General features: G+C 33.4%; 1 pseudogene; it reads left to right on the top strand.

Annotated features, from left to right (window-relative positions):
* The first annotated feature begins 27396 nt into the window (after window positions 1-27396).
* Window positions 27397-47916, top strand: LOC149545558 (disease resistance protein Roq1-like; annotated as a pseudogene).
* The last annotated feature ends 24173 nt before the right edge of the window (window positions 47917-72089 follow it).

The raw sequence follows: 72089 nt of genomic DNA on the forward strand, positions 1-72089 counted from the left end.
AAAACCCAATAAAAGACTACACTCATGAAGATTTCCCCCATAAGGATATCTATATAGCGGTTGCTACTACCACATAAAAAATGGCTATTACCACTTGAGGTTCCATCTACATGGTTGACCCAATAAAGGGAATGTCCACTATTGTTAACCCTCTCTAATCAAGGAAGACTCACAAAGTTGTACCACATGAAGACTTGGTTTGGATTCAAGGGTTCTAATTTTTTGATGTGCCCAAAAGGGAACAAAGCATACTCCTCTAACCTCTTCGCCTTACCCAAACATAGCAAACAAGATTCTTTGGCATGCTAATTTGAAATCACCTCACTGAATGTTTGGAAAAGTCAACAAAAAACACCACCAATCCCAAAAGAGAAAGTACTAATGGATGTTGAGGACAAAACTCAAGGGGAATAGTGAGATAATAACAAATATCCTTCCCTACCTACAAGGGGATCTATCATCAAAAAGAGCTTCGCATGTAAGGCAAGCGAATGAAGCACATTCCCTTAAGAACTCCACAAATAGTATTCATAGGGCCTAATTACTATGTGAAATACATATGCATGAAAGTAAATCTAGATTCAATTTTAGAGCACCAAATGAAGTGTGAATCTATGAAATCATGTAAAAAATTTCAAGCCAAACACATGAGAGGGTTCATTTCATTTCCAAATCCAAATGTTAGAGAGATACAAAAAAATACTAGGTAATCCTTGCAACATGTATTTTCTCTATTGTAACTTTCATTTACACTTAAACTCTCACTCGCAATGAACAAAGCAACAAGCAAAATAAGCAAACACAAGATATGCAATATATATCCAACTTATACAAAACTAGGGTTAGATCTAAAAGTCTAATTTTTAAGACTGATAATAACCAGAAAATAACCCAAATAAAAGATCACATCATGCATTGATACATCTGGAAATTAAATACAAACTATTCATTAAATGCAATTTTTTTTAATATTAATTTTTGACATAGTCAACAAGATTGGACCCATATGATATGAGTTCAGATTCAAAATCCTAAATGCATAAAAGAGACCCCTATCAGAAATTACAGAAGTTTCCAAAAATATCATAATATTGAAAATATCTTTTCATTTGTGCCTTAGGGATCCATTTTATCATAAAATAGACCAATTTTTACAAATTGAATTATTGAGCCTTAATATCATCTCTAAAATAAAAATACAAAGAACTAACCCATTTAGAATTTAGAGAGATTTTCAAAAATGTAGACTTTTCTAAAAAAAAATTTAATTTGTACTATAAAATGACTTTTCATGAAAAAATTATAGAAAATAGAAAATACCTCAGAAAAATCTAAAATTTTCACTGATGCTTCTCTGAAATGTTGCCAACCTCAAAAAATTAATTTAGACCTAAACACCAAGCCATTTGTGAGATATGATCAAATCTTTAACATCTAGGGTTTTTTTTCTCCAAACAAATTTGCATAAGGGGGTTGGCTCCAAAAATATCTAAAACTAGCAAGTAAAGGTGGGTTGCCCGATGATGGGTGCCAAAAATGTATGCCTAAAATGTGAGGACACTTCTATGAGTCATTATATCCAAGATTGCTCTAGAATGAGGTCTCAAATGGAGGCTCATAGCTCTTTATTCATGGAGTGCAAGGGTTTGTAATGGAGGCCCTCAGTTTGACTTATTGTGTGCCCATGCAAGTACACCATAAAATGAGAGATTCAAGGATCAAAATATGAATGCAAATGAAGATGCAAACTAATATAAATGATAACAATGCAAGAAATGAAATCTAATCTATGAAAAGAAATAACAATGGAAGATTAATCTATGAAAGAAAATGTAGATCTATGCTAATATGAAAATGCAAGGATGAATCATGATGATGGAAGCCATGTATGCATGAGAGAAGAAGACAAGAAGATAGAAATTCTCTACAAAAAGCTTTAAGGCTCAAACTCCTCCTGCAAAAATTGCTCTCCAAACATGTAGCATAACAATAGCATAATCGCGGATGTCAAAAATGAGGACAGGGCTCCCCCTTATAAAGAAGAATAGATGATTAAGATTAAGAGGCAATAAGATTTAATCAAGGGTGGAGAAAGAATGATCCATGTGAGACAAAATTCCACCAATGAGAAAAGAGAAGGAAAATTAAATGGAACTCCACTTAGAAATATGTGCATTTAAGTGTAGAGGAAAAAAGAATTTATTTGATTTTTATTTATTTTATTTCATTTTTCAAGTGGGATTTTATTTAATTAAAAGGAAGAAAGTTCTTCTAATTAAATAGGAAATATTTAATTAAATTAAAAGAGGGGTTTTTCTCTTAATTAATTAAATGTGAATTAATTATTTAATTAAAAGATAGGTTTTATTTTAATTAAATAAGATAGGATAAAATGATCAAACCTTATAAAATGTTGAAATAATTGAAATAAATTACAATTTGATCAAAGAAATTGATTTGAATTGATTTAATAAAGTATTGCAAACCATTGATTCAGGAATTTTGATAAATTGAGTAATGGGGGCCCATAGTCTGGGCAACCATTTTAGGGTGCATACAACATGTTATAGAGCATCATGTTGTGAATAATGAGTTTGTTGATTATGAGAATCTACATATGGATGACGATTTTCATATGGTTGTGTATATGGATCTGAATTCACATATTGCTATTGGAAATGTAAGAGTGTAACTAAGAGGGGATGGGTGAATCACTTACCACAAACATATCCTTGTCTCTAGATGTCAAATCAAACTTTTCCATTGATCGTGCAATATTGTCCAACTTAGTTAACACTAGAATATTACTGGAACTTGATTAATAAAGTAATCTTATGATTATTAATCTATTTATAATCTTTAATAACTTAGTTTTAGAAACATAAAGCGTAAGAAAATAACTTGAACATGGATGGCACTAAGATTTAACATGGAAATTCAATTTGGGAAAACCACCATGCAACAAATTACAATATTTTCCACTCTTTTGAAGTGAGCCCTGTTAGGAGCCAACCTTGTTAAAGGTTACAAAATATACTACTAAGGATGACCCAACTAGAGGATTTAGCTCACCCTATTAAGAGTGGCTTGGTTAGAGGTTTTCAAACATTTCAATATTGAGATGTCACCTTATTAGGGGATTTACAAAATTATTGTTAAGTCAACCGTGTTAAGAGATTTCTTTACTACTACAATGGTTAGAAGGAAACAACAATGTGACCTGATTTATAAAGAAACGATCTTTGTAGATTTAGATCTCTGTTATGGCTTGATCTTTGGATCCTTCTTGGTCAGATGTTTTTTGCAACTTATCTTTCACACTTTCCTGCTCTTTCTTTTCCTTTTCTCACATAGCCATGTTATTACATATTCTTCATCTTACACTTTATCTTCACAACTTAACCTTTCTTTTATATCATAAGCTAGGACAAGCTAGTTTGACTACCCTTCGAAAACATCAATAGATATCTAAGTAGTTAGTCTCAATCAAAAAAGTATTAGACACTTTCATTCTACTATCACTCAGTCAATACTAGGATTGAACACTCAATCAACATTCTGACTCCTTTGATACCTGACCACTCAGTCAATATTGTAAGAAGGATTCTCGTTATAAACTAATTGGTCAATTAATACTGAAAAAGTCTTCTTTACTCCACTGCTCAGTTAATGCTGAGATATACAAGGTTAATATTGTAAACTTTATGTTTCTCAGTTAATAATGATATTTGTGTAACATCAATGACAACATACAATTGAAGAATTATTTCCAATAGTTTTTACTTATATGAATGTAGATTCTATTGTTGATGATATGGGTGTTTCTACTGATGTGGAGTTGGATATTTCTAGTGTGGATTCATTAGTTGCTAATGTGGTTGAGAATCTACATGATACTGCTGATTTTGATATGTATCTTCATGATGTGAACCTTCTTGTGGTGGGCATGGATGAGGTTTTACATGTTTCTCTTGTTGTGGATTTGGGCTTACATGTTACCGATTTTTTTCTAAAGTTACATTATGTTTCTAATGTGGATTTCATTTTTGAGAATGTTAGTCTTGTTGGTTTTGGTCAACCGTAGGAGTTACTAGTGTGGCATGATGTTCAATTTGTTCCTGGGACTGAGCATGATATTTGGATTGTTGGGATTCATTTGATTATGATGTTTGAATGGATGAAGCACAAATGGATGATATGTAGATTGGTTATCTTGTCCTTGATGGATTGGAAGCCTTTGGTGAAGATGAAGATGGGTTAACATATTTCTTTTCAAATTTTTTTTTTAAATTGGGGATTTTGATGTTAGAGCATTGAGCTCATATTTGTTGATCTATTGTTCGCATGGTTTGGGTGTACTCAAGGCACATTTTGGAACCCTATCCTAAGTGTGCGTAGATATTAGAATTGTTATCTTGGAGTTAGAGTCATTTTGGTGATTGTTGGTCATGTGTTCCTAATTTACTAGAAGATTTTGGAGATTTTATTTGCAAGCTTTGATATGAGGGAATTGGCATGTGCACTCGTAGATTTGGATCATTGGATGGCATGTGGACCTATGTCTAAGTGCACATATTCTAATGTGGTCTTTTGAGTTAGCAATGGATTATAAACTTGGGGCATGCCCTAAGTATTAAATTATTTCCTTTATTTAATGTTTGTATCCAAGCTAACTTGTGCCTTGAGGGTGTATTTAATGTGAGTTTTTATTTAATGTCTATGATGCTAGTCTAACTTGTGGCTTGGTTTAGTATAAGTAGATGGTCTTGTGAATTCTAGAATGATCATTGGGTATTCATTCAACAGGAAGTAGTAGGAGCAAAGTCAAGAAGAGCTAGTAGCTAAGTGTGGGTTTAGGAAACAAGAAGGTTGCTTGGTGGCTTGTGAGCACAAGTTTTAATTCTTCTTGGAATTTTTACTAGATTGTGGGTATAGGCTAGCTAGCGGTTAGATCTTGTGATGTCTTGAAAAACTACTATTGCAATTTCTTATGTATTTGGTAGTAATCCAGAAGGCCTTATAGTCAGCCATGTTGAATGAAAATCTAATGATTCTATTATGAGAATTGTCATTGATGTGAATCTAAATAACTATGCTATTGTTTGTAATCAGTAGTGTGGTTATTTGTTGGGGGCTAGGATTTCTCCTTTGGGGATTGTTCTTCCTTGTATTGCATCAGATATAATGTTTAATTTATTTTTTTTCAATCAAGTTATGTTTCATTTTTTTTCTTTCATTATCTCATTATATGGGATCAAAAAGTGTCAATCAAATGATAATAGTATGATATTTAATTTTTTTTAATTGGTAAATTAATCATACATTTTCATCTCATATGTCAAAAAATTTAATATAACTTTTTAATTTTACCTGAAATTTAATATAAAGTTAGATTTTACATTTATCAATTACTTTATACAAATAAAAAAACATTTTTTATATATAATGTATATAAATTTAGAGATAAAGATTATATAATAAATAACAATAAATATGTTTCATTCAATTATTTTTTATTTTTTTATAAAATTAGGAAAATTGCCAATCAATTTTTTTATGTATTATTGAATAATAATAAAAATTTATAATAAAAAATAATCTACACATTTTTTATTTTTTTTATTTTTTAAATTCATAAAAAAAAAAAATATATCACTTGATAAATATTACTTTACATTCAAATATGATATAATAAACTAATTATTGTTTAAGGAAACTTTAAACATTAAAATAATAAACTAAGTATTATTCAAGCAAACTTAAAAATAAATAAAGATACATACAAAAGGAGAACTAAAATATTGTACTAAAACATGGTAAGGGGTTTGACAGGGGTAATAAAAAGGTTAAAAGATCTTTAAACTGTTATAGTATGAATTAGAAGAATCTAAAAAGAATTGAGTAGACAAGGCAAATAAATATTTCTAGTCTTCATGTGAATTCTATGTGTTTCAATGTAATTTGATAAAGGATCTTGTTATTTTAGTGCATTTTTTTGATAAATAAGAATAAATATGTTTCATTCAATTATTTTCGATGGAAAATTGCCAATCATTTTTTTTATGTATTATTGAATAATAATATTTTTTAATAATAAAAAATAATCTACACATTTTTTATTTTTAATATTTTTTAAAATTCATTAAATTTTTTTATAATATCACTTGATAAATATTACTTTACATTCAAATATGATATAATAAACTAAGTATTGTTTAAGGAAACTTTAAACATTAAAATAATAAACTAAGTATTATTCAAGCAAACTTAAAAATAAATAAAGATACATACAAAAGGAGAACTAAAATATTTTACTAAAACATGGTAAGGGGTTTGACAGGCGTAATAAAAAGGTTAAAAGATCTTTAAACTGTTATAGTATGAATTAGAAGAATCTAAAAAGAATTGAGTAGACGAGGCAAATAAATATTTCTAGTCTTCATGTGAATTCTATGTGTCTCAATGTAATTTGATAAAGGATCTTGTTATTGTAGTGCATTTTTATGATAAATAAGAATAAATATGTTTCATTCAATTATTTTTTATTTTTTATAAAATCAGGAAAATTACCAATCAATTTTTTTATGTATTATTGAATAATAATATTTTTCAATAATAAAAAATAATCTACACATTTTTTATTATTTTTTATTTTTTAAAATTTATTAAATTTTTTTATAATATCACTTGATAAATATTACTTTACATTCAAATATGATATAATAAACTAAGTATTGTTTAAGGAAACTTTAAACATTAAAATAATAAACTAAGTATTATTCAAGCAAACATAAAAATGAATAAAGATACATACAAAAGGAGAACTAAAATATTTTACTAAAACATGGTAAGGGGTTTGACAGGGATAATAAAAAGGTTAAAAGATTTTTAAACTGTTATAGTATGAATTAGAAGAATCTAAAAAGAATTGAGTAGACAAGGCAAATAAATATTTCTAGTCTTCATGTGAATTCTATTTGTTTCAATGTAATTGGATAAAGGATATTGTTATTTTAGTGCATTTTTGTGATGCATGTGGTCTTTTTTCATTCTATTCAAAGAATTAATTAAAATTCTTTAAGGCAATATTATTTTAGATCTAGAAGCTATTAAGAAAAATTCTTATCATAAAATGTAGATGTATGTCATACTTACAATAAACCCAATAAGTACAACACTAACCATAGTTTTTGTGTTTACTTGTCTTCTCTTTATCTAGTTCATTGTATTTCACTAAAATTTGAAATTATAATATAGTTTATCTATAGTTTATATGATTGAAGTTTTTGAAATGTCCTCTCTCATGCTCCAGTTTAAGTTAATCAAAAGAATGATTTTTCATTATTTGGTATCTCCTTATTATGTTGAGTATGATATGATATCTATTTGTTTAATAATTAGTTTCTATTATAAGTTTTGTATAGAGATTGCATGAGAATACAAGGATTTCCCTCCTAGGTATTGTGTAGCCTGGAGTGTAGAAGGGTTGATTCTACCTTGTTAATTGGTCAAATACCATGTATGTATTGATAATAAGAGTTGGCATCTCTTTAGGTGTGTGAATAGGTCACTTTGTGTCATTTATGAATACACCCTATTCCAAGAACAAACAAAACTAAAAGTTCATGGTTTAAAAGTTCCACATGCACTTTTGAGCTTGTATTTATACTTGAACTCTAGCCAATTTATTCTAAATAGTCTTTCCTTAGTATAAAAATATTACCAAAAGAGGATTTATTCTAATTCTAAATATTATATTTAACACCAAGAAGACTAATTGCGACACAATACATAGTGGTGCCTTGAATATCAATAACCAAAAATCTTTCATTTTGTTTCCAATTTCAAGATTCAAGGTCCACATTTTCTAAAATCTAGCAAGGAAATTTTTGTTTCTATAAGATTTACCCTTAGTAAAAGAGATAGGAAAATTATTTGACTTAATGCAAAATAAAGTTGAAAGTCTTACACATTAAGATTCAACTATTCTAAGGTCACTAAATCTCAATCCAATTGTACTTGAATTAAATCCCCTCCCAATTGTATAGTAGACCAAGTAAAAGAGGTCTCAAAAAAGTTAAGATCAAAAAGGTCTTGAGAATTAATAAATGCAATAAAGTCTTGACTATTATCTAGTGTAATAGGATCTCCATCTATTTTATTAGTGCTAAAAACTAGAGTATTGAAATATCCCATGACTAACCACTAGTTGTTACAAAAAAGGGGGATATGAAATAGGATAAGGAATCCCAAGGTAACCTCCTTGAAATTTCATTATTGGTGGTATAAATGTTTGATACCACCCAATGGGATCCATATTGGCAATATGGCTAGTCAGATGTTTGGATAGTTGTCATTTATGGCAACATGTATTTAGCATTTCATTTATGCATTTAGAGTTAGAAAATTGTCCAAGTATTAGACAGTTTGCAATAGTATAGAGACATATGTGATGTGTATAGACAAATCACATAGAGTTAGCTTATGCACACTTGATGAAAGCTCTATGAAATAGTGATGATGATGTATGCCAGTGCATAGATGTGTATGGATAGTATAGTGCAAGTTATAGTTAAAATACCCTTACAAGTATTTAATAGAGAAGAACATAGTCTATCAGTAATATGAGTTGTGCAACTTAAGGAATCATTTTTGGTGACAAAATAATTACTAAGTCATGATGGGTAAAATTTGTGGATAAATTAATCCATAAGTTACTTTATATTATGTCAAGTGTGTGAAGACATGAAGGCCAACAAAGCACATTTTTACTAAGGTGCGACGTATAAGTAAATATCTTATCTTGCGCAGTTAGAAGAAGTGACAGGTGAAAATATTATGTGATATATGGAATTCAAAATATTGTATAAAGAACTTGAAAGTTATATGATCCCTATGTGATGCAAGATTTGATGTATCATCGGAGCAAATGCAAGTTACAATAGTAAGAAAGTATTGTATGTATATCTACTCTTATGAAGAACTAAATTGTATAATTTCATGTTAGGGTAGTGGGCTCTTCTTGCATACATTGTATTTGATCTACCAACTCCTAATAGGGTTGAAAAAAATCCTAATAGTGTTGAGGCTTCTAACAAGACCTAGTCCTCTAACAAGGACTCGAGACACTATATATATTTCAGAGACTCTTAACAAGGTCAATATCCTTAACATGATTCTTTTGTTTAGTGGATCATCTAGTGGGTATCATCCTCATCAAGGTTTTCCACTGGCCAAGGTTTCCCTAGTTAACAAATAATGGTGCTATGAGTTCTCTATGTGCATGGTTATATTTATTGTTTAGCATTATTGATGCGTAAAAGTACAAAGCTATGTCACCTATCAGGCTAACTTATTAGAATGATTGAATTTGAGAATTTCTATCCAAAAATCATTTTTTCTCAAACATATGATATAGATAAATTAATTCTAGCTAAGTTATATATGGTCTCACACTTTTCCAATTGAAAATGTCTATTAAATGCATGTTTTATACTAGTTTGTATCCAATTACTAAAGAAATAAAATTATTTTTGAAAATTGGCATTTCAATAACTCTTACTATTTTTTATGATTTTTTTAGTAAAATATAAACACCATTTTATAGATCTCAAAGTCAAGAATATTTCCATATAGAGTTTAGAGTGTTTTAATTAGATATAGTATATTGTACTTAACAAAATCTACAAGCATGTATTTTAACGCTCAAAAAGGTGTCAATTTTGAAAATGAAAAAAATATTAAATCATATCAAAAAAATTTAAAATTATATGATGTTCTAGAGGAGAGAGTCCTCTTTCAGATTGTATAGTTTTTCTTCTTGTTAGAACAGATTTGTTTTGAAAAATGTGGTGGGAGATGAAAACTATCGATTTCAAGTGAGTTGAAATTTAAATCACTATTAAAGAGAAAATATAGGTCTAAAGTTCAATTTTTATTTTTGATTGTTCTAGCTATATGTGTTATCTTTAACATAGTCTGAGTTCAAATGAAAATAAGTTTATTTCCATATAGTTTTGTGGTGGGAACTAAACCCCTAATTTTCAACATTTTTCAACAATTAAAAAATTGTCTATAAAAATTAGGAAAATATATCATTTCTTATTGTTGGTGTAAATAAGTATTCACTATTTACACTTTACTTAAGTTTACTTAGGTTAATGCATTATTTTATTATATTTCATTATTTTATTATTTATTTTGTGACACACTTAGGAGTTTGGGTACCTTTATGAATTGTCATGCTGACAACACAGAAGTACGCAACTCTAATTTAGCACATAGTGTCTACAACACTAAAGTTTGCATCATTCACTAAGTTTTCATGTAGACAACATAGTTATTCACACTCCCTTTTTAGCACATGTTGTCTACAACATAAATTTGTGTGCTACACCATTGTAGGCTTATCCTCTCATCATTGCACTTACTTCCATGCTTAATGGAGGATAACCCATATCTGGTGGACATGTGCCTAGTTGTATGACTTATCATGATGTTGATTCCAAGACATTCTAGATGCATCTTAGAGGCCTTTATATATAGGCACTCTTAGTGTACTTTTATTGATATTGAATTGAATACATATCGATATTCTAATCATACTCTTTTTGTTCTATAGTTGTGTTTGTGTTTGAGTTCTTAGTTCTTGGGTGAATTTTTCCCTAAGGGAAATTCTTACATGGTATCACAGCTTGGAGAATCTCTCTTCACACATTCATTCAATACCATTGTTGCTTTAGCACCTTAACCCACATCCAGAATATTGTAGAAATTGGGAGTGTCTAGAGCCTAAAAGGACCTTTCCATTGCATCCAGAATGTCGATTCGATGCAAATCGGCTATAAATTTGGCTACCCTAGGCCAAAGTCGACCATGAGGCAAAAAAAATTTGCAAATCGGCACCAAGAGGCCCTAATTTGCAAATTTGAGTATATCTTTTATATCTACAATTTTAATTTTCAAATCAGTTATTTTATTTCTCTGTATTTTGTTTATAGCTTTTTTCAAAAAAAATTGGCCAAGCAGCCTAGCAGAGAAAAAAAATTCAAAGGTACCGGGTAGTCACCACCCAATCCTGTACAAAGAATATTCTATAGGAATATTCCTTATTCCACCTTAGCGGCATCAATCTTCAAATTTTCCAGCATTCAAGGTCAAATCTAGGCACCGCTCAATACACACTACCAGCAGGATCACCAAACACAACTGGCACTAAATTTTATTTAACATTGTGGAAGCCTTGTTTTTAAACAATAGTGGCCTCCTTTTTTTGTGCATGTGGGATTAAATCAATTTAGTCCCCTACTGCCCACAATTGTAAGTTCTAGCGCCATACTGAACGTCTGTCACTGCAACGTCAGATTTTGATTGTCAGAGTTTCCCAATCAAGCTGCCACGTGGCAACACTAGAACATGCCCATCATCTACAACCTGACTCTATAGCAACCCCATGTTGAGCCACATGGATGAATAGCAGAAAACCATCTGACACCTTGTCAATGAAGCAACTGTGTAGACCCACATCACCTTAAGCGCCAGCTAAGATCCACGTAAGGGAACAACCTACCATGTTGCAGTCAAAGCAACTGCCACACAAGCACCACGTGAACCCACCCTCTGTCTGTCATGTGTAAACAGCATAGAGCTCTAGTCAGTGTGCCACATCATCTTGATAGGCTATTTTTTGCTAATGTCAGTTGGACATGAGATTAAATTTGACAATTGTCTAACCATAGAAACCAAGCATTTTATAACAACTACGATAGTCATTTGACCATAAAATTTAAGATAGCAATTTTCTACCCAGACCCCTCTCCAAATTGATTTTTGATTTGGTAGCCTAACTTTATGAGCCCATAACTTGGTCATCCAGACTCCGAATCAATTGCATTTTTTTTTTTTTTGTGCAAAATTTTCTAAACTTTTCAATGGTGGTGTTCTTTTCTAGTTTTGGCGAAAGGATTTTTTAGAAACTACATCTTTTGGTGACTGTAACTATTCAATCCTACATTTTGAAACTTCAAGTGCTCCGTACATGTTCATCTAGACACAAAAATAGGTTCTATATTTTTTTAAGTGTATTATTTTTTGTCTACTTTCCAGATCTACAATCAGATTCTAGGATTGTGTGGGAAAAAATCTCACTTTCAAAATTAAGGCTTTTTCTACATTGTATTGCTTTGATTAATTTTTAGAAATGTTGTACATCTGAGATATAGTGCTCAGTGATAGATTTGGGTCTCAAAAGGTAGTTGTAAAAAGAAAAATTAGAAGTCCACTTTGTTCATTTTGAAAAGTGACCTATTGTGCATGCACTACATATAAAGTGCCAAAAGAATCTTTTTTGGGGGCAATCTTTTGATTGAGTGAAAGGGGGGGTGTATTGTATTCTTATGTCTCTCTTTTGTTCTCTTTTCATTTTTTGCATCATGGGTTCACTTAAATGTCCAGTTCTAACTTCACATAATTATTCTAAATGGAAAGATATTGCATGGAGTAGATTAATGTACAAAGGTTATAGTCTTTATGTTGATGGTACAATTCCCAAACCCACTGATGCTAAAGAATTCATTACTTGGCAACAACAAGACCAACAAGCTTTAGGAATTATCAGGAATTGTGTGCAGAGAGATCTCTTCTTCCACATTTCCAGTTTCAAGGAATCCAAACCTACATGGGACAAACTTGAATGATTGTATGGTAAGGTGGATGAGGAAAAGGGGTTCCAGATTGAGGATGATCTACTTCTATTGGATCCAAAGAACTTTGACACAATTCAACATTACATCAACAAAGCCAATGAGTATAGGGCACTACTTAAAGATTGTGGAAATCCCATAAAGAATGACAAGTTGATCCATCACATTCTGAAGAGGCTACCTTCAAAGTATGCCTCCTTTTTTTTGAGTTATAATACTCATAGGTTGACCCTGGGAAGTGCTTTCCAAAAGCCTATATTTGATGCTTTTGTAGAGATGTTGATTGTTGAACAATCTCACTTGATAGATTTGGAACTTCTCACATCATCAAAAACCAAAGCATTGGTGGCTAGTGATGAGAACCAATCAAATCAAGGAGGAAGAAGTTCTAGCAACAACAAGAAGTAGTGGAAGTAGAAATCACAATCTAAGACACGGCAATCCTCCTCACAACAAGAAAATTCTTCTTCCAACAAGAAGGGAAGTAATGAAAAGAAGGACAAACATTTTTGTGCATATTGCAAAAAGCCAAATCATTATGAGCATCATTGCAAAACTAAAAGAAATGATGAGTTGGAAAACCTACTCAAGAAGAACAAAATTCAAGTGCCAAGTACTTCCAAGGATTCAACTATAACCACTTCAAAGGGAAGAGGGCAAGCACTTATGGAAAAAACAAGTTCTTCTTCAGAATGAATTCTTAACTCAGGTGCCTCTTATCACATGGGTTCTTCAAAGGGAGACTTTTCTTCATTGAAGCAGTCACAAGTACCACACATGTTTGTGGGAGATGATACCAAAATGGAAGTTGAAGAGAAAGGGCATGTGGACATGGGAAATGGGGAATTCAAAGGCATTCTCTATGTTCCAAACCTTAGCTCCAATTTTCTCTTAGTTTACCAAATCACTCACCTTGGAGATGGCCATAAAGTTGAGTTCCTTCCCAATTTAGTGATGGTGCATAGTCTCAAAAATTATTCATTGGTTGTAGTGTGGAAAGTCAATCATGACAAGAGGCTTTATTCCTTCTCCCACTTTGTGCCTAAGTCTCCTTCTCAAACCTTGTTGACTCACTCTACTTCACAAACCACATTACAGCATGAGTAGTTTAGTCATCTTGCCTTCCACTATCTTCAACAACTTTGCTCAAAACACATGGTCAAAGGTCTACCTAACATCAACTTTTCTAAGGGTGAGTGTTCATCATGTTCAGTGGATATGCATCTTGAACAGAAGTATGATAAAGGCAAGTCTTCAAGAGCACCAGTTGTTCTTTAGTTGGTTCATATGGTTTTAGTAGGTCCTTTTGTAGTGACATCAATCAACCAAGGCTACTACATCCTTACTTTTGTTGATGAATTTTTATGTTACACATGGGTCTACTTTCTTCATCACAAGAATGAAGTGATTGATAAGCTTCAATCCTTTAATATTCATGTTGAACAGAAATCAAGGAAATCCATCAAGGTTCTTTGGATGGATAATGAAAGAAAATATATGGATAGAAGACTTAAGAACTTTTGCAAACTTGAGGGAATTGATCTTTAGAATCCACTAAAATTCAGTTTGCACAAGACAGATGTTGCAGCACTGAGGATTAGGACTCTTAAGACAATGGCAAGTTGCATGATTAAAGCTAAGTCTCTTGATCCAATACTTTAAGTAAAAGCCATTAGTAGTACCACTCACATACTTAACAGGTCTCCTCATAATGCCTAAATGGGAAGACTCCTTTTGTGGCATGGTGTGGTAGAACACCAATTATGAGTTACTTTAGGGTCTTTAGTTGTCCAGCATGGGAAAACCTATCTTCAAGGGGATGCAAGGCACCACCATCTAGGCCTTGTACTTTCATCAGTTATGAAGATAATGTAAAGGCATATAGACTTATGGATCTAGAGAATCATGAGATTTTTGTGGAGAAGGGTGTTCACTTTGAGGAAAGTTCACCCAACTTATCCTCTAATCCTCTCCACACTTCATATACTATGGAAACTGATAGTTACACCAGCGATAGTGCTTCAAAATATTCAGATATGTAGGGTTCTATCGACAGCTGTAGCAAGAGGTCATGACATTAGTATAGTCTACATGCATACATTGCCACAGTGATAGGTCCAACACAGCAGGGTACACATTGTCTTCCAGCTCTAGCAACAAAAGATGACTACATGATAGACATTGCAAGTTTTTTTTTGGAGTCACACACCAAAAATTTGGGAGATAGCCTTGATGATTTACATCTTCTCTTTGATGAAGATGATCCTTCTATAGTTTTTGTTAGGGCTCACTCTAACCCTCATGTCCATTCTCTACATGATTGATCTTCATAGGTTGGTGTGATTGTGGATCCTTATAAACAAAAATTGTCGGAGGTCTCTTTATCAATCAAGGAGATAGATGGCTCATTAGGAAAGGTTCAATAAACATCCTTGCAAAATCTACATTCATTCTTTTTACTAGTGTTGGAAGGGGTAACCATCAGAATCGACACAAGGACACTTGAGCAAGTTTTAGGGCCACCATACATCTTCGAGATTGGACCTTTTCCATTGTTTCTTCCAAAGGGGAGGAACATCATTCAACACTCTTGGACCAGCTTCTTCCTTGGAGCAACAATCACTAGTCATCATTCTTCATTAAGGGGGGGGGGACTACCTTGTCTCCCTTCCTCTTCTTTCTTATGGGAGGGACTTTTTCCTCTTATGAGGTTTTGTTCTTCTCATTCTTCATAATTGTATGTATTGGATGTATGTCATAATGGGGGGGTCTTGATTACTCCATCCATCCATGTATCTTGTCTTTTCATCTCTCTTTTTGGGGGAGGGTTTTTCCCATGAGGTTTTCTCTCTTTCTCCACTTTATGAGAGATTGCATTTCATTATGTAAATTGGTACCTAACATGGCCTAGTAGCCAAGATCCATTATGCATTTCATCCTAGTTTTCGTAAGCTTAAGGGCATTCCCCTAAGTTTCACTTAAGGGGGGGTGTTGGCATAAATAAGTATTTACTATTTACACTTTACTTAAATTTGTATTTTATGAGACACTGAGGAGTTTGCGTACCTTTATGAGTTGTCATGTTCACAACATAGAAATACACAACTCTAATTTAGCACATAGTGTCTACAACACTAGAGTTTACATCATTCACTGAGTTTTCATTTAGACAACATAGTTATTCACACTCCTTTTTTAGCACATATTGTCTACAACATAAATTTGCATACTACACCATTGTAGGCTTATCCTCTCATCATCACACTTACTTCCATGCTTAATGGAGGATAACCCATATCTGGTGGACATGTGCCTAGTTGTATGACTTATCATGATGTTGATTCCTAGGCATTCTAGATGCATCTAAGAGGCCTTCATATATAGGCACTCCCAGTTTACTTTCATTGATATTGAATCAAATACGTATCAATATTCTAATCATACTTTTTATGGTCTATAGTTGTGCTTGTGTTTGAGTTCTTAGTTTTTGGGTGAATTTTTCCCTAAAGAAAATTCTTACACTTATTCTAAATAATTATTAAAAACTATAATCTTAAACTTTAACCATTTATACATATTTCATTAGTTTACTTCATTTTCAACTTCTAAATAATACTACCAGTTTTATGTCATTGAAGATGAATAGTTATACTTTTGTAGCATTTTCCTTTACAAAAGGATGACACAGGTTTGTGCTTTTACCCTTATTTACTTTCATATGAAAGTTATAAAGTAATTAACAATATTTAGTTATGGACATAAGTTTGTAGAATATCAATTCACTCCCCCTCTCAGTATTATCTATTTCTAACAATTGGTATTAGAGTTCCATTACTCTGAAGAGGCTTAACCGTTTGAGTAAGATCCTTATGAATATGGAACAGTTAAAGGGAAATCTTGAGGAATCTCTTCAATAGATTGACCTTCTTATAGAAGAAAGTGATAACCTGCAAGATAGGTATGAAGATGCAAAAGTTTACATTGGAAAACTGAAAGATGAGATTGATGATCTAAAATCTAGTAAAGAGTCAATTGTGCAAACTAGTGACAATTAAGAAGTAGGGAATCCCAAGAAAGAAAATGAGATCTTGAAACATGAGTTGAAAATTGTTGAACTTAAGTTGAGTCTTAAGACAAATGACAATAAGAGTGAACCTGATCTAAAATCTAAGGAAGCAAACCTTAGATCCCAATTGAGTCAAGTGACATCTGAACTAGATTCTATTAGATAGAACATGTTGATTTTGAAGAGTACAATGCTATTGTGAAAGGAGAGTTGACACAAGCCAAACAATAGTTAGAGAAGCTTTACACAATTTTTGAGAAAATTGATGAGAATATTTTTTTAGAAACCCTCTTATGACAAGACAAGTCTTGGATACCTTATTGGAGAAAAATTAGCAGAGAAAGTTGAAATTAGGAAAGAACTAGATTCTATTGTAGAAACTTCTAAGGAAACTGATCAGACTAAGATCCATTGATCTAAAGAAGTTGAGATAGTTGACTTGTCTAAGAAATTTGATGAACCTAAGATTACAGAGAAAGTTGATTAACCTAAGCAAGATGATTCGCCCAAGGAAGTTAGATGTAAATTCAGAGGTAGATATAACTTCATATGTAATGAAGTTGGACATATGAAGAGAGATTGCACAGGTAAGTTGTTAAACCTATTACTAATTTCTATTATTATAATTTTCATGGTTATGGGCATAAAGTACTAGAATGTAAGAAACCTAATTTTGATGGTAATAATGAGAGTAATAGAATGTTTAAGAGTAATAACCCTATAGGTAATGAAAGAGGAAGATCCCAAAGTAGATCCAATCATGGAGAGAGACCTAATGGTGAAAGGAAATAGATTGTTTGTTACAAATATAATAATCCTAGACACATTGCAAGGAATTGTAGAGCACCTGATAGTCAGAATGGAACCAATCACAGGAGAAACACACCTATATGTTAGTTATGCAATAACTTTGGACACATGACAAGATATTGTACAATGGACAGAAGAAACTTCAACAGGAATCCTAATAATCAAAGGAACAACAACAAAAAGGGTAGAAGGAATGAAAATGGTAATGACAACAATCAAAAGGAAGAAATCAAGGAAAATGTTGATGAATTCAAGGAAGTATTTGTAAAACCTTGTAATCTAGAGAGTTCTTATACAGTTTTGGAGGAATATTACTTTGATGCACCATAAGGGAAATTGAAGTAAGAGATTGTTTATGACTCATCCTACCTAAATCAAGCAATTTCAAAAGAGGCGGAGCATCACTTGGTTAGAACTTATGTTAGTAAGTGAATTGGAAGTTGTGTAGTTAATAGAGAGTAGAGGACATAGAGAGGAAGCTATGGTCAAGTGTTAAAGCTTAGATATGATCATAGTAAGTAGGAAGATAGAAAACAAGCTTACTGGTAAATAGAGATAGTATTTGAATTTGTGGTAGATACACATTTAATGCAAAGATCAATTTGAAATGATTTAAGGATCACGAACAAGGTTATATGTACCATTTATTCATGCAAAGTGTTTTGAGGAAATCAAAGACTGATTTGACAATGAATTGAAGTGTGAAAAGTTATTGAAGAGAAAAGTTGTAGAAGCCCTAAATTCAAATTTTAAGGTATTTTATGGAGCTAAAACTAAGTTTTTAGTGCATACAGATAGAGATGCAATGGCTAGTCAGACAATTTTGATGTTAGTGAAAGACCTAGATGTGTATTCAAGAAACATACGTTTGTTTTGCTTATGGATGACCCGTTAGGCACAATTTCTCAAATTCCATAAAATGTGCTCCACATTGAAAATGTAAGAAGCTACATCCACTATAATATTGAGAGTATAGGTGATGAAGATACTCACCATGACTTAGGAATCATGTATAACAATGATCTAACTCTAAAGTTTGAGTGTGCACACCTAAATGAGTTGAACCTAGTAAAGTATATGTTCTATACTGAGTTTGACAATAATGATTAGACCCAAATCATTTTGAGTAGAGTGCATGATGAAATGTTTTGGTTAGGTAATGCACAAGTAGAAATTTACAATGACCTAATTTATAAGGGCATAGGCCTAAGTAATGAGGGATGCAATCCTATTAATGACAAGAATGTCAGGAAGACTATTGAGACTAACCTGTTCACTATTGATGGAAGGAACATGAAGGTAGACATTACTCTACTGAAAGTTTTGAGTAAGATATTAGGGTACAAGTTTAACCATGGCACAAGGGGTAACTTAGTACCAATTGGATTCTTGCATGCCACATATGTAATGGTTGTTGAGAGAAGGAAAGTGAATTTGTGTGAAATAATCAGATTACAATTGTTGGACAACATTGCTAAATTCAAGAAGACCAAGAATGCAGTCTTCAGATTTGAGTCCTTATTGACTCTTTTTTTTTATATACAACAAGGAAGTTCCCAAGGATGACTAATTGGGAGAGCAATGAGTGTACAATGAAGTTGGTGATTCAATGCTACAGATCAAAGCTAGAAAATGTCAAAGATAGTGACATAGATAGAATGATGAAGAATTTATAGACAGAGATGAAATCAAGGTACAGAATATCTCCCTCCATGGTGGAGAAGTATAAGGATGATATATGCTTCATGGTGGAAACAGATAACACCTATATGGAAACTATTAAACTAAGGGTAAAGTTCATAGAACCCATGGGATATGAGATGAGCACAAAACTTATTGAGGGGTATGTGAAGGTCATACTCTAATCTAAGAAGGACACTAAGTACTCTAGATGGGGAACCTATGACAAGAAAATGAGAGAAACTCATTCTGAACTTCATAGGAAAGAGATAAATAAGAGTGTGGAAAAGAAGATTGATTCCATCCTTAAGGAATCAGGTATAACTCAGGAGGAGTTCAATGAGGTAAAAGGAATTGCCCTAGAAATGAAGGGAAGTGGGCAATCTGAAGTGATAGAAGAAACTCCTATTTCTATTGCAGCACCTTCTGGAGGTGTAACCATTGCCAAATAGAGAGTCCAATTATCATATGCAATAGTTGTGCAAGTGCAACCAATAAGGACAAGAAGTGATCAACCAAGGAGGCAGTCAAAGGTGGAAACACCTATTGCACAGAGAAAGTCAGAAAGACTAGTGAAGGTTAAGCAAGAACCAACACCATCCACCCAAAAAAGTGTCAAGTAGACCACTAGTGGACCAGGAAAGAGAAGGAAAACACCACAAGTCAGTGATTTAGAGGAATCTAAGGATGAAGCTAAAGATAGACCAGTAGAGCAAGTCACACAAGAAGGCAAGATACTAGTAGGAAAGAAAGCATGGAAGCCAAAGGTAGAAAACCTTAACATGCAAATCATTAATGATGAAAATTTTGTACGACTAAATAATATTATATGGTTTGTATAATAATGTGGATAGAAGGAAACTAGAGAATGCCATAGTAAGAAATCTGATTTTGAGGTATAAAAGGTTTGATAACATTGAGAATAAGATACCATAGGACCTATATAATAGGTTGGTGAATAGAAAGAAAAGAGTGAAAGAAGAGGACACTAAGTTAAGAGAGACTATGATCAATAAGTTATGTGAAGTGAACTCTAAGGAGGACTTCTAGAGAAAAATTGGAAGGGTATTGAGCCCTTGCTAAGGAACAAACGAAGAGCAATTCTTCTAATGGGAGGAAACTATGAAGATGTAAGAAAGGAAACAAAGGAGGCCATTGTGAAATACATGACCTCAATGCCTACAGTAACAAAGGTGAGTGTACAATGCAAACTTGAGAGCCGAGCTTATGTACAAGAAAGTACACCTTCTAGTGATAAGGAAGAAGTATAGGAGACACATCAGGCACTCTCACCACCACACATTGTTATGGATATTGAATCCATACAAGTGGATAGTACACACATAAATATGGATGCAAAGGAGAATCCTTTTACATCTGTTGGCCAATACATTGTTGGAATATCATAGCATACACCATCCTTGATGATGATAATGAAGAAGATGAAAAGAAGAAATAGGCTGAGGAGAAAAGAAAAGAAGAGGTAAAGAGGAGAGAAGAAGATAAAAGAAAGGAAGAGAAGAAGCAAGAAGAAGAGAAGAAGAAAGAAACAAAGAGCTTAGTAGAGGAAAAGAGGATAGAAGAGGAAAAGAAAAAGAAAGAAGAAATAAGAGGAAGAGGAAAGTAAAAAATCAGAAGAAGAGTTAAAGAAAGAAGCTAAGAGACTAGAAGAAGAGAGGAAGAAGACTGAGGAAGAGAAGTAGAGTTTTGAACTAAAAGAAATTGCACTAATTCCAATAGTGACTCCAATAGTAATAGCAGTAGTAGTAGTAGTACCATCTGATGATGATGATGATCAGAAGGGACTGATGAGTTTTTTCAGAAAATTTCTCCAAAAGAACAAATCTATTAAGTCTTTGGAGAAGACTATATCTAAAGTCTTGGAATAAATGCAAAAGATAGTTACTACAAAGAACTATAGCTAATCTAGACTTGTAGTCAAATGCCAAGAAATTGTTGAAGATCTTTGATGAGGAATTCACAACTTTATTTGAGATAGCTTCAGTGCAAGCACAGGCCAAACATGATGCAACACTTTTTGATACAGTGTGCACAAATGTGAGAAATGACTTAAAGGAACTTGATGTATGCATCAAGAAACTAAGAAAACACATTGATGAAGGTAAGAAGTTGTATGGATAGTGTGCACTATCATACAAGTACCTAATAGAATTTGAGATTTAGATAAAGGGTAAGTTGAGTGATATTGACACACTCACTATAAAACTATAGCTCCCTGAGGCCAGCATTGAGGATTGTGGAACTGAAGTTGAGAAGATCCATAATGTGATCAGAGGCTTGGAGTCTAACAAGGAAAAGGTAAAAAAATGATTCTCTACTCTTAGAGAAATCCTATCACCGAAGATCAACATTTTATAGAGCCAACTAGAGGAATGTCTTGTAGCAAAGGCTTCCTATGATAGGTTTTCCTATACTGACTTGAGTGAAGTTTAAGTGGCATCTTATGCACTATGTGCACTAATCAGTATCTCTAATACAATGAATAAGAATTGGAAGAAGGAAGTGGAAAGACTAAAACTTGTATTTTCATATTGCTTTTCCAGAATATCAAGTTGATCAACAATAGGGCACCCAATTTTTGTATATAGTTTTTGACACCTTTGCCATTGATCATAGGGGGAGTAATATGTAAGTAAAATTGTATGTATGAGAAAGGAGTATTAATATGTAAATTGTATTATTGTATATCTATATGTAAGGGGCAATACACTTATGTATCAATTTAAGGAGTGATAAGGAATGCAATGATCCATCAAAACATGAATAAAATTGTTATGTTTTGAAGGCAATTTTGTATAATTACTTTTATTTTATTTTTTTATGTATGATGTCATTTTAGAACTTAGCCAATTTTCCAAAACATTTCCATCAATGCCACAGGGGGAGATTATTGGCAATATGGTCAGTCAGATGTCTAGATGGTTGTCATTTATAGAAACATGTATTCAATATTTCATTTATCTCATTTAGATTTAGAAAAATTTCTAAGTGTTAGACAATTTGCAGCAGTATAGAGACAGATGTGATGCATACGGATGATTGATTTCGAGTTAGCTTATCAAAAGTTGAGGAAAGATCTATGACAAAGTCATGATGACATTTTTGGATACAATTGATTAATTGTGTATTCTCTTTGATGTTACACAAATGTCATATCATTATTAGTCATGTTGAGCTTACTCAAGTAGTGAAGATAGTTTTCTATGTCTATTGAGCATTCATATGTTAGCCTAGTTCAAAAAGCAGTGTCTATCGAGTTCATCAGGTACCAAAGGAAAGTCTATAGAAGATGAGTGCTAACCAAGATCACTCAATTAATGAAGAAAAGTTGGATGGAACTAGTGTTAACTAAGCTCACTCAGTTACCAAAGGAACTTTACGAATATGTAGTATTAACCGAGTTCACTTGGTTAACACAAGAAAATTGTTTCTAAGTTAGTGTCTACTAAGCAGGGTCAACTAACGAAGGATTTCCTTGTTTTGGCATATTGAGTTTATTTGATTTATCTATTGGTTCTAGTTGACTAAGAAGATGAATTTAAGTTATTCTAAGTTTTTTTTTAGCTAACTTGATAATATGAAGGATATAAGTATCAGGTCAAGTTGTGGGTTAGAATGAGAAGAAGTTGTGAATCTATTTGAAGATTTAATGATGGAAAGAGGAAGAAAATTAGAAGGATAAGCAGAATATCCTTATGGAGTTGAAAAGATATATTCGATCAAAAAAGATCAAGTATACAAGCTAGAACAAAGATCCCTAATCAGCAATTCAATTGCATCAAAAATTAGGTCATCTCATTGTTGCTCTCTAACCATTGTAGCAGTGATCTAAATCTCTTAACAGAGTTGGCTTAATAGCTATTTGTAAATCATCTAACAAGGTGGAAGTTCTACTGAATTGTCTGAAGACCTCTAACAAGGCCACTCCTAATAGGGTGATTAACAACGTGTTTTGTAAACTTTAACAAGGTTGGCTCCTAACAGGGCTCACTTCAAAAGAGTGAAAATAGTAACTAGTTGCAATTAGTGGTTTTTCCCAAATTGGGTTTCCACATTAAATCCTTGTGTCAAATGTGTTCATGCTATTTTCTTTTATGTGTTTGCAACTAAGTTAAAATAATTGTAATCACAAAAAAAATCTAAAGATTTGCATGTTAAATACTTATCAAGCATATTCAGTATTTACCAAGTTACAACATTTTATGTATGTTTGTCAAACATCAACAATATTTAGTTTTCAAAGTTTATTTTGTACTAGCATCTAAGGGATTTGGGATTTATTTTTGTAGTAACTGATTCACCCCTCCCCTCTTAGTTATTCTTATATTTCTAATAGACATATGCTAATAGATAGATGTATATGGATAGTACAGTACATATTATAGTTAAAATAATAGTACAAGTATTTAACAGGATAGAATAGAGCATATCAGTAATATGAGTTGTACAACTTAAGGAATTTTTTTTAGTGACAAAATAATTACTAAGTCATGAGGAGCCAACTTTGTGGATATTAATCCATAAGTTATTTTATATTATGTGAAGCATGTGCAGACATGAAAGCTGACTAAGAAGAGTTTTACTAATGTGCGAGGTATAAGTGAAGATCTTATCTTGTGCAGTTAGAAGAAGTGGCATGTGCATATTATGTGATGTACAACATGCAAATTATTGTATAGACAACTTGAAAGTTATATGAGCCTTATGTGATGTGAGACCTGAGGTATGATTAGAGCAAGTATAAGTTATAGTAGTAAGAAAGTATTGTATGTATATCTACTCTTGTGAAGAACTAAATTGTATAATTCCATGTTAGGGTAGTGGGCTCTTCTTGCATACATTGTATTTAATCTATCAAATCCTAACAAGGTTCAAGCAACTCCTAACAAGGTTGAGGCTTCTAACAAGGCCTAGTTCTCTAACAAGGACTCAAGACACTATATGTATTTCATAGACTCCTAATAGGGTCAATACCCTTAACATGATTCTTTTGTTTAGTGGATCATCTATTGGGTATCATCCCCACTAGAGTTTTCCCTTGGTCAAGGTTTCCCTACTTAACAAATAATGGTGTTATGAGTTCTCTATGTGCATGGTTATATTTACTATTCAACATTGTTGGTTTATTTTTATATGCAAGTTATAAAGTAATTAACAATATTTAGTTATGGACAAAAGTTTGTAGAATACTGATTCACCCCCCACCTCAGTATTATCTATTTCTAACAATACATCACTCAATTGATCAAACCTAGTAGCAATATGACTAGAGGACAAGAAGATAGTTGTAACTTTAATACGTCTTGGGTTCCCAAACACAAAGATCACCAATTCATTTGAGGCTCCATATGAGTTAAAATAATGAGCCCCAACATCCTTAAAAATTCTTGTTTAACATCAACAACCTTTACTTTAATAGTGCACTAGTTTATTGTATTTCACAAATATATGTTTTGTGCTCTCTTATCACATTAGATAATAATGAATGCTTATGGGGTTGATTCAAACCCCTTTTATTCCATAAAATAATCTTCATCTCAAGAGAGTAGAGCTAGATAGGTCCATCTCCAAAACATTCCTCTACAAACCATCAATAATGTCCTATTTTGTTAACTTTTCATATTTTTGGATATAAACAGGCCTACCTACCCCTTTAGATGTTGCACTACAATCCACCTTCAATCTATCCCTAGGATTAACTATTGTGAAAGGTGCCTCATTTTCTATAGTCATAAGGTCTTGAGGATAAAACCAATCACTGTTAATCATGTTGTCCTTATCTAGTGTTTTATCATCAATTCCTTGGTGATATTGATTAACATCCTCTTCACCCAGGATCCCAATTATATCAAGTAATTGCACTATAGGAACTATATCTTGAGATTCAACTAAAAGGTTGAAAAATTTTATCATAAATTAATCTCACATGCATTAGTCAATGATTCAAAAGTTAAATCCACAAGGTTTAAAACTTAGGATACCTCATTGGAATCCCCCTCTAGACCCAAGGCCTATGCCTACCAAACCATGTCATTGTTGTTCAAGTCACTATCTGATCCTTTGTCTTGACCATGAACCCTCACCTCATTATTCTTCAAGGTTTAATCTTTTTTCCTCTAGACTTTCTTGAATGCCTTTGTTTTAACTCATTTTCTAATAAAATCTTTTTTCCATCAACAAAGTTGATAATGGGATCTAAGGGCCATTTATTTACAACTACTATGCATCTAAGGTGTTTCTTGTGCATATTGTGAAGCAAAGTATTATGTCTCAATTTTTCTTTTTTGTGCAAGCAAGATTAGGAACATTAGCTTTGATTATATTTTCTTGCATCCATATAGAAGAAGGCCTACCTACCCCTTCAAAACTTGCACTGCAATTCACCATCAATATATTCCTAGGATTTACTATTGTGAAAGGTGTCTCATTCTCTACATGGATACCTTGAGGCTACAATGGATAACCATTAGTCATGTTGTCCTTGTTTCACATTGTATCAAACTTCCTTGGTGAGATTGATTATAATCCTCTTCACCCATGCTACCAATAGTATCAAATCCATCACAAAAAGTTCATCATTAGTTTCAACTAAACAATTCAATAGGTTTCTTTTTATCAATCTTGGATCTTCAAGTCAATGATCCATAACTTGAATCCACTTACCCATATGATGCCCCATTAGAATCCCCTTCTAGGCCCAATATCTCCACCTACCAAACCATGTCATTGTTGTTTGAGTCATCATGAGATCCTTTGGCATCAAGATGAACTCTCACCTCATTGTTCGTAAAACTTTTTTTTTTTTCCTCTAGAGTTTCTTGGATATCTTCATTTTAGGTCATTTATTAGGAAAAAAAATTTTGCTTTAACGAATTTGATAATGGTATCTAATGACTATTTACTCACACGAATTGTGTATCCAATGGGGTTCTTGGGGTGCATATCGTAAAACCTAGTATTATGCCCCAATTGTTTTATTTTGTGTGCAAGCAAGATCTATGTATCAAGCAATTGTTGAAGGAGATGTAAAATACTTCCATAATTTTATCTATATTGTTTTTTTTTTAAATGATTGGTAATCTTAAATGAATAAAAAATATAAAATAAAATAACAAAATAAAAATAGCATATTTATTAAAGTTATTTCAATACATAAGTCTAGTCAATCAAGTACACATTTTAATCTACAATAAGTTATAATTATAAAAAAATAATATAATCTAAATATCATTCTTTAATTTGAAATCTAATCTCGAATTAACTAGTCAATAAATATTTTTTAAAATATTTTATAATATCCTTGACTTCTCTAAATTCACCTAATACCACTTTCATAATACACAAGATTTTATAACACTGCACCTTTGTGATGCAATGCCAGTATATAAAATTACTAACTTGATTGTTGAATGATTAAATAAGCATAAAGGGAAATTATTCTTACAATCAATTATATTAAACAAAATAAAAAGTCATTTAGTAGGTAACTCCAACTCCGAATGCACCTCCCAACTTACAATTCTTATATCAACAAAAAGACAAAGCCCATAGATTCCGGTATGGTTAGGTTACGTTTGTAACAGATTCTATCGTGATCTCAAAATACCATTTTCAGTCAACGGATATATTCTGGCATTCTTGTTTTCAATGGAAGGAGAGAGACAATGTAAGGAAAGAAATCTGTGAGACCATTCGTCTTGTCACGCCCCTCTATACAAGAATCTTATGTGTAGATTACATTGGCGTTCTTGACTTCATCATTTCAACGACTTATTTGGCACAAAAATAATAATAATAATAATAAATTTTAAAAAAACAGCTATGCAGATAAGCAATACTCTCGAGGAAATTGCTCTGCAATCATAGAACAACATTCAATTCAAGTTTTCCTGTATGCGGACGCGGTTTGAGCCTGTCAATTGCATGTGCCATGTGAGATGGTAGCGTAACTTTTGGATCAAGAAACGCCCAACATGGACGCAGTCAATAGAGTAGGAGAAACCGCGTAATAATAATTTAAAAATGTACGCTTGATTTTTGTCTTCTCACGCGTCGGTACATTATTTATACCCATTTGCTCAGGAATTCACATTGCTCTTCGTCAAAATAACAGCTAGTTTCTATCCCTTTTCTGTCTCTATTACATAGCTTTTCTTGCAGGCTAATTGTTTCCCCATTTTGGTAGAACACAGCAATGGAGATGAGCAATGCGTTTGAGGAAATTGCCCCGGCATGTAGTACATCATCCTCATCAAGGAAAGTTCCCTACGATGTATTCATCAATCATCGTGGTATTGACACCAAACACACGCTGGCCTCTTCTATCTACACTTCTCTGCAGAGTATGGGACTCCATGTTTTTCTGGATGCAAATGAGATTGATCCGGGCGATTTCATACCAAGTGAAATACAAGAGGCCATGAATAGCTCCTTCCTTCACATTGCAATTATTTCACCCCACTATGCAGATTCCGCATGGTGTTTGGCTGAGTTGTCATTTATGCTCAAAACCTCCACCACAATCATTCCTGTCTTCTTCAATGTTGAGCCCAGCGATGTCCGCAATGTGAAAGGGGTATTTGCTGATGCATTTGCTGAGTATGAAAGGAAGAATAGATATACGCCTCAAAAGTTGCAGGAATGGAAATGGGCGCTCTACAACATTTCATTTCATTCTGGCCAAATCGTCAACGATAAGGAGTGATGTTAGGAACCTGTGTGTTCCTTCTGTTTATTTTGTTAGAGTAGAGTTGTTGGACGCATATGCTTTGTAAGTCGTCCCGTGAGTTTATTTTATTATCCCACATGCATAGGTAGTATTACTTTTCTAGATCGTACCCAGTATATAAGAATAGGTTGAGGCCCTTGATGGGCACGGACGAATTTATTGTATTGAGCTTGCTCAAAGGAGGTTACCCCCTCGAAGTGGCCTGCGATCAGTAGATTTATTCTGAGTTCTGCTATCACTTTGTATTCTGTTATTTCGAGCATTCTCACGATATTGCTATAAGGAGGTTCTTCTCATCTGGTATCAGAGCACTCTCTTGGGCTCGCTGGGTGGAAATTACATCAAATTTTTTTCTGTCGTGGCCTTCAGGTTCCTCTCACTTCTAATATCTCTTGTTATTGCAATAACTCTTTTCAGTTGTTCTGTCTATGAGTGAATTTTTCTAAGTCGACTGTCCCTAAATCCCCAAATTTTACATATCAAAGCCCTAAATCCCTCATTTATCTAATTTTAGGGTTTGCCCTATCTTTTTCACCTCTCATCCAATCGCCACCAAACTGAGCCACAAGATTCAATTCCTCATTTTGCTCCCTTATCCCTCTTGGACTGTTCGCCTCATTTCGCCTCCCTACCCTTGAAACCCTCATTTTTCTTTTTCCCTTGTCCCTAGATAGTCTCCCACCACCCGTCGAACACCCATTTCCTATATGAGTTTTACCCAAATCCAAGTTTGCCGTAACTAAAAAAGTTTTTGTTTCTCATCTTCTACCCATTTCAAAAAAAAAAAAAAAAAAAAAAAAAAAAAAAAAAACCTTGTTTTATGGTTGTTACGCGTACAGGAGCAAAAATCATGGAAGAGGAAATTGCATCCCTCAAAACCAGACTTCAAGATCTGGATGACAAAATTCTGGGTCTTAACTTTCAGCAGTTAGCCATGAGCCGAAACCATTCAGGAGATACTGGGTCCTCTTCTGGCAATTTCCGTGGACCGAAGCTTGATTTTCCACGCTTCGATGGTTCTGATCCGACTGGATGGATCTATAGGGCAGAGCAGTATTTCAGCTTGCATAATACTTTGGATAACCACAAAGTCTCCCTTGCATCTTTTCATTTGGAACATGAAGCTCTTCAATGGTTCCGTTGGTACATCAAGGCTAATGTAGGCCCAACGTGGAGCGAATTGTGCGCCCTCATTTTGGAGCGCTTTGGCCCTAGTTCCTTTGATGATTTCACAGGAGCACTCACTAAACTGCGTCAAACAGGCACTGTAAGAGAATACCAGACAGAGTTTGAAAAATTAGCTAATCACACAGAGGGCTTGTCTGATGAATTCTTCCGTAGTTGTTTTGTCAGTGGTCTGAAGGATGCACTTCGCTCAGAAGTCAAAATGTTTCGACCTACTACAATGATGGAAGCCCTTGGGTTGGCTAAGTTAGCGGAAGACAAGATTAGTGCTCTACAACGCTCCAGATCTAATTTTGTTCCATTCAGAAATACAGGTTCTCACAACCCTCCAGTCATACCAGCTCCCAGAACTACTCCGATCAAGCACTTGTCTGAAACAGAGATGCGAGTTAGGCGAGACAAAGGGCTTTGTTATAATTGTGATGAGAAATGGTCTCGGGGCCATAGATGTGTTCAGCAAAAGCTCTATCTCTTGGATGTGGATTCTCCACCGGAACTGGAAGAATATGTAGATGCTCAGGAAACAGTGGATGCTGAGGTTGAGCCTCACCAGCCTGAACCTCCTTCCCCAGAAGCTCCACCAGAGATATCTGTCCATGCTTTGGCAGGAGTCACTACTCCACAAACCATGCGGGTCCAGGGTTTCTTCAAGAAGATCCCTCTTACTATACTCATTGATTCTGGTAGCACTCATAACTTCATTGATCCACGAATAGCCAAACAGGCTGATTGCTTTATCCATCCCTGCTCTAGCTTTGAAGTCATGATTGCCAATGGGGGCACTTTACCTTGTAAAGGGAAATGTCGCAATGTGCGTCTCTCTATTGGAGATTATAACATGCGCTCTGACATGTTTGCCTTACCCTTAGGTGGCTGTGATGTAGTTTTGGGTGCCCAATGGTTACGCACTCTTGGCCCCATTCTCTGGGATTTTGCTGAACTTTGGATGCAGTTTTCAGCCGAGGGGCACCAACACACTTTGAAAGGCTTACAACCAGGGTCTCTCAGCATCATCAGTTCACACCGTATGGAAAAACTTCTTAAGAAGAATTCACATGGTGTCATCGCTCAGCTCCATTCCATTCAGATGCAGCCATCAGCAGTCTCTAGCACTCCTGTCGATCTCCAACACATTTTGGACAAGTATTCTGGTATATTTGCTGAACCTGTGGGATTACCTCCTTCTCGTCCAGAGGACCACCGTATTCAGCTCCTTCCTGGCAGTGTTCCGCCCAACATCAGGCCCTACCGCTACCCATTTCATCAGAAGACCGAAATCGAGATACTTGTCCGTGACTTACTGAAGCAAGGTATTATTCGCCCTAGTACCAGTTCCTTTTCTTCTCCAGTTCTGCTTGTTCGCAAAAAAGATGGGTCATGGCGACTCTGCATTGATTTCCGAGCACTTAATCATCTCACTATAAAGGACAAGTTTCCCATTCCAGTTGTTGATGAACTTCTTGATGAACTTCATGGGGCTCATTTTTTCTCCAAGTTAGATCTTCGTTCTGGGTATCATCAAATTCGGGTTAATGAGGAGGATATACCTAAAACTGCCTTCCGCACACATGATGGTCACTATGAATTTTTAGTCATGCCCTTTGGCCTCACGAATGCTCCTTCAACATTTCAGGCAGTGATGAATAACATATTTCGACCATACCTCCGAAAATTCATTCTGGTCTTCTTTGATGATATCCTCATATATAGCAAAACTTGGGCTGAGCATCTCCATCATCTGGAGCTTGTCTTGCAACTTCTCTCTGATCATCAACTCTGTGCAAAACTATCTAAATGTGTGTTTGGCCAGGAGGAAGTGGAGTATCTCGGGCATATTGTTGCACACCATGGAGTGCGGGTGGATCCTACAAAAATAGATGCCATGAAAACTTGGCCGCATCCTAAAACTCTCAAGAGCCTTCGGGGTTTTTTGGGGTTGACTGGCTACTACCGCAAGTTTGTCAAAGATTACGGGAAAATTGCAGCACCATTGACAGCTCTGTTAAAAAAGGATGCCTTCTCCTGGACCCCTGTTGCTGAGACTGCATTTGAACAACTGAAACAGGCTATGTGCAGTACACCTGTTCTCGCGATGCCAGATTTTTCCAAACCCTTCACTATTGAGAGTGATGCTTGCGGCAATGGATTGGGTGCTGTTCTCCTGCAAGATGACCATCCTATTGCGTTCACTAGCAAAGCCCTCTCTGGTAAGAATCTAGCCCTCTCTACTTATGAAAAAGAAATGATGGCTATTTTGCATGCTGTACAGAAGTGGCGGCCATACCTTTTAGGGAGTCATTTTTGCATCAGAACCGATCACCAAAGTCTGAAATACTTCCTGGAACAACGGGTATCCTCTCCTACACAACAGAAATGGGTCAGCAAACTCATGGGGTATGATTATGAGATCACCTACAAGAAGGGTAAGGAGAATATTGTGGCAGATGCTCTTTCTCGCACATTTGATAATCAAGCTTCCCTTTCCGCTATTTCTAAGCCCATTCCCAATTGGTTAGCGTCTGTTCAGCAGGGCTATGACAGTGACTCTTCTTTATCTCAAATCATTCACCAGCTAGCCAATAATCCTTCTGCTATCCCACATTACTCTTGGGATGGTGCTTCTCTGCGATACAAGGGTCGGCTAGTGCTTCCTCAGAACCCAGCTCTACATCAAGCTATTTTTTATGAACTCCATGCTTCTCCTTCAGCAGGGCACTCAGGCTTCCTCAAAACTTATGAGCGAGCAAGGAGAAACTTCTTTTGGAAAGGAATGAAACAGACGATTCAACAGATGGTGGCTGAATGTGATACTTGCCAACGCCACAAGGGTGAAACGACCCTCCTTCCTGGCTTGCTCGAACCATTGCCCATCCCTACACGGATTTGGACTGATATTTCTATGGATTTCATTGAAGGGCTTCCTAAATCCGGTGGCAAGACAGTGATCTTGGTTGTGGTTGATCGTCTCTCGAAATATAGTCATTTTTGTGCCCTCAGCCACCCCTATACTGCCTCCTCTGTTGCACAAATCTTCATGGACCAGATATTTCGTCTTCATGGACTCCCTTCTTCCATTGTCTCTGATCGTGATGCAACTTTTACCAGTCATTTTTGGACTGAACTGTTTCAGAAAACTGGCACCAAACTGAAGATGAGTTCGGGCTATCACCCACAAACTGATGGTCAAACGGAAATTGTCAATAAATGCTTGGAAACTTATCTTCGTTGCTTCACTTCCGAACAGCAACATCAGTGGGCCAAGTGGCTCCCTTTAGCTGAATGGTGGTACAATACCTCTTACCACACTGCCTCTAAAATGACTCCATATGAAGCAGTCTATGGTCAGGCACCTCCAGTGCTCCTTCCCTACACTCCCAACAGCTCACCAGTCCAGGCAGTTGACATAGTTCTCCGCAGCAGGGATCAGATTCTTCGTACCTTACAGGATAATCTTCACATGGCCCGTAATCGGATGAAACAGCAAGCAGATCAACACCGTTCTGAGCGCTCATTTCAAGTTGGGGATATGGTTTTTCTTCGTCTACAGCCATACAAACAATCCTCCCTAAAGCTGAAAGGGCGTCATAAGCTGGCCCCAAAATTTTATGGGCCTTATCAGGTTCTGCAGAAGATTGGTTCAGTTGCTTATAAACTGGAACTTCCTCCTTCTTCCCGCATTCATCCAGTTTTTCATGTTTCTTGTCTAAAGAAAGTTCTGGGTACCACTGTCAGAGCACAAACTACTCTCCCTGAAATGGATACGGAAGGATCCATTATCCTAGAGCCGGTGGCAATCATTGACCAGCGCACTCGCCAGCTTCGCTCTCGCTCCATCTCTGAGGTCTTGATTCAGTGGCATGGCATGCAACCAGAGGATGCTACCTGGGAACCCCTTCTTCAGATTCAACAACAATTTCCACACCTTAAGCTTTGAGGACAAAGCTTTTTTCTAAGGGAGAGGGGATGTTAGGAACCTGTGTGTTCCTTCTGTTTATTTTGTTAGAGTAGAGTTGTTGGACGCATATGCTTTGTAAGTCGTCCCGTGAGTTTATTTTATTATCCCACATGCATAGGTAGTATTACTTTTCTAGATCGTACCCAGTATATAAGAATAGGTTGAGGCCCTTGATGGGCACGGACGAATTTATTGTATTGAGCTTGCTCAAAGGAGGTTACCCCCTCGAAGTGGCCTGCGATCAGTAGATTTATTCTGAGTTCTGCTATCACTTTGTATTCTGTTATTTCGAGCATTCTCACGATATTGCTATAAGGAGGTTCTTCTCAAGTGAGTACCAATCTCTACCTCTCTTTTTCCCTATCAGATGAATTTATAACAAACATTTGTTTATATTAAAATTATATAATTTTAGTATAATCTATGATTTCAAGAAAAGGAATATGACAAAAATATGATTATTAGGGCTATCTCAATGGAAAATTATAAGTTTCAATATAGGAGAAAGTTTGAGAGAGGATTTTGTGACAATCTAATGGTTGTAAGCTTCTAGAGGCTATATAAATCTTAGCTTGTGTGTATATATATAAAATTGTTCATAATTATATCACCAACGAATCTAATCGATTATCATTCTTGAATCCAATTGAAAATATCATAAGTGTCAAGCATAATATTGATCTACATTTACAAATTATTACTAGCTAATTATTCTTATTTCATGTTCCATACATAATCTCAATTGAGCATTCATTATCAATTATTTAGACTAGATATTTATTTGTACAATATTAAATCATATTATAGTTGATAAACATTGGTGTTTGTAAAGTTATAAATTATGCATAAACCCTAATTAGTGATCGGGTATCTAAAGTGAAATCAAAAGGCACATTTGAATCAGATTACTAAAAACAAATATGTATTCTCTCTTGAGATTACAATCACATTCCATTCTTTATAAAGTTGATGTAATCAAATTTGAGGATCATCTTGAAATAAAATAAATTAGAACTAGAGAATGATCCTAGAGAACCCAAAGGATTGAGAACAATGAAAAGGCTATGAAACTCATAGTAGATGCAGTTAGGTACCATATCGCACCTATCTTATCAAAATAAAATATTACATACCTAATGTTTAAATCCCTTGAAAGTACATTTGAAATAAAAAATGGTAGTAGAATCCTTGGTCTAAAGAGGCAACATAATCATGTAAAAATGAACAAGGGTGAATCTGTCACTATATATTTCATGAGAATCATTGCACTAAGAGATCAACTATTAATAGCTAGAAATCAAATTGATAAAAATAAATTAACATTAATAGCTCTAGGTGGGCTACTAACTTTGTGGGAGTTAATTTATTCAAGGAATAAGTACAAGGTCAAAAATCCCTGAATTTGATAGGTTGAGAATAGATTGCTAAAAAGAAGAATCTATACTAGTCACTAGAGTAAATAATCAAAAACCCATAGATGAGGATATTCATGTATTAAAGATGGATTCTCATAAGAAAGGTAAGAAGAAAAATTTTAAAAGAAAGAAGAATAGTTATGGAAAGGGATCATCCAAGGAGAGGAAAGGCATTTTCTAAATACAATGTTTAATATGTAATCCATATCAACATTATGCAATCAAGTGCCCTAATAGAACAAATCAACAAGCCTCTTTCACAAATGTTGGAAAAGTTAACATAAATCCTAATTCAAAGAGCTTGTTCTCTAATCTATCCCATAAAAGAGAATGCAAAGGGTGTGCCCTAGGAAAGAATAGAAAAGGGGACTTTCCTAAATATTATTAGTAAAATTAAAAATGTATTAGGTTTAGTTTACTCTAACTTATGTGGACCCATGTATGTACCCTCCATGAAAGGTTTCTTGTATTATGTAATATTTGTAGATGATTTTTGTAGAAGGGCCTAGATATATTTTCTTAAGTGTAAAGAGTTGGAGAAAATCTGTAAAGGAATTTGGAATTTCAAATCTTTTATAGAAAAATTGACCAGGAAGAAAATTGAACTATAAAGAATGGATAATGGGAAGGACTAGACATTTTAGAAATTTTTAAGGAATTTTATATAAATGTTGAGATTGAGAGGGAGTTTATGGTATACTATAATCCACAATAAAATGGTGTTGCTGAGAAAGATAATAGAGCTATTGTAGAAGATGCTAAAGCAATATTTTACAAGAAAAACATAGGATCTCTATTTTGGGTTGAAGCCTCTAGGACAATTATCCATATTCAAAATAGATGTCCCCACTCACATCTAGATATAAAAAACTCCCAAAGAAGCATTCATGAGTATAAAACTTGACATAAGCCACTTAAGGTTTTTTGGTTTCACTGTGTACATTCATATGCCTAAAGAAAAGAATTCTAAATTAGAACCCACTAGAAAGAAAGGGATAGAAACAATTTGAACTTAGTAGAGATTTCATCTTTGAGGAAGACATTGCTTTCAAAATATCCAAGAGTTCTCATGAGCTAGAAATTCAATATTCTCCTAAAGACACAGAGGAGGATATTGATCTTAAGATTCATAGTGAGTCTCTTGAAGAAACCATAAATAAAAACTAGTCTTCTCTAGTATTAGAACTTAACAAAAAGAGATCACTTTGGGCTAGAAAAATGATCTAGGGAGATGAGACTTATCCAGCACATAAATGGACTTTTGGAGAATGTAAGAAACCCTGTAGACTCTCTAGCTTTGCTTCCCTACTAAGTGATATCATTAATTAAGGACCAACTAATGTTACTGAAGCTCTCAAACACTGATGTAGGAATATTTGAGGTCCCTGAAGATTCTAGCATTTTGGTGGAGTTTTTGCGCACCTATTTGGGTTTTGGTTAATTATTTTTGATGTATTTAATAAATGTCGTAAGCCTTTTAAGGCTTTTGGTATTTAATTACTGTTGGAGGCTGACTTGTGGTTTAACATGTATTTAATGTAAAGGTTATTTAATTTGTAGCTTACTAGAATGACTTGTGGCTTAGTTGGGTATAAGGAAGGGGTCTTATAGAGTCTTTAGGCATTCAAGAGGAGGAGGAGGAGGAGGAGTGAGTCTAGAGAGTAGTTGAAGAGCATGTTTTTCTTGAGTATGTGGACAGAGCATCGAATGTGAGACAATTTACAGTAGGATTATGGTGGAGTTGAAAGTTTGTGAGAAGAGCTAGTAGTTGAGGCTTGGGAAACAAGGAGATTGCTTGGCAAGCTTGCGAGAAAAAGTTTAGGTCTTCCTTGGAGGTTTCTACTAGAGTGCAGATCTAGACTAGCTAGGATTTGGATTGGATCTTGGGGGATCTTGCAAAACTATTACTAGCTTTGTATTTGGCTATAACCAGGAAGGCCTTACAGCTTGGCACATTGCATGTAATCAATTATTTTAAGAATAAAGAGTTGTGATTTGGTGTCAGATCTTGCATCATTGTTGTGTTTTCACTATGTGGTTATTTGTTTGGGGCTAGGACATCTCCTTTGGGGATTCTCCTACTATGCACTGCATTAGATGGTTTTAGAGAGAAGGTTTTCCTGAGCATGTAGATAGATCACTAAAGCTAAGGTAGTTTCCACCAGGACCTTCTATTGAAAGAAGTTAACCTGAGAAGATCTTGATTTAGTGGTGGATTGGTCTCTTTAGAGTCCTAGATATACTAGTTGTGAGGTGGCAGATCATGGTTCTGACTTACAATTGTAGAGGACTTGTAGATGGATCGATGGATTCAAAGATGGAAGATTGATCTTATTGAGGCATGATCGTAGAGAGCTTGTGTAGTGCATATCTATGTTTTTAGACTTTTGAATTCATTCCTGATTGTTCGTGCAAGGTGGCAAGTTGTGATTTGACTTACAAACAATTTGGGTTTATCACAAGGAGCATGCAAAGGATTCATTACAAAGGGTTTGTGAAGATCTTGGAACATGGCTCTGAGAGGATTGGACCATAAGGTGACTGCAAATATCCATGATGTGGTGGAAAGGATGTTTTCTAAGATGTATGTTCAGTTTGAAGCTAGTTTGGTTGATCGAGGTAAGGAAGTGTCTGCTCAGTTTGAAGCTAGATTGACTAATTGAGTTAAGGATGAGATGAGGAGGAAATTCTATAGATGTTTATGGAGTTGAAGTCTATCAATCTAGAAGAGAGTTATTTAGCCAATTAAAAGACTTGTTCAAGAGAGAAGAGGACATGGCAAGGTCGAGGTGAAAGAGATTTTGTTGATCAGGTTGTGGAGTCTGATGTAAAACCTGGAGAGAAACTTGAGGTTGTTGCTAAGGATATTCCTAACCTTGTTGATGTTGGGATGGAGACTAGTTTTCTTGACCAGTCAATTGAGACTGATATGGAGATTGTAGAGCACCTAATCATGGATTATCTGATTGTTGTTGGAGGTGAGTTGTGTGTTGCAGAGCATCTTGTTGTAAGCAATGAGATTGCTAGTATTGAGAGTTTGGCATATGTTAATGTGAAGTTACATATTGTTTCTAATGTGTATTTGGTCTTGGATTTACATGTTGTCAGTAGGGATGTGGAGTTGGATGCACTTGTTACTAATATGGATGGATGTGATAAGTTGCATGTTGATTGTTTAGTAGTGATTTAGATGCTTATGATGTTTGGGTGGTTGAAGCAGATCTAGATGATTTACATTTTGGTTTTCTTGGTCATGTTGGAGTGGAAGCCTTTGGTGAAGATGAAGATGGTTGTGGATTTTCATTGGGCATCAAAGTGTGCGATAAACTTTTCTTTGTACCCTGGGAGTTTGATGCAGGGGCATTTGAGGTCCCCGAAGATTTTGGCATTTTGGTGCAATTTGTGTGGACCTATTTGGATCTTGGTTAATTATTTTTGATGTATTTAATATATTTTGTAAGTCTTTTAAGGAATTTTGTATTTAATTAATGTTGGTGGCTGACTTGTGGCTCAACATGTATTTAATGTAAGGGTTATTTAATCTATAGCTTACTAGGTGGACTTGTGGCTTAGTTGGGTATAAGTAAGGGGTCTTGTGGAGTCTTTAGGAATTCATTCAAAGGAGGAGGAGGAGTGATCTTGAAGAGTAGCTAAAGAGCAAGTTTTTCCTGAGTTTGTAGACAAAGTGCCAAATTTGAGGCAGTTTATAGTAGGATTGTGGTGGAGTTGCAAGTTTCTAAGTAGAGCTAGTAGTTGAGGCTTGGGAAACAAGGAGATTTCTTGGTGGACTTGCAAGCACAAGTTTAGATCTTCCTTGGAGGTTTCTACCAGAGTGTGGATTTGGACTAGCTAGGTTTGGATTGGATCTTGAGGGATCTTGTAGAACTATTACTTGCTTTGTATTTGGATGTAACCGGGAAGGCCTTACAACTTGGCACATTACATGTAATTAGTTATTTTATAAATAAAGAGTTGTGATTTGGTATCAGATCTTGCATTGTTGTTATGTTTCTATTGTGTGTTTATTTGTTGGGGGCTACGACATCTGCTTTGGGGATTCTTGTATCTTTCACTACATCAAACATCAAGTATCCAGAAAGATTCTATGCTAGAAGATTATCAATCTATTGGAAAAATTATGTGTGGGATATAGTAGCAAGTCCAAAAGAGAAATGTGTTGTCTTTTCCAAATGGATCTGCCAAATCAAACATGATGCAAAGGATGGTATAGAGAAAATAAATCTCATTTTGTTGCCCAATAATTCTCACAAAGGAAGGGTATTTATTATGAAGAAATAGTTACACATGTTTCTTGTAACACTTTGATAAGAGAAATCATAGCTATAGCAATACATTAAAGTATTAAGATCCATCAAGTGGATGTAAAAATTGCATTCTTGAATGGGACTATTGAAAAAGAAGTCCTTTTAGAGATACCTAAAAAAAATTTGATAGATATTGTGGATTCACATGTCTATAGCTTGAAGAAATCCTTATATGGACTTAAATAGGCCCCCTAAAGCTTGGTATGAAAGGATTGATTGCTATCTTATGGGAGTAGGATTTTCCAAGAATGATGTAGATCTAAATCTCTATTTTAAGGTCATTAATGTTGATATGTTAATACTTATTTTATATGTTGATGGCCTTCTAATCACATGAGAAGACCACCTTATCACTTAATGTAAGAAGGGCATGGCCCTAGAATTTGACATGAATGACTAATGTTTTTTATTACTTATTTGGTTTGGAAGTCTGGCAGAAATAAAATGGTATCACTCTCAATCAAGGAAAGTATACTACTAATATTTTGAAGAGGTTTGGAATTTTGGACTATACACTCATGTCTACACCTATGGAAACTAACTTTACACAAATTTAAGGAAGAAACAATAGAATCAAAATTTGCAAATCCTACTCTCTATAGATAGATAATTGGATCATTGATGTATCTAGTTAACATAAGACCATATATATGTTATGCAATGAATTCTCTAAGCCAGTTTATGTGTGAACCAAAGGAGATACACCTTGTTATTTTAAAGAAAATATTGAGATACCTTAAAAAGGTACTATTGGACATGGTCTTAAATACAAAAAAGTAGACATAGATATACATTAACACTCTGATTTAGATTGGGATAGAAGTGCAATTGATTCAAAATGTACATTAGGAAGTTTCTTTAGTTTAGGGTCAGCTATGATATCTTGGCTTAGCAAGAAGAGGTCTTTAGTGGGACAAAGATCAATAGAATCCAAGCACTTTTCAACCTTTAAGGGAGAAATAAAAGTAGTATCACTCTAAAAATTTCTTATGGGATTATTTGGTGAACCCTTGAATCCTACTATCATCCACTATGATAATTAGAGTTGTATTAATATTTCAATGAATCTAACTTGTTCCATGATACATCAAAACATATAGATATTTCTTACCACTATGTCAGAGACATGGTAAAAAGGAACACGATTCTATTTGAGTATATGAGTACAAGTAATTAGACAAAAGACATTCTGACAAAGCTTCTCACTAGAGTGAAAGTTGAACTCCTTAGGAAAAACTTGCTATGGTTGAATGTAAATCATATATATAGTGTATAATGATATATATGCATGTATATTTAATTTTTCATAATTATATTACCAATTGATCTAATTGATTATCATTCATGCACCCAATTGAAAACATTATAAGTGTCAATTATAATATTGATTTGCATTTAGAGATTAAAACTTACAAATTATTGTTATTTCATGTTTGACACATACACTAGATTGGCCATTGATTGATGATTCAGATTGGATATTTGTTTGTGCTATAGTATATCATATCATACTTTATAAACATTGGTTTTGTTAAGTCATAACTTATGCATAAACCTCAATTAGTAATCAGGAATCTAAACTAAAGTGAAAAAGCATATTTACATAGGCATTCCTTGGATGGACATGCCTCCACTTTGTGGATACATGTCTTCTCATGGAACATGCCTCTTCCTTGAATAATTATTGCAAATCTAGTCTCCAAAGATGGGCACAAAAAAATTTAGTATTTTCCTCTTGGAAATCGAGAAACATAAAATTAGATTCAAACTTTAGAGATAATAATCAGTATTTTTTAATTTTTATTTAGCATCATTTCTAGATTTGACAAGAGAAAGATTATCCATATTCTAATTACAACATGTAGATAAGGTACAATGATTAGTAAGAATTACATTCTAAAAATTGAAAAGACACAGATAGTTTAAATCTTAAATAAATTTAATCCTCTTTAACATAAACCACTCTACTAGAAGTGCACATAGCTTTATATAATAAAAGTAATTAAAGATTATAGAATGAAAAATGGTTAGTATCAATGTTGTTTTCAACGATAAGGGTATTTAAAATATTTGCATGATAATTTTTGCTAGTTCTTGTAGCATGTGAGGGTTAATTTCTCAACATTTTTTCCCTTTTGACCTTATATGAGTTGAGTCATATTAAATTTTAGTAATGGATTACATATGGAGGTTAGATTAGAGGAATGTGAAAAATCATCCTACACTAAATTGAAAAATCTTCAAAGGAAAAATGGATACACAATGTGCATAAGAGCTAAGAGATAACAAACTAGGTCTTCATGGGAATTTTTTTTTGGAATAATAATTGTAGAGTATTTTGTAAGATAAATTTTTTGTTATGTTTAATGTAATTCAACTAGTTGTGGGGAAACATTTATTCCCCAACACATCAATAATAGATGAATATAAGTGTCCCATTGATATTTATTTCTAATTTCCTAGATATGGGTGAGTCCAAGGATGACAATAATATTGTAGCCATTTTCTTAATTTGGCCATGGTGGAGATTCAAGATAAGTAAAATAATAGATATTGTCATTTTTTTCTTAGGATTTCATCATAGAACAAAGACAAGAATCACTTGTATTGCCCTATACAATAGATATTGGGTGTTATTTATGAAGACTTTAGATTGGGGAGGTAGCCTCAAATATAATGGAGTTAGATTGTTTATTTGTAATTGATATCAAGAGATTGGAGTTATTGAATATGGATATATTATAGACATAAATCTAAATAGCTTTTTGTGATGTGTAGCATGGGTTGATAAAAGAAATATGTTTTATCGCTATAATAATAATTTTTATGTAGTCCAATTGTGCTCTCTTTTCTTGTAGTTCTAAATAGAATATTCTTAGGCCTTCTATTTGTTTTCAAATATTTTAAAGTTATAAACCACTTCTATTTTGTAGATATATAGGTAAATGTTTGGTTTTTTTACTCTTGCTAATAAGCTTAGATTATCATTTAGCTACATTATCATTATAGAAATTACACCCAATTTAGATAACAAGAATACAAAACTGGGTAGGAATGGAAGGATGATGTGAAAAATAGGGAGAGGTGGGGAACTATTGTAAAGGGTGAGAGGAATTGAAAATTAAGGTTAAAAGGAGTGGAAAATAAAGATTATAAGATAGAAAAAAAAAAAAAATAAAGGACACATATGCATTTCCTTTTATATTTAGTTGGCACCATGCATTCTAGAGGAAGGGTACAAGTTATAGTGACGGCATAGGGGTAGATTTTATAATGGCTTCATTCTGGATCTTAAGTTTCATTCTAGGCTATTTTTTGGGTTTTCATATAGGTCACTAAAGTGAAGGTCAAAGAGGGTTAGTTGTAGGATGATTTTTCCAAGAGTATAGTTATTTAGATTAGTTTGGATCGTATTCACAATAGGTTTGAAAGAAGGAATAATAGTAAAATGCATAATGTGAATGATATGGGTGTTCATAAAGGAAGATATGTTGACATTGGAAGGATGTAAATAAATATGATAGAATTTTTGTTTTGTATAGCACTCATAAACTCAAAATGTGTTATAACATCATGTAGATGTAGAGAAAAGCTATTTATTTTTAAGAATCAATGTAAGGTTGTTTGAACTCAAAAATAGCCTAATGTTTATGATGGATTCATGATGTACCAATGAACCACACACACACACACACACACACACACACACACACCCACACCCACACACACACCCACACCCACACCCACACACAAACACACACACACATACTATATATATTTGTGTGTGTGTGTGTGTGTACATATTTATGTATGTATGTAAACATGCATGCACATATGTATATATATATATATATATATATATATATATGTGTGTGTGTGTGTGTGTGTGTGTGTGTGTGTGTGTGTGTGTGTGTGTGTGTGTGTGTGTGTGTGTGTGTGTGTGTACATATATATGTTGTACACACACATATATGCATCTTTGGTTTCCTTTGAGTAGATTAAGCTAGGAGATTTTCCTTTCTACATTTATCATTGTGTGTTTCATTCAATGTCATATGTTAGAAGGTTTTCCATATATCTATGATTATATCTAAGGGGCATATTTAGAAGAATAATGTAATAAGGTGGAGAATTTTGGCATACCTATTTCCTGTTATATAGGTTTAACTAAGATGTCCATCAAAGAAACACAAATAGGGATATGCTTCATGGTTATGAAAGGACTAAGAAGCCTTGTAAGAGTTAATATAAGAACAATGCAAAGCTATATAATAGAACAATCATGTGTGAAGTGTATATCCCTAATATTCATGATTAAAGCATTCAATAGTATTTTAATTAATCAATGACATAGAAATTTATAGAAAGAATATTCTTGGACGTTAGGTATTTGATACAAGTTAGAGTAGAAAATTATGGATAGGAGAGAGTATTGAAGAAAAATAATAATAATAAATTTATAAATAATGATTATCTCTAGCTTCTCTTGTTAGTAACAACACTCCATTAGAGCTATAGGGCCTTAACTCTTGATAGATCCAACATGTAGTCCATTTTTTCTCTAACCAACCATTAAAATTTCATTCAAAGTTATTAAAAAAATCTAAAATATTCTCTAAAACTTGTGCATGTCAACAAGACCAATGTATTACATACCTAAAAATAGTTAAGTGATCCAACAAAGTCTCCTAATATATTTAAATGTATCTAAAAGTAGAAAGTTAAGATTTTAATTTTACCTCAAAAAAATTTAACAGTTTAGTGAAAAGTTGTTTGAATTAACAAACTTCAAATGAGGTGTGTATATTTACCAAATTATATATTTCCATATTTTTACTATTTATTATTTTTCCCATGAAATATGGTTTATCATTTTTATCACTTTTCGTCAATCTACTTTTCTTATGATTGTAAGAAAATTGTACTCATCAAATATGTAATAGAATCATGCATAAAGTATTTATTTTTTCAATATAGTAAAATTCACATAAAATTATTGAAATATTGTTATACTCTTTAAATACCTATTGCTCTTAAAATTGTTAGAATATCAAGTTTTGTAGCCATACAAACATAATACATATCTAAATGATATTTCAAGTAGCAATGTACATTAAATAAATTTTAGTATATTATATTTTTTTATTTTCTCATAATATTTCTAAATTTTTAATTATCTAAATGAAATCATAACCAATATATGTTATATAAGAAGGGAATAACTCTAGCATGAAATACATTAACTACATAAAATATAGTGATTATTACAAATAATGTTTCAATATATGATAGTCTTATATAAAAGATTTTTATCATTTCAAATGAATGTTTTTAAAAAGTTATCCTTAGGTGCTATTTTCCTATTATTGTACTACTATCATTTATATTTTTTGTATGTAGCATAAATCTAAATTCTCAATATATATTTTTGTTTACAATCTATTCACATTTCTTTATAGAATATAATAGCTAAAATATAGAAAACAAATTAATTAAGTATTAGCTTTAATTTATTATTCAATTAAATAAAATTGAACTAAGATTTTTTTCATTGTTTTCTCTCTTGTAGTGATGAAGAAAGGTTGTTGAAGAGTATTATAAATTCTGTGATGAAGCACATGAAAAAAATGGTACAATTGGAGGTGGCCAAATATCCAGTGGGTTTTGATGAGACAATGTATGACTTTGAAAGAAGAGTATTTGATCCATCCAAAAAAGTACAAGTTGTGGGAATTGTTGGCATAGGGGGTTCTGGGAAAACAACACTTGCAAAAGAAATCTATAATAGAAAAGTACCTTCTATAGACAAGCATAGCTTTCTCTTTGATATTCGAGATGCATCATATAAGAATGATTTACGTAATAGACAAAAGAAGCTTATGGAAGACATTGGTATCAATGCTGATCCATTTGATAATGTAGAAGAAGGAAAAGGAATCCTTTAACGGTATATGAGATCTCTTCAAGTACTTATTATTTTAGATGATGTGGATCACTCAGAACAAATGGATGTTTTATTGCCATGTATCGACAATTTTAAACATGGTAGTTTAATTATTGTTACGAGTCGTGAATTGGGTGTTCTCAAATCATGGGGAATCTCCTCCATTTACCAAATGAAAGGATTGAATCTTAGACATGGTAGTGAAGTTTTATGTTGGCATGCTTTCTTACAACCTTCTCCTCCTACTGAATTTGAAGATCTTGTTGAAAAGTTTGTACAAATCTGTAATGGGTTGCCTTTATCCCTTAAAGTATTTGGAGGCCTACTTTTTCGAAAGTCTATAGAGTATTGGGATTCTCAGTTAGACAAAGCATCAAGAATTTTGCCTAATGCCATTAAAGAGAGGCTCAAAATAAGCTTCGATGCTCTAGATCAAGAGGAACAAGAAATTTTTTTGGATATAGCTTGTTTCTTCATAGGAGAAGAAAAAATTTTGGCCATTGCAGTCTGGGATGGGTCAGGATGGAGTGGTGTATATAGTTGGGAAGTGCTTGAGAATAAGTGTTTGGTCGAGGTGGATGAGAACGATCAGATCAGAATGCATGATCAGCTTAGGGATCTCGGAAGAGAAATTGCAAGGAGAAAGTCACCCTTCCGTGTTTGGTCAACACATCAAATCACAGACATTCAGCAATGGACCACGGTGAGCTTAATGCAATCTTTTATGTGCTCTTTAATGCTTAGCATGCTATCTTAGTTGTTTTAAAGCTTTTTAATTTTGCATTATCCATTCAGGGAAGAGTGCTAATTCGAGGGATTAAAGCAGCAACAGATGATTTCTATGAAAAGTGCCCATCCCATCATGGTACACCATTTGATGAGTGTATGGAGCTTGTCAGATGTTGTTCTACAAAGTTCAAGTGCCTTACACCTTCTATACTTGTTGTCAAAGGACAGAATTTTACAGAAGAATTAGCATCACTCTTACCAGCCCTCCTCTGGCTGCGATGGGTCAACTTTCCAGATATAGCTCTTCCATCGTGGCTTTTGTTGAATAATTTGAGAGTTTTAGAGCTTCCAAATGCTGTACAGTTAGAAGAATTGCGGAACGACACTATGGATGTAAGCATTTTTCTTTGCTTTATCAATGTTTGTAAAATCATATTTCTTGTTAGCTGTTTTATGACATTTTCATGGTTTCTCCTGAATCAAAATGCAACGTGACTGCAGCCTCCTTTAGAATTAAGAGAGCTGAATCTTAAAGATGTCAAAGGTTTCTTAAGATTTTCAAGGACAATAAGATGTCTCAAACGTTTGAAAAAGATTACTTTGGATCCCGGACCAACTATTTCAACACCAATGGCATACAATCCTATAGAAAGTCTTCCAGAAGAGTTTTGTCTACTTGAATCCCTAGAGCACATTCAGCTAAAAGCATGTAGTAAGATAACATCACTGCCTACTGAATTTGGCCTCTTGACAAACTTGCGACATCTAGATTTGAGCTACTGCAGAAAGCTGAAGCTGTTGCCTGATTCATTTAAGCAGCTGAAAAATCTGAAGCATATCAATTTCCATGGTTGCAAGGAGCTCACTATAACGTCAGTGAATAGTGACATTTTCCAAAATATGACAAAGCTGGAGACACTAGATTTTTCAGCATGTGAAAAATTACAGAACCTACCTCATCATACCACAAATCAGATATCGCTGAGGTATCTGAATGTGATAGGCACCAACTTAAAGGAATTACCAAGTAACATTGGTGAATTGGCCAATTTGGAGGAGCTGAACATACAGAGTGAATGCATGACAAGTTTGCCGACTTCTATCGTAAATCTGTCCTCTTTGACTACACTTCACATTAGCTCTAATGAATTGAAAATTTTACCTGAGTGTATGGGGCAGTTGTCTTCTTTGGCTAGTTTTGAGATTGTCAATTGTGAGCAATTAAGTACGTTGCCTGAGTCTATAGGTCAGTTGTCTTCTTTGAAGAATCTTCTTCTTGCTTATTGTGAGGAAATTGAATCTTTACCTGAGTCTATTGGTGATTTGTTGGCTTTAACTAGTCTTTCCTTTTTTTCCTGTGATGGACTAAAATCTTTACCTGAGGCTATCAGCCGTTTGTCCTCTTTGACTAGACTTCACATTTCCAGATGTCATAGACTACAAACTTTGCCCGAGTCTATGGATAATTTGTCTTCCTTGACTAGAATTCACATTTCTGATTGTCCTGAGTTGAAAACTCTACCAGAGTCTATGGGGCATTTATCCTCTCTGACTAATCTTGACATTATTAGTTGCCATAGATTAAAAACTTTACCTGAACCTATACGCCAATTGCCCTCCTTGATTAGTCTTAATATATTTAATTGTGACGGATTAAAAACATCAAAGTAGAGAGACTGCAGAGAACAGAGCTCTCAGCAACATGCAACATAATAGCAATCGGACCTTGCCTTCAAGCTGCAAAGGTATTAATAATAATCGTTAGATTCGTTGACTTATCATTATCTCTTGAGCATTTATTAGTCGTCCATAAGTTGTATATTTTTTGCAGGAATGGACATCCGAAAGTATAATATGAGCAAGGACAGAGCACAGTTGGGAATCAGTTATGAACTCTTCCGCCTTTGTTGATTCAACCATTGAGAAGATTGGTGAGTTTAGTATGTCTTGGTTGCTTGTAAATTGTATTGTGTTTGTAGAAATGGTCATACAATACAGTCTCAACTTTGATTCATCTAGTAATTCGTCTCCAATCGCAATCCTTGTATAGAACCACTCACAGAATGTTTTTAAGATGAACTATTATTATCTAAGATGTAATTTGAAGTATGATATTTTCAAGTGCAGAGCATTCTGTGAAATCAATTATGAAGTGTTTGATCTTTCCTGATAACACTTCGGTTGATTTGTGCAGGCAGATTGATAATTTCAGAAGTGGTAAGTCAGACATGTTGTTCAGGTGTTTTACACAACCTTCATTTATGATGGGCGATCATGTCAGATATCAGCAGGCTTTTGACAAATTACGATTATTTGTACTTTTCTCTATGTTTCACGTTATTTGGGAATGTGAATAGGCTGAATGTTAGCTATCGACAATAAGGGGTCTTAAAACATTACTGTTATAATCAAATGTAAATCTCATTGATTATAAAGGAAGTGTGAATTATTAATAGATTAAAAAATTATGATTGCAATTATTTTAAACAATTGTGAATAAGAATTGAGACATGTTTTTATATTTGCACAAGAATCGTTTGGATTAATTATTTGAATATGTTTTTTCTTTTTTTGTATAAACTAATTTATATAATTACTAGAAAGATTTTGTTGGTTCATGTAATTGTGAATTTAATGTGAACGTAAAAAAAAATGTAATATGTTAAGCGTAATTATTCTTGTGAATGAAGGATGGAGGATATTTTATTGAAGGTTAAAATTTAGAATTCTTAACATAGAAAAGTATAATCTTTGTCTATACATCTTCTCAAGATTGAAATAATCAGTATTTAACTTAGTTAGTGGATTCGCGTGTCGGATTTCGAATCTAGATTCGAGTTCGATCCAAATCCGGATCTATGTGTCGATCCAGACAGGATCCTCAATCCTGCCCGTGGATCGAGGATCCTGCTCGGATCTGCACAAATCCATGGTCAAAGCAGTAGCAAAAACTTAAAATAGTTGGCCCAACTCAAATTTTTAATGATTTTTTTGGTCTGAACCCTAAAAATGGCCCTTTAATTCATTATGCAAGTTCATTTTCTCTCACACTTGCAGTCTATTTTACTTTGTCATAGTTGCTAGTTTGAAGTAAAGTGCTTGGATTCAAAAGATAGTTTATAATCATGAAAATAGATCAATTATCAAGTATACTAGATTCATAGATGCATACTAAAATCATAGATTCATATAATGAAATGATTAAGCTTTAGAACTATGTATATTTCTCTTTTTTTGGTGAATATATATATATATATAGATAGATAGATAGATAGATAGATAGATAGATAGACACGACAGTACCAACTTGTTTTAGTCAAGATATATATATATATATATATATATATATATATATATATATATATGCACAAATCATAATTGGAGAAAAAAAATCCCAAATCCATGGATCCAATTCATGTGCTCAAATCAAATTCATTTCACAAATCGAAAACTAAGATATTTAATGAAGGATATCAAGTTTGATATTGTAGATGCATCCATCTTTTACTTTTTTAGTGTCTCATTTTTAAAGTTCAAATCTAGAAACTGAAAATTCTTCTCTATATTTTCCATGGGCTAACGAAAAGTAACAAAATTAAATTTTAGTTTATAATATTAATATTGATTTTTTTATACTTTTTAATTTGAATTTGTGAAAGTCCTTGGAGCATTTCTGGGGTCCAATTATTCTTACAAACTTAGAAATTTTTTAGTGTAAGTATTTTTTTTTAAACTATCTGTCAAATGGACAAAATAAGTTTTCCTTTCATTCACTATGATACGAGTTAGAATTTCACCCAAATTTTGGAATATCTAAACTAATTGTTAGTTTATATTGGACTAGTTGTATGCTTAGTCTTGATTCCTTACAAGTCTCATTTAACTCTCATTATTTCAATATTTTGACAACATAAAAATTTTATGGCATTACCAACTTGTTTTAGTCAAGATATAATTTGAGGCTATTTTTAGCGATTATAGCTTTCTAGCATGATAGGATTTTGGTCATGGGAATGAGAAAAAGAAGTGTCTTGCAAGCTGCATGGTGACTAAGTAGTCTTAAAATCTCTATAGTGTAATGTTCTCGATGATACACCTGGGAGTAAGTACTTGATGGAAACCACCCGAAGGAAACATGTATGAGGGAAAGCACCCAAAAGAAACCACCTAATAGAAACCACCTGAAGGACAAGTGCCTTAGAGAAACAACTTAATGGAAACCACCTGAGGGACAAATGCTTGAGGGAGACTACCTAAGGGACTAGTGTTGGAGCAAAACCACCTAAGGGAGTCGTATTGGAGGTAGCTGAGGCCGTGTCTAAGGGAGCCAAGGCCATGCTGGAGGGAACTTGATGCCATGCTAGAGGGAACTTTAGGTCATGTGAGAGGAATCTGATGGTGACAAAATGGATGGCAAAAGCCACAAGGAAGAAAGATACGCAATGCCAAGTATCCACCAAATACCAAAAGTAAAGCCACATACAAAGATATAATAAATTGTAGACAATTCTCAATATTATATTGCAAACAAAGATGGCACTCAAACTTGTCAGATCCAAACAAGTAGTATAGAGGACAGAATAGGATGGGATTAAATACCACCAAAACTTTAAAATCCAAATAGGAAAGATCTCTTACTTTTGAAATGGAAAATAACACAAAACTCTAATCGGAATTAACATACAATAAAATAATCCAAATCGCCTCACTAAAACAACCTACAAGAAGGCCTTATAAAGAGCTTTGAGGAAGCTTCCTGAAGGATTACAAAAATGCTGACAGACCAACAAGTTACAACAAAAATAAAAAGAAGAGTGGGCCCAAGAGATAAAATCATTGATTGTTGGCCACATAACGAAACATTATTATTGAATAATATTGGGACATTGTAGTCCTCCTTGCCTGAAAATTACCTAAAATCAAGAAATTGCAAACTTGGATGCTCAAGAATTTGCTTGCCTTCCCAAGTGACATCATCAACTGGGTCAGTGCAAGAAGTTGTGTCTCACTTTTGGCCAAAAAGTGAAAGTGTTTTTCCTATTTTTGAATTTTTTTGTCAATTGATGTCAAAATTTGAGGTATTTAGAGATTGAATATAAAAAAACTCCAGAAATAAAAATTTTAGTGTTCAAAATCTAGTTTTTGAATATGTAATTTATTTGTGTACCCATATGATAGATTGTTTTTTTGGTATGGATCTTTAAAAACCACTTTTTCAAAATACCTATTTCAGGACCATACCACGCTCGTGTACGGACACCATAATTTGACACAAATAAATGAATTTTCACAAATTCTTTTAAAGGGAGTTACCTAATACACCTAAGATTGATGACAATATTTTTCCTTAATTTTTTATTGAATAATTTTATTATTATTAATTATTAATTGGCTATAAAGGTAAATTTTAAAACCTCTCGTGTACGGACCACATAATTTGATCAAAATCTCAGTTTTTTCAATTTTTTTTCTTTTTAACATCAAAAAAATTCTATGTAGATTGATGACATATAAATTAATTTAAGCAAAAATATAAAATAAAAAAGTTATTAAAATTTTAGTGAATGTCACTTTTCAATGTTTAGTAGATAGTTTTGATTAATAAATAATGGAAAAATAGAAAATAAACTAATAACACTATAAAATTTAAAATTTTGAAATCAGAACAGTAAGACCTATAATGGGTTTTTGTCTCGTCAAAAAACTCAATGGGAATGACTATAAAAAAAATTACGACAATACCAGAAATTGTCGATTAAATGCCCTAGAAAAAAAAAGGATCATAAAGGCATGGCTTGGTGGGACCAAGCCTATGCCATGCCTTTCCCCAAGGCAAAACCCCATGCAAAAGTTGGGAGTCATACCAAATTCCCACTCATGTCTCAAGAATCGAGCACCCGATTTGTAATTCAAAAATCGGGTGCCCGATTGCTTTAAACCATTGTACCTAACTATTTAAAAATCGGGTACCCGATTCTTTTTAAAATCAGGTACTCAATTTATAAACGAGTACCCGATTTTTAAAGAATTGGGTGCTCGATTTTCAAAAAATTGGGTACCCATTTCTAATGTACTCGTTGGGCCCCAAAAGCTGCCCCACAGATCAAATTTCAATGATTGAAATAATTGAATAACAATTTCAATCTGCAACAACGAATTCAGTCATGCTTATTCTATTTTCTTCTCCTCTTATACAATTTGCAAGCTACTGATTCAAATTCAAAATTGGTGCAAACATGGGATCAAAACAATGAAGAAAGAAGAAAGCAAAAGTTCTGACAAATGAGGAGATTGAAGCAAATAAAGAGAATGAAGCACAATGTCAACGAGAGAGAAGACAAAGAATTAGAGACTTGAACAATGTCTCAAAGGAGAAAGACATTGAGGATAATGTTTCAAAGCAGAATGACATTGAGGACACCACAATGGATGAAGAGGTCAAAGAAGAGAACCCAATACAAGAAAATTCAGGTGCACATTCTAATCATGCATTCAATACAGGTGTGTCTCCAAACCCTCAAATTTTCTCTTGTGATGAAATTGGTGATTTTTTAGAAGTAGGTTACGATTTAAATGATTTAGATTTTCTTCATGAGAAGCAATTGTCAAACGATCATGCACAAAACACTCCAATTGAAATTCTTGCCTCGAAAAAAATACCAAAAAAATTTGAAAATGATATTCAAATCCCAAATAACAGTGAAAATAGTAAAGTGTCTAAAAATAAAAATTGCATGAATGTAGACATAGAAACACCAACTACTAAACAAATATGTCAGGATGATAGTAAAGTGTCTGAACATAATTTTCATATTCCTAATGATGTGTTAGATAATCTTGAGGGATTGGTTTCATGGAGACAAATTAGGACACATGCTAATAGATTTATAGGCATTTTTTTTATAATAAGAAATTTGGGTTTCAATGTTAGCTAATGTTGCAACTAATTAAAATGTCTAAAATGCAAAAAGTAATGAGAAGGTTGGGAATGTATACAAAACCCAAGAATAAAAATGAGTCTTTAAAACAAGTTGTATCCACTGTTGCTAGTGCCTTTGATGTTATCAAAAAGAGAAGTCAGTCTAAAGCTAAGAATGCAGCATGACGAGCAATAACAATAGTTTTAGTTAACAAATCAACATCTGAAAAAAGATTGATTAGCAAAATAAGTGGATATCTTAACGTGAATCGTAAGACTTTAGAAAGAGCTGTAAAGAGAAGGGTTAACTTTGAATGTGATCCAACAAATATTTTATGGACTTCTAGTGGTAGACTCCCGAGATGTGATATGAAACTTACTAGTGAAGTCAAAAGTTTGATTGAAAATTTTTGGCATGATAATACAAGAGTATCACCTAATTCAAGAGATGTTCTTAAATTGAGAATTGGGTCAAAAATACGTGATCCACATCCTAAACACCTTTTGGACATGACTCAAACTGAATTGTTTAAAAAAATTGTAGATGGTAAGGTATTTAATATTACCATTAGTCAAAGATCTTTTGAAAAGTGTAAACCATGGTATGTAAGGATTAACAAGAAAATAATCACATGTTGTTGTAAAACTCATATTCAATTTCATTACCATTATGATGTATTTCGATCTATACATGGTACCATGCATAGTAAAAAAATGTTGCAAGAATGTGGTATAAAAATACCACCTCAAATTATAAAAGATTTCATATCAGGTTTGTTTTGTAAGCCACCTAATGATCAATACTTTCTTTTCAATGCATGTCTTTTTAGTACATGTGATATGTGCAGCAATCTTTCTTTGTTAGATGAATGTTTGCATGAAAATTCTTTGACTACTTTTGGACAACAATTAGTTGAGGCATTAAGATTCAAAACTATTGAATATCCATTGAAGGATGGGAAGATTGGAAGAAGGTGTGATCTAGTTATAGATAAAGTTAGTTGTCATGCATTTATGGATGAGTTTAAGAGTGTGATCATACCAAAATATGTTAAACACTCTCAATACTCTAGATGGCTTGATGGACAATTTCACATAAGTAAGAATACATTTCCATTTGGTACTATACTTTCAGTTTTGACTTTGCAGATAACTACACGCTTGCACTGCAAGAAGAGGTACAACCACAATATTACAATTTAGTGCAAGTAACAATTTATGTTCATATAGTTTATAGGCATGCACCTAATAGTACAGAGGAGGATCAAAAAATATTGAGTGAGTACCATTTATATTTAAGTGATAATAAACTCCATTCATCTGAGTTTGTCCAATATTGTTTCAAGGTCTTTTATCATAATTTAAAAGAGAGACAAATTCAAATGACACAACATTGGATATGGTTAGATAATTGTACAGGACAATTCGAGAATGCTAGAATGTTCTATTGGTTGAGTAGGACACATAGGCAAACTAACATCCAACATTTGTGGAGTTTTTTTGAGGCTGGACATGGTAAAGTAGAACATGATGGTGTTGGTGCATGCATAAAGAGAGCCCTTAGTAGTGAGCAATTAAAATTTGAGGAAAAAGCTAAATTCAAAAATGCACATGAGATTGTCGAATGGTGTAACAAATATTTATACACGGGATCAAGTTAGAACTCTACTATCAAATGTTTCTTCTACCTAGTTGAAGAAAATAATATCCCTTCAAGATATGATTGTGATACAATTAGTGGGTCAACTAAATAGCATTCATTTAGGAGTTCAGATTCTAACACTTGGACTATATGGACTAGGGAGGTTGCTTGTTTTTGTCAATTTTATCTTGCAGGTGAATGGGAAGAATGTGAGAATACAGAATAGGTTGAAGATTGCAACAAAGATCATTAGCACCTACTGACATGCATTTTGAAGATGATATAGTAAATGAAGGCCAAAATGTTACTTTTGCATCAAAAGACTATGATCATATTTCAGACCTCATAGAACCTGATATGCCCAATTTAATTAGCTTTTTTTGTGATCTCATGCTTCAATTAATATAATTTGCACATGTACACTCATGTGATTAAAGTGTTTCTATAATTTATCTTATCTTGTACGACATGTTTATGTTGTTATTGCACCTAGTGATAATGATGAACAGACTGAGTATTAGCTAGCTAGATGTGTGGAACCTAAGAAAAAATTAACATGTCATATAGTAGACGATGATGGTTTTGAGTATCCAATCGGGTTTGTCGTTGTAGCTAGTACTTGGCTATGTAGATACCTAATAAGAAGAAATGGTTTACCAGCATTTGAAGACTACCGAACCGAAAAGAAGATTTTACACTATTCTCATTTGGTTGTGGCAACAAATATCAAATTAGAAAGATATAAAGGGAGACCCATCAATAAGGTATTACGGAAAATTTCAATGGACAAGCACGAGACAATTATAGATGCATTGCAAAAGAGAGAGGATGCAGATGGCACAATGGGATGACTACATTTAAATCAAACACATGTGAGTTTTCTCTTATTGTATTATTTTTATATATGTGTACTTTATAATTTAATTACATGTATGTTTGTGTTGTCAATACCAATTTAGATAACTTATATACCTCTTATTCAGGTCTCAATTACAATTTATGCAAATTTAAATGTTAAAGTGGATCAAACATCAACATCTTGTGCAATTTCACATAGTAAGTACATACAAATTACAGATGTATTTACATAGTTCAGATACCTTGAATATTAATTTATGTGTTTATTAACATGTGTGTTTTTGTTTTACATGTGTGTTTTTGTTCCATTACTTTTACATTCAAGCATGTTTAAATTAATGTTTGTTTGAAGTTTCAAATTACTATTGATTGTAATATTAAAAACAAGTCACTCGCACATGATAATTTAAATATCATTACTCATTGTATTGATTATATGTTAGATCATTACTCATTGTATTCATTGTATTGATTATATCTTACATTACCAAACAACACATTAAGATCACTTATGATACATTGTTAGGTATGTTATCCATACATGTGTGTCTTAAGGGGACATGGGAGTCCTAATAGGTCATTATGTTTGTTATAGGTTATGATAGGTATTCATATGTTTACTACAACATAATAGGTCTTATTAGGTGATAATGAGTCTTACATTACTAAACAACACATTAAGATCACTTATGATACATTGTTAGGTACGTTATCTGTCCATGTGTGTCTTAAGGGGACATAGGACTCCTAATAGGTCATTATGTCTGTTATAGGTTATGATAGGTATTCATATGTTTACTACCACATAATAGGTCTTATTAGGTGACAATGAGTCTTACATTACCAAACAACACATTAAGATCACTTATGATACATTGTTAGGTACGTTATCAATACATTTTTTTATCTAGTAGGTCAATTTTATTTGTACGAATCTCAATGCATAAATTTGATGTGATATTTATCCAATAATGCTCTATAGATAGTTAAAATTATTGTTCATCTTGCATATATACTTACAAAATGTGCCATATGTTCATGAATAAAATATGTCAAAATAAAGAAAATGGTTTGAATAACTTAAAACATGGTGTAACATAATAATATATACTACATACACAAGCACAATAAGAAGTCATAAAAAAATAGTACAAGGTCTAACATACATCATAACAATGTCTATGAAGTGAAAAAATACATGGTCTAACATACAGTTTTAACTATCCTAACACAAAGTGTATACATCATAAAAACACAATCTACAGGTGCCAACAAGACCTAATCAATCTGATCGAATGTCCTCTTTACTCCACATGAAGAGGACTCAAATGGATCATCATGTGTAATATGAGTCGACTCGTCATGTCGGACACCCTGTGAGGTAGATGTATCACCCTCTGTAACATGAGGCACATCTCGTCATGTACATGCTTAATTGAAATGGGTCTCAAAATGTAGCTTACAAATAAATTAAATATTCACTACATAATAAAATAAATACCACATGAGATGGGTGTCCCTTAGTAATGAGAGGAGGCGCACTGTCAAAACTACCAAATGTAGCAGTGGTGAAGTCCTGTAATTTACAATACATACATTTTTTAAATTTGATTTTAGAGCATAATGAACTATACATTATGTGTACATAAATCACAATATTGACCTCAAATGATGATGTAGGTACCTCCATCTGGCTAAGTCATGTGCTCTTAGCAACACTCGTGGTGACGTAGTCCTAAAATTATGGATACATAAACGTTTAGTCAAAATTAGATATACATGAATAATTACAAAGTACATAATTTTTACACTACATTTTTTATACACTATAAATTTAACATGTATATATAATATATATATCATACCTGAGTCGTAGCCAATGTCACAGATGTGTCTACAGGTATGCTAGCACAATAATCATAAGATGGAGTCGAAAATAGACTATACCAAGGCCTGTATGGATGAGTATGATATGGCTCATGTTCATAAAATCAGAACACATAAAATATATATACATGTGAGTCAAAATTGTTTAGATTATAAGTGAATAATAATGTACATACATAAAAATAATACAAATTATTTTTCTTCAATCCAAAGTTCATACCGCATGTATTTGAGGTTGTGCCTCAGTGGTAACTAGAGTAGGGCTTGTACTAACATCAATCTATGTAGATGCAGACAATCCCTACAAAATCAGATAAAAAGAACATATGAGCACATGTTATTAAATTCAAATTTGAATATACATTTTTACAATGTAATTCAAAGTGCATACCGTATAAGGCACGCCAATGTCTGTAGGTCTCAAAAAAAGACTATACTGCTCTTAGGAGGATCAGTATCATCCATCCTTTGTTATTTCAAAAGTACAAATTAATATAGTTAATACAATTACACATGTATGTAGAAAGTAAATAATTATGTGTACTTTATATTTATATTAAAATTAAAATTTTACCTACTGCTCTTGACTCTCTCCAGTCTCTCCCTACTGCATAAGGTCGACAAATGATGACACGTCTATCTTGTCACTACCATCACCACAAGCAGCATATACATCGTCATCAAAATCTGCACCCTCAGCATAATGGCCATCGTGTGCTGCACTAGGATCGCTCTAGGGGCCTGTTCATATGCCTCCACAGCTAGTACAAACATGTCCAAGTGGAGGAGCATGTACTGCTTGCGTCCACTACTATACTAAATTTCTTGAAAGGGCACTCAAATGGGTAAAAGAAGATGAAACCGCTTGATGATGGTGAGGAGCAGGCACAACAGGTGCAGGAAGAGGTACAAGGGGCTCAGCTCAACTACGGTTTCTTGTTCTATCACTCAGCTTTTCCCCAGGCCTATCCTAAGGCATCCTCCACCAACCCCCTAAAATGCTTTCATATCAAAATAGTTGGGTTTCAAACCCAACTCAAACTCAACTCATAAATTTCTAAGGAAGTACATGGGCACCTCATGGTTAGCGTGTGGTGGATGGTCAAATACCATCCACCACCGCACCCAAAAATGTGCTCCTATACATGGATGTGTACACCACCTAATGGAAATGTGAGGCTTCTTATCACTAATTTCTTCACCCATCTTAGGTTTTACAAAATAATGTTGAAAATTCCCTTTACCTATATGTAGGTTATAAACCTCTCTATATGATAAGCCATCAGAGTAGAAGGCACGCATGCTTTCCCTCCACGATCTAAATGAATCAATGTGTGAATCAAAATTATGGATGGAGTCAATCACACCTTGCATGCTATCTGCAAGACATAGTAGGTGGGGGGGGGCGGGGATGCCTCTCATGTTGGATAGCCTCTATATCATGCATGAGGTCATTGAGGTTACGCCTCATGGTCTCGCAGAGCTCATCTGCGATGGGTGGTGGAGGTGTGGGTGGAGGTGGACGTGGACGTGGAGGTGGAGGTGGAGATGGAGGGGGCAGAGGCGGGGGTATGGGAGGGGGAGGGGGTGGCAGTGGGTCCATCAAATATAATCTGCATATATGTTTAAACAACATAAAACATAAAACATGACAAAAATACATCACAACATAAAACATGACAAAATTACTATTTAATAAAATTTAAATCTAAAATTTATCAAGTAGATCTATATAAATGCGCATATCTTTAATAAAATCATTTCAATTAAATAAATAAAGTTAAACACTTAAGTCAAATTAAACATTAAATACCAAATTTTTAAGTCTAATCATAAAATAATAGTCCAAAAAAATATATCTAGGTTAGTTCAAGGTTGCTTTTCTTAAAATAGGAACCACCAAACTAATTTTTCTTTCATGTACACTTATTTTGTGACACTGGGGGATTGTATGAACTCATTATGGATTATACATGTTCATCTCAAGATGAAACAAACTTAAGATTATGACAAGGTTATGGTTTAAAATTTTGTTATGTTAACGGTTTTTGTGATGGCTAAACTTAAGATTATTATAATGATTATGGTCCTTTAATGTTAGGGAACTTACCTACGATTATGGCTTTAGTTAGAATTATATTTAGGTTTTGGATATTTATTATGATCCTATTGTTTATAGGATATATAATAGATGGCATTAGGACTAGAGTTAAGGTTACAATTATCTAATGAAAGCTTAGGGAGAGAATTATGATTTGATTAAAAAATATTTATGATTGTAGTTTGAATCCTAAATATTATCTACTTTTTAATGCAAACTATAAGTGCAGATCATGTCAGGTAATGAACTAATACATGTGAACCCTATCCCTAAGTATATAATAATCCTAATTCTAATCATAATCCATAATTCATTACCTTATGAAGCTTTGGCTATCCATTTTATTGCCAGAGTAATCCCTTGGCTATCCACAAAATGTTCCTAATAGATTTATATAGAAGACCAAACTGATTTAAATAAAATGAGTAGGAAGAAGAGAAACTTAAACCCAATATGAGGAGAGAATCTTTTAACATACTTGAATTCTACCAACCAAAGTGAGATAATTAGAGTTCCAGTTGTTGAGTTTTCCAAAGATTTTCTTGTTGATATAAAGAAACAAAAAATTTATATGTTAGGGTTTACTACAAATGGAATCCCTAGGTACCTAACCACTTAATTATGAAATCTCCATCCAATACCATATTTACTACATGAGGTAGGGGACTCAATATTTAGCCCCAATAAGATAGATGTAGAGACATAAATCTTACTACCCGATACAAAGAAAAGAGGTCCAATTTGATCATTAAATGATTCATGTTGCACTCTTCTAGCTTAAGAAGAATACAAATATTATCAACAAACTATGTATGTTAGATACTTATTAATTATTTGGAGAGTATATCCTCTAACTTTTAGAGACAACTGGTTATCTCTAAGGAGATAATGTAATGAGTCAATGTTCAACAATAAAAAATAAAGAGGATGCAAAAGGACACCCTTTCATAATTGATCTAGAGAGTCCTAAAAATTATGATCTAACCCCATTAATTTCTTTACTAAAACCCTGACACCAATCATAAGAGAGGACACCATTTGACATAATATTGGATGGAATCTTGGGCTTGCAACATCATCATAGTGAAACTCCATTCCACCCTTTTGTAGACATTTTCATAATCAATTACTTGAGCATGCCTACACTCTATCCTAGAAATGTTTTCCAATCCAAAGTCTGCCAATAGGTTATCAAGTTCTCCAATATGTATAAATATCCTTAACAAAACACTTTTGTGTAGGGTTAATGATCTTGTGTAGGATATCTTCTAGTCTAGAGCCTAAGACCTTGGCAATAATTTTGTATGATATGTATTTTTGAGTATCCTGTCTCTAATTTTTAATGAGATTCTTATCTCCCCTTGGGAATCAATTTTATGAGCTCTCCATTGATTACTTGACCTAGGGATTTTATGAGCCCTCCGTTGATCACTTGATCAATTTTATGAGCCCTCCATTGATTACTTGATGTAGGGATTTCTCATTACTAATTTTTTGGATGGAGGAGCTGATTTATGATAGAAATGGGTTTATCACTTGGAATAATGCATCTTCATTCTAGGAATGATGGTTCTCATTTTATCCCTATCTTCTAAATCATTTTGAACTATCATCATCTTCTAACTAAAAAAATTGATAGTAAAATTAGGAAAAAGATCTTACTATATATATCACTAGGGGGTGGGTATTTCTTTTTATAGAATAAGGCAATATTTTGTTAGGTGGCCTTCCATTCTGTAAAGGCAATAAACATTTAGGCTACCCATATAGGAAATAGGAAACAAATAGGGGAATCTCCAGTCTCCAAAAAAAACTTTTAGGCACTTCCAACCCAAGATAAATAGAAATTAGTCCACCCTAACATAATTATCTAGTTAGGGATTGGGGTGTTAGAGTGCTTCAATACCCTCCTAATTAGATATTACATGATGAATACTCACTTAGGATATAAAGGTTTAGGAATCCAGTGGAAAGGCAAGTTATTCACTTCTTTCTAGATATATTCTTAGGCATCCAAGGGTGTAGTCTAGGCTCCTACTCGCACTGACGTGGACACCCCCACCTCTTGATGGTGAGGGAGGGTTACTTAATTAGATGCCTGATTCGTTCAAGTCTCTTCTAATTTTTTTATGATGTATCATTTTGAGACCTTGATATCAATGTTTAATTAGTTTTAGGATTAGGGTTCAATTTGGTTTGTACTGTTTGATTAGGTTTATATGCTTAGGTTTTAATTAGGACAAGAGTTAATGAATTGAATTAAGTTTTAAAGTGCTAAATTTGGTTTTAGATATAGAATTATAGTTAGAGCTTTTAGATTAAAAACCAACATTAATTCAAAAAATTTAGGTTTGAAGTTTGTTTTAAAGTGTTCAATATATTATTGAGTTCTAGTTTAGGGTGATTTGGTTTAGTCTTAAGGTCAACGTTTAACTTGGTTCAATCTTAGGGTAATGGTTCAATTTGGTTAATGGTTGGGGAAAGGATTTAAGGTTAAATTCAAGGTTTCTACTATTAAGTTGGGATATATAATTAGGTTTATGATCATGGTTTAATTCAATTTGGTTTATAAGTATAATATTAATTAGTAAAGGGCCAAGGTTACCTTTCAATCTAGTTTGATATATTCAATTTGGTTTAGGGTTAACCCAGGGGTTAGTTTATTTTAATGTTAAATATTAAGATATAATGCTTTGATATCACTTTTTTTTGATATTTTGATTATATCATCCCTATACATGTTGATAACTTATATGCAATGAATCTTACAAATATTATTTGATCTCATTACATGTGTCATGGTAAATTTTTTTAGTTTATGTACATGAGATGCTCCTATATATGGTGTTTTTCTTTTCTTATAATATATAGTGTTAAATATATATAAATTTACCTAAGTACCCTTCTTGATTATCTATGATGCACATGTTGTAAATGACACATCTCTATATGATTCTTTTGATATGATATGCATGGATAATATATATAATGAAAATTTTAAATCCTTCCTATGCAATAAATGATGTAATTAGATATGTACAAATATTTTTAGATTCACATGTACATGACATGTAGATGTAGATATGATGCTTCTCTAGGATAATTTAGTTTAAATCATAAGTAAGGTTACAATTTTAGGGTTTGACATTTATAAAATTAGTACTCAAGGTAAGATAGGAAAGTTATTTAATTATTTATATATTATCTGGTGTACATTTTAGCAAATTAAGATTAAGGTTAAGATGATAGTAAGGGTTATGATTAGAGTTAAATTGAATACGAATTGACATTATAGTTAATCCTAAATGATGCCCAGCCAAGGGATCCAAAGAACTAATCAAAATTTTTACTAAGCAAGCAATAACATACATACAATAATTTACATTTATAAAAAACACAAGAGATTGCATTCCTTAATGAGCACATTTAAATTTTATTTTTAAATAATTATAAGTACTAAAAGTAAAATAAATAACACATCCACATGAAAGAATATTAACTACTTCAGTTCAATCCATTTAAATAATTTATATACATTTCTTCCGAATGCCACTTGGCAAATTAATTCGGAATGCACAATCATTCACTATACATGTCACAGGGTATGAAACGCTGAAAGAATATACATTTATAAAATAGTTTACATCATCCATTTTCGATCCATGAAACAAAGTACAATACAATTTAAGTAAAATTATTTTAAATACTAGAAGTTTTTTGTTTGGATCCCTTGGCGGGTTGTTATGTGATTAAGTACTTAGTTATATATGTTTAGGGTTTTATTTTACATTACTATATGGTTAGGTCGAGATTATAGTTTAAACAATGAATTTAGGTCGAGGTTATAGTTAAAACAAGGTCGTGGTTATATTTATTTGTAAAATTACATGTTTAAACAATGAATTTACATCTAATCTAATCATTCAACATTGTAATAAATACATAAATTAAATATATTTCAAAACATCTAAAATTATAATTTTTTAAATAAACATTTATGAAACTATATTTTAATTAACAAATATACAAAAATTTAAACATCTACTCATTAACAACATGTAACTTTACAATTTTACGTATATTAAAAATGAAAAAAACAATAAATTAACATACATATTAAATTGAAAATTGAAAAAAAAAAAAAAAGTAAAATAGTACAAAACATATTAAAATACCTGGTATATCAAAAACTAGTAGGAAGGGGGTGGTCAGTAGGGCTGAAAATTGGGCTCCCGTATGCATCTCTAATTGGGCTCCTATTTTTGAGGTCATGAAAATGACCTAAAAAATGCCAAAAAAGAGGGTTAAATAAAGTTTTACAAATCAGGTACCCAATTTGTAAGTAATCGGGTACCCGATTTATAAAAAATTGGGTACCTAATTTTTAAAAAGTCAGGCATCCGATATTTGAGCGCCTCGGCCACTCGATCCAGTTTTAAATATCGGGTACCCAATTTTTGAAATTTAGCTCGGGTGCCTGAAGCTTAATTTTAGAAATGGGTACTCAATTTTTAAAAAATCAAGTACTCATTTCTGAGAAGTACAATTCCACGAATCTGACTTCTGTAGAATTGTGACCCAACTTCATACGGTCACCCAACTAGAAGATCCTTCCATTGTGCAAGAAACTCCTTAATGGTGTAGGACATGAACCTCTTCTCCTAGACATCTATGATCTCAACTGGCTCTAGAATTAATTTCCCCTCTTCATCAATGGGAGGTAATTCCTTCGATACTATGACGTGTTGTCCAATAGCCTTCTTTAGACATGGCACATGAAAAACATTGTGGATTTAACTCCCTTCAAGCAGCTCCAATTCATAGGCAACTACTCCTACCCTTCAAATCAATTTGTATGGTCTATAGAAGAAGGGTTTTAGTTTCTCCATACTAGAAAACTTCAAGGTCTATATATTCAAATCCAAAGGTATACCAGATCACCTACCTTAAAATTTCTCTCAATCCAATGTTGGTCCGCAAAAGTCTTTTGTTGGTTTTGAGCCCTTTGTAGATTTTCCTTGAGAGATCTCATGATATCTAAACTCTCTTGTAGCCAATCTTCAACCCTCGATGCATGACTATCACCTAATGCCAAATCCATGAATGATGAATGTTCATAACCATACAAGACTTTGAAGCGTGGCATACCTATCGACATGTGATAGGTAGTGTTGTAACAATGCTCAACCAAATGAAGCCAACACCCATGCTTTCTATTATGCTGAAACATAGTTCCTCAGATAGCCCTTTGTTAGAAATAGGTGGATCATATACAAATGTGTGCAAGAAGAGCCCATTTCCTTAATATGCAACTATACAATAAGTTCTTCAAGAAATAAGTATACATATAATGTTGATTTATTTATTGTACTATGTAAACCTTCAGATTGATGATTCTTCACACAATAGCAACTACACATATATCAGTCTACATTAGATCTTCGCATCACATATCAAAGTGTTGCATTCACTTGTTACTCTCATTTCACAAGATCATATCGACTTCACATCAACTGATTACTGAATCATTTGCTTTCACCCTTTTTACAACTCATAACACACTTTAACTTCGCAAATAAAATACTTTATTTATATGGAACATCTTAGTGAATTATTATTTAGTTGGCTCATATAACATCATTAGAGTCAACTCAATAACTTAAAACAATAAATCAAATCATTAAACATATTTTGCTGATATGCTTTGTTCTGCACTATGTTAGCACTGCATCACTATTTTCATCATAACTCAAGTTTGGTTGACTGTACGCACATGTTCACTAGTACACATCATCCTTATGATTTCATGCATCTCTGGTCAACTGTGCAAGAGAATATTCCAAGGGAATATTTTGTTATCATCAAAATTGTCCTATTGCTGTAACACTATCTGACACTTAGACAATTTTCTTCTACAACTGAATGAGGTTAATCTGCAAAAAATATATGTTGCCATAAATGACAACCATGACTTACTTTATCTGATTGATTGAACATATTTCCAATAATCTCCCCTTTTTTCATTGATGGCAACATTTTGGAAAATTGACTAAGTCCCAAACATGTTGTCATGCCAATCAAAACAAATAACCATAACACAAAACTTAAAAGACATTTGTATTCATGTTGTGACAGATTTACATTTCCTATCACTTCCTATTACAACTTATTTCTCCCCTTTACATACATATTACAATTCTTTACAATATAATTTTCCATATATTCTCCCCCTTTGACATCAATGATAAAAGTTGTCAAAAACTATCAAAATATGGAAGTTGCATATCAAAACATGGAGAAACAATAGGTGAAATTGATTTTCAACTACTCAAAATGTTTCTTCTAGCTGTCCTTCACTGCATCAGATACACTAATAAGCACACATAATGCATATGCTACCAATTCTACTGCATTGAGGTCTGTGGCCACAAACTTGTCATATGAAGATTTTGCAGACAAACATTCTTGCAATTGGTCTTCTAGCAATGTTATCTGAGAGAATAAATGTGCTTTTAAGAGAGTGAACCTTTTTAGGATTTTCTCCTTCTCCGCTTGTATTTCCCTTATATTATCATGAAGTAACTATATAGTAGGTTCAATGGAGTCTACTTTCTAATTCTACTTCAAAAAGATTTCAGTGGCTATCTGAAGCTCAAACACTTTTTCCTTGATCTGGTCATCATATTGTTTTAGATGAATATACGCTAGGTTACACTTAGCATTTACCTATTTTCCTTCCTCTATGCACTGCCTTACTGCTTTAATACAAATGTTAAGAGTTTCTATATCATTCTTCATATTAGTGCACATGGTGTTTAGAAGTTTACCATCGTGCTCAATCTGTGCTTGAATGGTAGCCACATTTATTAGTGTAGAAAGCTCATCATCAAAAGCCTTGCACAAAATTATTGTGCATTGTTGAATATTAGCCAAGGTGTCCATAGGGCTTATTACCTTCTCCATCTTGTCCAAAACTATGGTCAAAGTCTTCTCAAGTGACTTGACTAATTTCTTCTTTTCAAGAAGTTTTCTTAGAGAAGATATAAGGTTCTTCACCTCATCTTCTTCATTAGATTGACCTGGATCTACTATTTTTGTTGTTTAGGTAGGAGGAGTGGAAGTTCCTACTACTATTGTTCTTGTCAAGGGCACACTTGTGGCACCTACTATAGTACTAGTTTCCATCTTCTGTGTAGCTTCTTCAATAGTCTTTTGATCGTCTTTATTATTAGAGCTGCTATAATCCACAATATTGCCAACAATGTTGGCATCATAACTTTTAAATGGATCCTCTAATTTTTCAAGAGTCACTTTGGCGTTATCTACTTGCATAGAGTCACTACCAATAGTGATGTGAGGAGGAGAGCTTGGTGTAGAATGGTGAGAAGGGTTGTAAGCTTTAGGATTATCCTGCTTTATCAGTGTACTCTCCTTGGGTGACTGGGTGGCCTCTACTATCTGTGCACTTACTTCAGGCTTCTTGCTTGCCTCTTTTGTCTGTGTACTAACTTCAGGCATTTATGCACTTCCTTCAGGCATCTAGCTTGCTTCTACTAACTTTGTACTATCCCTAGGCACAATAGACATGAAAGAAACTATGGCTTGTTGACTTTCTTTATTGATTTCCTCATAATTTCCTCCCATAATTAGGATGGATCTTTTCTCATGCCTCAGTAATGGTGCTATACCTTTCAAATTTTATTTTATGTTTTCTTCACTACTCATAGTACATAACTTTCTTATCATGTTTATTCTTATCTGCTTATCCTCTTCTATAACTCTGCTTTTCCTATTTAGCAATCTATTATACAAATATTTGGGTATTTTCCCTTTGATGGTATCAAACCTCTTATCCTTCAAAATCATATTTCTAAGTACAACATTTTCTAGATGTCTCCTATCCATGTTAGTATACAAATCATAATATTTATTCAACTGTACAAAATTGTTATCATTAATAATTTGCATGTTAAGGTTTTCTACCTTAGGCTTCCATGCTTTGTGTCTTGTTGATGTCTTGGCCTCCTAATTAGCTACTTCAATAGGTCTATCACTAGTTTATTCCTTAGACTCAAATGAACTTATCTGAAGAGTTCTCCTTTTTCTTGGGGGACTGATTGTCTGCCTTACTCTCCTTTTAGGAGGGGTTTATGTCCTTATAGACTTTCTTGTTATAGATGTTTCCTCTATCTTCACTAGTTTTCTTGGTGGTTGTTGCTATGAAACTGTTGCATAGGGCACAAAAGGAGTCTGTGTACTTGTTTGGGCAACTGTGACCTCCTCAGTAGGTCCTACCATAGCAATGGGTGTAGGGGTTAAGAGCTTAGTTTGGCCACTGGCTTTCATTTCCATAGCTATCCCCTTAGCCTCATCAAACTCTTTCCTTGACATTCCAAATTCCTTCAAGATGGAATCAATAACTTTCTCCACCTTTTTCTTCGAGTCCTTCATAACTTGACTAGTTTTTACCTATTTCATTTTCTCTAAATATGTTCCCCATCTGGGACAATTAGAATCAACTTCAGAGTGAAGGATTATCTATGCATACCCTTCAATCAAGTCCTCACTCATTTCATATCTCATAGGTTCAATAAATTTCACTCGAGGAACTACTGCCTCCATGCATGTAAAGTCTATTTCAACCATAAAGCATATTTCATCTTTGTACTTTTCTAAAAGTACTAGAGGTATTCTATACCTCTTCATTTCCATCTAAATAGTCTTTATTAATCTATCCAAATCATTGTCCCTTGTTGCTTCAAATCTTGATCTATAAGCTTGAGTGATCTGCAACATTGCACACTCATTTTCACTCCAAATTGTAATACCAAAAAAATTCTTGGTAGCATAGAAGAATATATGCATTAGAAGGGATTCAAATCTAAATACTACACTTCTTGACTTCTTGATTCTTGAGATGTTATCCAATACTTGTGTTATGATAATATCACACATGTTCACTTCTTCACCTCTTACAACTAGGTAAGTTGCATGTAGGAATCTTGTAGGGATTGAATCAATTATTGATGCATGGTTATACTTGTAACCCAAAATTTTGCAAATAAATCTCACTCCATCATCTTCGATTGAGTTGACCTTCATGTTCCTTCCATCAAAATATGTGTTGAGATTTTCCTCAACAAGTTTGTCCACATTCTTGATATTTACTGGATTGCTTCCCTGATTGCTTAATCCTGTGACCTTGTGACTTAGGTAATTATTAATTGTATTTATAGAATCTCCTATCCATAGAAGATCATCATGTACTCTGCTAAAAATAATTCTTGTCCAATCATTTTATTGAAATTTGTGTAGAACATATGCTTAACTAGGTTAAGAAATTCTAGATATCTTTGTTCAGATTTCAACGATAAATCATTGTTGCACATCTTTTCCAATTCCTTGTGAATCTTAGACTCACCTATACTTTTAATCTTGCAGTGGATATGTCCTCTGCTATCTTCCACATGAAGAATATTTTCTGGGACTTGCAAAAATGCTCCAATGGGGTCGTCAAGAAAAGAAACAAATGGTTGTTTCTTGAAATTATACCTAGTCTTGTTGCTTACACTATAAACTTCTTGTTTTCCATTCTTGAAATAGTATGCTCAAAAATTTAGAAAAATACCTCAAATTTTGTGTTCTATGGTTTTTGACGATTGCACATGCTTTTAGGGTTCTTTAATTCTTCAAATCTTGCTCCAATCTCGCACAAAAACTTTGCACAAGAAAATGATGTATGCACGTTACTTTTTGTCCTTTAAATATTTTGCAATATGTACTACACAATAGATGCATATCTGCTACTAGTTTAGTATATTGTCTTTGTGTAACAGAGAGTTTGATTCTTTCATATATACTAATCGTGATCATATTAGGCAATGTGCACTTTACTGTAGACTTTTCTAAATGTCTACTATCTACTATTAACTATGCAACCGTAAATACCCTTTGTAACATTAGTTATCAACAACTAGTACTCTATTCCACTAAGAATACTCAAATATGGTGAGAGGAGTCACAGATAATAAGTGACTTCATTGTTTTGTTAGGTGTATTTTCTATAGCTGTATGAGAGCTTTCTAGTTCCTTTGCCTTCACAAATGAATCCTTCAATTCATTTCGCTATTCTTTTACTTCATTTCTTTTATTGTTTCTTCTATAATTCTAATTCCTATTTAGATCTCTTCTTTCCATTCTGCAAAACCCTGTTGTGTGTCCAAAGTTGTTGCACAACTGACATACAGGTACATTTCTTCTCTGTTCATTTAGTTTTTCATCAGGTGTTCTACAATTCCTTACAATGTGTCCAAGATTATTACATCTGTAGCAAATAATCTATCTTCTTTTTCCACTTTTATTACTATGAGATCTTCTTCTAGTTCCTACATGGTTAGCATTCCTATGCATCCTACTATTTGCATTATCATTATCAAATTTAGGTTCTTACAATTTACTGCGCAATGACTATATCCATGAAAATTATGACAATAAAATTTAGAAATAGGTTTAAAAGACTTACCTTCACTATTAACTTTAGTGTCTTTAGGTTCATTACACTAAGAAAAAGATTCCTTTCTCTTGGTATTCATATCTTGATCAGATTCTTTTACCTTCTCAGAGTGGACAATATTCACTTTGTCTTTAGATGTATCATCTATCTTGATTAGGTATTTTTTGACTTCAGGAGTAATAGGTTCTTTTGTTTCAATAGGTTTCTTGGTGGATTGACCAAGAAAGAATCCAAGTCCAGTCTTATCATAACTAGGTCTTTGCATACATATTTGTTCTTCAATTTAATCACTGCTAGTGTATAATTTCTCGAGTTGCTACTTGGTTTGTACTAACTCACCTTTCACAATGGTGTTGTATTTCTCTAATTCTACATGTTCTAACTCAATAGATTCTAGTTTTGATGTTATCTTGCTCAACTAGGACATCAGGTTTTCATTTTTAGCTTTTATCTCAGAGTCAATCTTTCCTCCATTTTTCTTAAGACATAGGTAAAGTTCAACTATCTTTAACTCATGTTTTAGGATCTCATTTTCTTTCTTCAGATCTTCAATATCATCATCACTGGTTTGATTAGTAGATTCTTTCTACTTTAGGTCATCTATCTTGTCCTTTAATTCACCAATGTAGACTTTAGCATCCTTGTATTTATCTTTGAGGCCATCTCTTTCATCAGTAAGAAGATCAATCTATTCAAGTGCTTCTTCAAGATTTTTCTTCAGTTGTTCCATATCCATAGCGATCTTATTCAAGCTATTAAGCCTCTTCTGAATAAACAAGCTCTAATACCAATTATTAGAAATAGATAATACTGAGAGGGGGGGGAGGGGGGTGGTGAATTAGTATTTCCAATCCTTTTAACCATAACTGAATATTATTAATCACTTTATGATGTGCATAATAAAATAAACCATTAGTGCTGAGCAATGTAAACAACCACACACAAAGAGAGATCATAACAAAATATTTTGTTAGCTAGGGAAACCCTGGTCAAGGAAAAACCTCAGTGGGGATGGAACCCACTAGATCATTCACTATATATGAGAATCTAGTTAAGGATATTGACCCTATTAGGAGTCTATGAAGCATGTATAGTGTCTCAAGTCCCTGTTAAGAGACTTAGGCCTTTTTAGAAGCCTCAACCCTGTTAGGAGTTGCTTCAACCCTATTAGGAGTTGGTGGATCATATACAGATGTGTGCAAGAAGAGCCCACTACCCTAACATGCAACTATACAATAAGTTCTTCAAGAAATAAGTATACATACAATGTTGACTTGTTTGTTGTACTGTGCAAACCTTTTTATTGATGATTCTTCACACAATAGCAACTATGCATATATCAGTTGGCATCACATATCAAAGTGTCACATTCACTTGTTACTCTCATTTCACAAGATCATATTGACTTCACATCAACTGATTACTGAATCATTCGCTTTCACCCTTTTTACAACTCATAACACACACTTTAACTTTGTAAATAAAATACTTTATTTATATGGAAAATCTTAGTAAATTCTTCTTTAGTCAGCTCATATAATATCATTAGAGTAAGCTCAATAACTTAAAACAATAAATCAAATTGTTAAACATATTCTGTTGATATGCTATGTTTTGCACTGTGTCAACACTACATCACTGTTTGCATCATAACTTTAGTTTGGTTGACTGTATGGACATGTGCACTGGTATACATCATCCTTATGATGTCATACATCTTTGGTCAACTATGCAAGAAGATATTCCAAGGGAATATTTTGTTATAATCAAAATTTCCTTGCTGTTGTAACATTGTCTAATACTTAGACAATTTTCTTCTGCAACTAAATGAGGTTAATCTAAAAAAAAAATATGTTCCCATAAATGGCAACCATGACTCACTTTATCTGATTGATTGGACATATTTCCAACACCCTCCAACTATTTTTTCACAATCTCCATTAGTCTATCTTGTAAGGAAACTTGCAACAATGAATATAACCATTTCCCCATAATCTGCAATAGATCTAAAATGAATATGAAATTAAAATCCACATGTAAGAGAATAGACAACATACCCATAAAAATTTGTGACATAAGATATACCCTGGGAAACCCTCATTGAGGGAAAAAAACCCAGCCTCCAAAAGAATCCATCACCATATATTATTTAGCAAAAACACCATTGCAATACAACATGGAAGCCTCCAAACCCTTATCCTGCTTGACTCTTTTCCTTTTTCCCTTCTATCTTGTCATACAACAACTACCCGTGTGGCTACTTACATAGTACTTAGCAAGTCCCACAAAACCACCAAGTGGTATTACATAAACCATGTGCTAAAACCATGTGCTGCCTAACCCATTGACCCCACATTTAATATTAGACATTTAATTTATTTTCCCTAATATTAAATAATTACATCAAATATTATCACAATGTTAGAATACATCTCATCAAGTATATCCCATTGGAATCTTTACATGTTGTGCATCCATCTAGGTGCTCCTAGATGCAACATTACATTAAAAATAATAATAATACAATATAACAATATTATGCAATGTGTGCAACACCCATTATCTCAACAATCTCCCACTTGTTGTATACATTGCAAGGGTCAATCCATA

This window comes from Cupressus sempervirens, chromosome 7 (assembly GCF_028749045.1).
Source record: "Cupressus sempervirens isolate cs-2001-9-10 chromosome 7, ASM2874904v1, whole genome shotgun sequence".
NCBI lineage: Eukaryota > Viridiplantae > Streptophyta > Pinopsida > Cupressales > Cupressaceae > Cupressus > Cupressus sempervirens.